General features: G+C 48.2%; 6 protein-coding genes, 1 long non-coding RNA gene and 1 pseudogene across 10 annotated transcripts; 1 reads left to right on the top strand and 7 right to left on the bottom strand.

Moving 5' to 3' along the window:
* LOC136508997 (uncharacterized) lies at positions 1–1,990 on the top strand. The gene has a single exon (XM_066503786.1). The coding sequence runs from the start codon at positions 397–399 to the stop codon at positions 1,705–1,707; it is 1,311 nt and encodes a 436-aa protein (XP_066359883.1). The 5' UTR covers positions 1–396; the 3' UTR covers positions 1,708–1,990.
* Positions 1,991–13,552: 11,562 nt separating this feature from the next.
* Positions 13,553–16,975, bottom strand: LOC136508204 (transcription factor PHYTOCHROME INTERACTING FACTOR-LIKE 13-like). Of its 4 annotated transcripts, none has more exons than XM_066502843.1 (8): positions 16,562–16,972; positions 16,044–16,179; positions 15,237–15,924; positions 15,028–15,129; positions 14,856–14,921; positions 14,685–14,750; positions 14,188–14,572; positions 13,553–13,914 (listed from the first exon to the last, which is right to left on the bottom strand). In XM_066502843.1, exons 2-8 carry the CDS (start codon positions 16,103–16,105, stop codon positions 13,874–13,876), a joined length of 1,410 nt encoding a protein of 469 aa, XP_066358940.1. In that variant the 5' UTR covers positions 16,106–16,179; positions 16,562–16,972; the 3' UTR covers positions 13,553–13,873. The 4 variants fall into 4 exon arrangements, with proteins under 4 accessions (XP_066358940.1, XP_066358939.1, XP_066358938.1 ...); XM_066502842.1 differs by having other exon boundaries at positions 15,237–15,927; positions 16,562–16,965; XM_066502841.1 differs by having other exon boundaries at positions 14,188–14,750; positions 16,562–16,975.
* Positions 16,976–22,673: 5,698 nt separating this feature from the next.
* LOC136506437 (uncharacterized) lies at positions 22,674–24,383 on the bottom strand. The gene is made up of 3 exons (XR_010771590.1): positions 23,630–24,383; positions 23,118–23,544; positions 22,674–23,019 (listed from the first exon to the last, which is right to left on the bottom strand). It is a non-coding gene; the product is annotated as an uncharacterized lncRNA (long non-coding RNA).
* Positions 24,384–24,819: 436 nt separating this feature from the next.
* Positions 24,820–26,457, bottom strand: LOC136506561 (uncharacterized). Its single transcript, XM_066501475.1, has 4 exons — positions 26,214–26,457; positions 25,948–26,069; positions 25,512–25,817; positions 24,820–25,409 (listed from the first exon to the last, which is right to left on the bottom strand). Exons 2-4 carry the CDS (start codon positions 26,044–26,046, stop codon positions 24,888–24,890), a joined length of 927 nt encoding a protein of 308 aa, XP_066357572.1. The 5' UTR covers positions 26,047–26,069; positions 26,214–26,457; the 3' UTR covers positions 24,820–24,887.
* A 388-nt stretch (positions 26,458–26,845) lies between these two features.
* On the bottom strand, positions 26,846–28,070 carry LOC136509627 (uncharacterized). Its single transcript, XM_066504376.1, has one exon. It carries the CDS (start codon positions 27,776–27,778, stop codon positions 26,921–26,923), a length of 858 nt encoding a protein of 285 aa, XP_066360473.1. The 5' UTR covers positions 27,779–28,070; the 3' UTR covers positions 26,846–26,920.
* Positions 28,071–28,381: 311 nt separating this feature from the next.
* On the bottom strand, positions 28,382–41,034 carry LOC136508085 (uncharacterized). The gene is given in 19 exon segments (XM_066502701.1): positions 28,382–28,939; positions 29,200–29,395; positions 29,676–29,824; positions 30,303–30,435; positions 30,521–30,650; positions 30,777–30,859; positions 30,933–31,011; positions 31,090–31,256; positions 31,497–31,541; positions 31,662–31,802; positions 38,083–38,160; positions 39,309–39,427; positions 39,528–39,780; positions 39,782–39,856; positions 39,858–39,923; positions 40,202–40,261; positions 40,263–40,373; positions 40,505–40,699; positions 40,804–41,034. Coding segments are annotated over 19 exon segments (2,403 nt in total). The 5' UTR covers positions 40,924–41,034; the 3' UTR covers positions 28,382–28,736.
* Positions 41,035–42,486: 1,452 nt separating this feature from the next.
* LOC136508844 (pentatricopeptide repeat-containing protein At4g02750-like) lies at positions 42,487–45,987 on the bottom strand. Its single transcript, XM_066503624.1, has 2 exons — positions 43,243–45,987; positions 42,487–42,689 (listed from the first exon to the last, which is right to left on the bottom strand). Exon 1 carries the CDS (start codon positions 45,879–45,881, stop codon positions 43,776–43,778), a length of 2,106 nt encoding a protein of 701 aa, XP_066359721.1. The 5' UTR covers positions 45,882–45,987; the 3' UTR covers positions 42,487–42,689; positions 43,243–43,775.
* A 3,185-nt stretch (positions 45,988–49,172) lies between these two features.
* On the bottom strand, positions 49,173–68,674 carry LOC136507733 (uncharacterized; annotated as a pseudogene).
* Positions 68,675–70,390: the final 1,716 nt, after the last annotated feature.

The following is a 70,390-nucleotide window of genomic DNA, read 5'->3' as shown; positions in this document are numbered from 1 at the left end:
CGGAGCCCGAGCCCCCAAACAAAAGCAAGCAACCACGCCTTCCCCCGAGACACGCCTCGCCGTCATCACACGCGCGCGGCGGCTACGAGTCTACTCCTACACGGCGGCAGGCTCTCTCCTAGCCCGTACGCCTCCTGTCTCCTCCCCCCTCTAGCACACCTCGTGCTCGGTCGTCGTCCCGCCTCCACCACACCCCCGGTCCACCGCCGCCGCCTGGTTTCTTCGTTTCCGCCAAGAAGAAGGGTCAAGGGAGGAGAGAAGATCCGGAGGCAAGGAAGGCAACCCACGTCGCTTCGCTTCCTTTCCTTTCCTTTCCATCCATCCTTCCTTGTTGGCTAGCTCTCTACCCTCGTGCCGCGTGCTGCTTCTGCTAACTGGAGTAGGGAGGAGGGAGTCATGGCTTCCGCCGCGGCCGCGCCGCGACCACCGGCCCCGGCTCCGGCACCTCCTCCTCCGACGCCCCCTCCCCCGCCTGCGGCGGCGGTGCAGTGGCTGGGCCCGCGGGTGTCGTTCAGCCTCGACGACGCGGGAGGAGGCGGCGGAAGGGAGGCTGCGGCGGCGGGAGGGAAGGCCGGGCCCAACGCCTGCGCCGACTTCGAGTTCCTGCTCGGCGGGTGCGCCGCGGCATGCTCCATGCTCCCCGCCGACGAGCTCTTCTCCGGGGGCAAGCTGGTCCCGCTCCGCATCCCGGCGCCCGCGGACGAGACAGGTGCGCCCGTGGTGGAGGTCGGCGTCGAGGTGACGGCGCAGTCGACGCTGCTGCTGCTGCCGAAGCAGGAGCAGCTGCCCCCGGCGCCGGCGCCGGCGCAGCAGCCGGAGACGCCGCGGGCGGTGGGGGAGGCGGCGGTGAAGGGTGGCGCGCAGGCGGAGCCCAAGATCCCCGCGAGGAGGTGGCGGGATCTCCTGCGTCTGCGGAAGCGGCAGGCGGCGGCGGCGTCGGGGGCCGCCGCTGCGGAGCCGAGGCCGCTGCGCCGGCTCCTCCGCCGGGGCCCGAAGCCGCCGGAGCCGGAACCGTCCCTCAGCCTGCCGCTGCTCCGCGAGCCCGGCCCCGAGGAGTCGGAAGCCACCAAGCCCGCCGACAAGTCCGCGTCCGCGCCCGCTCCGGGTCAGGCACTGGCACCTCCGCCGTCATCGTCGTCGCAGCACCAGAGCCTGCTGCCTCCCAAGATCCGGCTGACCCCGTCGCAGCAGCAGCAGGCGTCGGTGTCGATGTCGTCGACGACCTCCCAGTCGCATTCCCAGTCCCAGTCCCAGTCGCCCCCGCCTCCGCCGCCTCCCCCTCCATCCGCGGTGGCGGCCGACAGCCCGCGCCTGAACGCAGCAGGCAAGGTGGTGTTCAACGGCCTGGGGCGGAGCTCCAGCAACCCGAGCAGCCTAGCCGGCGGCCGCCGCCACCGCAACGCGGGCCCAGGAAGCGGCGGCATGGAGCGGTCGTACTCGGCGCACGTCCGCGTGGCGCCCGTGCTCAACGTGCCCGTCTGCTCCCTCCGCGGCTCCCGCAAGTCCGTCTCCGTCTTCGGCATCGACCGCCTCTTCTCCCCGTCGGGCGCCGCCGGTTCCTCCTCCTCCGCCACCGCCGCCGGCGCGGCCAGAAAGAACAAGGCCGCCAAGAAGGACATTCCCCCCGCCGCCGCCGGCTCGCCGCCACTAGTGAGTGAATGTAACGAGTTGGTTTGCTTGAACAATGCTCGCGGTTTAGGGAGTTAATTACCACCGCTGGGCGACGGTTAATCGTCTCTACTGGCTGATTTGGCATGTACGGAGTAAATAACTACAGGCGCGCTGAGCTGAGATGAATGACGAGCGAGTGGGCAAAATCCAAAGTGACATCTTGCCGTTCTGATTCTCTTGGCACCTTGCTGTCAGTAGAACGTACTACGTGTAGTAGCAGCAGCAGTCCAGCATCCATCCATCGGCCTGTTCCGTATCGGCCTGTTCCGTATGCTGGTTCGTATCGTTGTCGATTCGTGAAGAAATATTGTTGGCTGGTTTGTATGAGAGAAAAATACTGTTCTAATTAAAAATTTACTATCATTTACGAGCGTGTTCGGCTGGCTTAAAGCCAGCCGGCTGGCTTATTTTTTCTCTCACAGAATCACTGTTCATGTCCTGCCAGAACAGTATTTTTCTCTCACAACAATCAGCCGGAACAGTATTTTTCAGTCCTGCCGAACAGACCCTACGACAAGTAGCCAAACAAGCGGCATGGTAAGAGCAGGTCAAGGTCAGTTGATGATCTCGTCGCCATCGGGATTCGGGACTACTACTACTTTGTGGTGTGTTCGTGCAAGGAAAGCCGTGGTGATGATGTTGATGGTCAGTGTTTTTGGGAAGTACGTACTGTAGTACTAAAGTACTCCGTAGAAGTACACGTAGTAGTGTCAGATACTACTCTGATGCCTGTCTGATGCTTTGCTGGGTGTTTAAGGGTTTCGCGAGAACAAAAATCCGCAATCATTGGGCAAAATGGCATGCATCTTCATCATGTACTAGTAGTACTGTACGTATACAATTTACTTGTTGGATGGGGAAAAAAAAACCCGGAGGCCAGCCAGTTGATGATGGGCGGGCGGAACAGGTCGCCGACCGACGGACGACGGCAAGTCGGCAAGGGTCAGTGGGCAGTGGCGGTGGTCCAGCGCCAACCCGGTGGCAGGGCAGCCAATGCATTGACCATTCGTCGTGGCCTCTGCCTCGCTGCGCTGGAAGCATGTGCCTGGGGCTCGGCTCGATCGCTGGGCACTTCCCTCGACGACAGACAGGTCGACACGGGTGGACGTGGACATGATTAAAGCTGCTCTCCGGCGAGGTCCTCTCCATCGTTCCCTTCCCTACAGCCTCCAGTGGTGAGTGGTGGCGCGCCAGAGCAGAGCACGAGGCCGCAGACGGCCGGCCGGCGGGCGAGGAACGATCGATCGGTCCGAGAAGAGTAACGACGGCAGTGTCACATGGGTAGCGTAGCGGGGACGGACGGTCCTTCCTCTCTGCCCACACACGGCCGTCGGCAGGGCAGGCATGGCATGTGCGATGCACGCCCTGCCCACCTACCACTACCACCGCCGGTCGATCTGCCAGCCAGGCAGCAGTGAGTCCGATCCGTCGGCGGCGGCAGTCCAACAGGAGGCTATACTATACGTGCGCGTTCCATGCTGCTCGAGACATTGCTTGCTGTGGCCACGCACGCACACGCACACGCACGGACGGCGGCATGACCACGACAGCTGCCGCCGGACCGCCACGCCGAGCGAGGGTCAGATGGCATGGCACGGCAAGAGGAGGAGGTGCGATGCAATCCGTTTTGCACGGGCTTCGTTCGTCAGGCTGACAAGACGAACCAAGGCCGCCGATCTCCCAACAGGCGGGGTACCGTACCAAGGAGAAGGAGGGAGGAGTGGTGACCACGGCGACAGTCGACGACGACACTGTTGCATTTACCAGTCCTACTACTCCTGTTCCTGTCGAGCTCCGCTGTCGAGCTCGCCTCCTCACTCCTGCTACATGTTTGCCTCCCTAATCCCTCCCTTCTTGCGCAGTGCCGAGGACACCGGACGGCCCACTCATATCGCAGCATTGTTGGAGCACTGGTATGCATGATGTTCAGCAGGCTTGCTTAATCACACAAAGACCGAACATGCTTGCATGCATGAAGCTCCTGACAAGGAAGGTTTCGCGGAACGTCAGGGGCACAAGCTCTCTCATGCATCGTTGAGCGGCCGGCCTCCATCTGTGCAAGGCAAAGCAGCTAGCTCGACCAAGTGGCGTTCTTGGACACCGAGTCACCGACTGGGCAGGACGCCCAGACGTACACACGCCGATCAACTTCCGAGTACTACTACTGCTGTCTGCTCCTTGGTGTTTCACTTGTCTCTAGCTTGGTCCATCCATTGTCTCAGCCTTTTCATGCATGATCAAGTGCACAATTAAAGGTGAATACCGAATAATGTGGGTGGGAGTTGCAAATGCAAACGCCGCAGTGGCCAAATGCATGCACTTGGCTTCGTCGTCAGCTTCTTGGCGAGAGCTCGACTGCATGCTGCAATCTCAGCAAGGCCTGCAACCGTGGTGATCGATTACTTGGAAATTTCAAGTGCTGGAAGATCATTTCACCTGTCACCTTCTTCACTACTCCAATCTACTCGCTATGTTCCAAATTTATAAGATGTCTTGACATTTCTAGATTTATGGTTTTTATTACGCGCCTAGATCTATGTCACTGCTGGATACATTGTAAAAGTCAGTGGCGAATCTAGAATTTTAGCTTAGGGTATGCCGCCCAAAAAAAATTTATATATAATTCGGTAAATCCATTTTACCAATTTGGTAATAATTGTAAAGTTGACAACGTAATTCGGTATGTATGCACTAAGTAACACAATAAAGCTTAAATTCATGGATTAAGTTCAAACCATCAACTAAATATAGTATAAATAGTTCAAAAGTCGTACCGATAATTGAAATATAGGCATAAAAGAGAACCGGAGACTTACAATGGTATTTTCTGACTATTTTATTTGACACTTTCGAAGCGACATAAATATCTTGATTATATCATATTCACCAACTTGAAAAATATCTGAGTTGTAGCAGTGGCGGTGAAGACGGTTGTGGCGGTGGCGGAGGCGGTGGCGGTGGCATAGGATTTGCAATTTCCTCAATTCTCTCATGAGTCTGCTCTTCCACCACACGTTCAACTGGATCGGGGGAATGATTAGAAGCAGAAGCAGCTGCCGCTGCCTTTTTTGCTTGATGCTTCTGAAAAAGTGATGCAATATCCGAGTTTTTCTTTATAACTGTATAAATATTAAACAATTTGTTATTTGTGATGTTAACAAATAGCTATGAAATTAGACAATAATTTTCTAAAAAGACGAAGAGCAGAAGATTAAATTTTATATACCTAACACAAATAGCGAATCGGCGAGCCTTCGTGACTGCGCGGCCGTGCAAACTACAACTGTAGATGTGTGATCGGAGAACGGAAGGCAGCAAGGCAGAGGCCGAGGGCACCGGCCACCAGGACCAGCAAGGCGTCGCCATCCATCACGTCTCACCACAGCGGCGTCGGCGTCAATCGTCAGGGCGGTGACGGCGTGAGTTCGTGAATCAGCCCCGATGAACGGATCCAGATTATAGAATACCAAAAGCCAATAGAGAACTATCGTGTAGGTGTGTACGTACTTGCTGCGTGGGCCGCTTCCTGGGCCTTCTAACTTGCTGCTTCCATGATGGCGTGATCATGTGAGTATTTTTTTCTTTTTTTATAAATACATATGTATAATATTTATATTATATTGTACACTTGCCGGTCAAACCGGGTATGCCGGGGCATACCCAGTGGCTCCGCCACTGGTAAAAGTTACGAATCTAGATCAAAATATCAAAACATCTTATAATTTGAGACGGAGGAAGTACTGACTATATGTCATGTTCGCTTGGCTGATAAGCCATGGCTGAAAGTACTGTTGAATGATTTGTTGTGAGAAAAAAATATTATTCGTTGGCTGAAAAAGTACGGCTTATAAGCCAAGCAAACATGGCGTATATATTGCGAACATGGCGCATATATTACTGCGGTACTAAGCTAAAACAAGCCCCAAATATTTCTAGGAGCTGTAATTTCGCAAAAGAATAATTGAGGGAGGCCACTGCCAACGCCCCCAACAGTGAGTGCCTTTACTACCGTTGCAAAATTTGCAATAGGCTGGAGACTGGAGTAGGTGACAGACTGACAGGTGCGGATCTGGCCAATCAGGGGTCGACCGAGCGGGCTCGGCGCCACCATTGCGCGCACGCTCCGGCGGGGGCCCACGTGCTAGCTAGGGGCCCGTCAGTACTGCCCAGCTATCTTTGGTGGGCACTGCCGCAGGCCTGGGCGAGTGGGTGGCCTGCACTGTACTGTACTGGCTGTGTGGGCTTGTGGGCCTGCTGTGGCTGGCTGCATGCACGAGAGCCCGCCGGAGCGGAGCCCCCCACGTCGTTGTACTAGCCCTAGCCGTCGTCTTGGCCATTATTATTGCTAGAATAATAATAATGGGTTTACACTATCAATGATTAGATACGACTGTTCCTATCACTATCAGTCGAGTGTGTTTACACTTTTACTGTATGTGTATCAAGCTGATCTGTCTTATCGCCCAAGAGAGATCTGAATGCCTCCTATATCAGTGCTGCTCCTACACGTCTAGGATAAGATGGGTGATTGCATCATCATCAATCAACTACTAAGGTCCTGTTTGTTTCCGCTTATAAGCGGCTTATCGGTGGAAATAAGCGAGAATCCCGTCAAACGCTTTGCTTATTTCCACCGATTCTCGCTTATGTGGTAAGCCGCTTCAGAGATTTGAACTACGAGAAGCGAAAAGCGAGAAGCGAGAAAATCTTCGCTTAGATTATAATCCAAGCGTGTCTGGGAGAAGCGGAAACAAACAGGGCCTAAAGGTCCTAGATAAGTTTTCCTTCATTTGTGTGTTTTTTCAACTAGGCTAGGGTTAGAGGTACCAAGCAGTTTGTTGCGTTTTGAAAGTGGTGGAGGCAGGAATAGTTTTAAGGTGTGGCAAAATTTATAAAGATGAAACATCTAATATGCATCTATTCAATGGCTCACTACAACATTATATATATATATATATATATATATATATATATATATATATATATATATATATATATCTCTTTGTGATCAACAAATATAATAGATATCCAAAAAGTAATATGGCTCGTGTCACACACACACACACAATATATTTTTGGTCTTTCTACATATTTTATTTTAGGTATGGCAGTTGCCAGACCCTGCCGGATACCTAGCTCCACCCATGGTTTTGATACATGCAAGAAAAAATTGTAGCGAGAGTTAGGTCAAAACAGTCATAGCTTAGCTAATTAAATTCCTTGTGGTAGAACCAAGATTTAAGTCTTCGACTTGGAACGCTCATATTTCTTTGATTTATCTAGGTAGAACCTAGATTTAAGTCTAGACTACTTTTTTGCGATGAGCGTAAATAGACTAATTGTTCAAGGAGGTTAGTTAAATTTATAAAAAAAGGTTTAAAATATTTTAAAAATATCTAATTTTTTTTTCTAAAAACATGCAACTAAAATCCAAATATAATCTAAAATTAGAAATTTTGTTTCAGCTACAAAATGTATGAAACCGATTTCTTTTTATTTTATAATAATGCTCCAGTTTGTGGTACGTGGCTTGGAATTATCTGAATCTTGTTTAGTCTCCTTTTGATGTTTACTTTCTAGTAGATGATCTCATTATATGTTAAAATTAGTCTACGTTTACTCAGAGAGGCCCTACCAGCTAGGTACCACCATATTGCAAAGAAACACCCTTTACTTTATGTTTCTTGTTTGCAAACATGCAAATGAGTTTTGTTTGGTGAAATTTGAATTATCAGCACAAAATTAACACAATCACACAAGAGAATGATGTGAAAAATGTACTGAGATGGTTGTGGTGGCTTTGTTATTCTCAAGAACTCTTAGGGGATGGGCGTGCATGCATGTATTTATCTCGTGGGTGCGCATGTGTGTATAAAGTGACACATGTGTTCATGTTAAATAGGATCAAGTATAAGACGTGTTGTCACCGAATGTTAGTTGATGAGTTGAACTTCTACGTGATCTAGGTCATCAACATAGACTAACTATAAATAGATACACCAAAAGGAGACCAAATAGGATTCAAATAACTCCCTAGGAACCATAACATAGAGCAAGATCTTATGAAAATATGAAACTGGTTTCATATTTTCTTCTCAGCTATAACAAAGTTCTATGAATTTTCTATGATTATATCAGATTTTTAGTTGCACTTTTTTGAGAAAAATATTTGGATATTGTTTTTTTCTAAAAATTTAATTATATAATTAATTCATTATAAAGTCCAATCGACCTTTGAACAGTTTAACATAGTCCGATTTTACCTCCGTCGTGACTACGTCAGTTAAAACCACTTTCCGAACCGCCCTAAGAGCAAATTCATACTGTTTTATTCAAAAATCAGAAGAGGAAAATTCTAGTTTTTAATTAAGAAAGACAAATCCGATTTTGCAAAAAAGTTTGGAGAGGCCGCCTGTACTTTCCCCCGCGAATTTCGCCCTGCAACGGCAAGAGTGCAAGTACCCACGAGGCCCGAGAGGCCTATCGTCAGCGAGCCACAGGTTTCCACAGATGGCCCATGGAACTCACGAGGCCCATGTGTTGCAGTCAGCCCAGGTGTGTGTTAAACAACAACCTCTTTCCCTCCATTTTTTTTATATTTTCTAATAACAAAAAAATGACATTTCGTTATTGAGGAATAGACCAAAAAAAAAGAAAGAATAGATGAACGCGCCTTTTTGATCTGGGAAATAGTACTAGATGGTACAGTGAACCTGGAGACTCAAGCAAACTATCCCCCTCTCATGATTCTCATCCCTTGTCTGGTCCACGGTACACACGCAACCCGCTGAAATGGACATCAGAGCATGGCTAATAATTATTCACTCCTGTGAGGCCTTGTTTAGATTAAGGTTAGGAATCAGTATTTAATATTGTAGCATTTTTGTTTGTATTTGATAATTATTATTCAATCATGGCTTAACTAGGCTAAAAAAATTCGTCTCGTAATTTACAATCAAACTGTGTAATTAGTTATTTTTTATTTATATTTAATATTCCATGCATATGTCTAAAAATTTAATGTGACGGAGAAAAAGTGAAAAAACTTACGATCTAAACACGGCCTTGTGCAAAGACAGCGCACTAGCGACTCAACACTCCTAGCTAGGCTCGCACGTTCTTCAAGAAGACCTCTCACAGTTTCTACAGTATGTAGTCTGACGTCTGTTTCTTTATTTGGCCTGTTCGCTGGTTGGTTTCTGGGCTGGTTTGAGCTGGCTGGTGCTGGTTTATTGTGAGAGGAAAACACTGTTGGCTGACTGGTTTGGGCTGGCTGAAACCAACAAGCGAACAGGGTGATTGTTTCTTGGCTGGCGATTTCTCTGTCCCATTGCGGACACGTTTTTGTTTTAAGCTGTTCGGTTGGTTGGTTCGTATCGTTGTTGGTTTATGAAGAAGTACTGTTGGTTGATTTGTGTGAGAGAAATTATAACAAAGATATTTGTACATGTACATCTCATCAGCTGTGGTTGATATTTTTGTGGCCATCCATCAAACAACAATGATATGAAAACCGTAATATGCTCACCCGGCTACTAGGATTTACATTTCTTCACGCCATAGCTCCCCATACGAAACTTCAGAGATTTTTTTCCCTCCAACCAGTGAAACAACAATCCTCCAACCAAGCCAATCACTTTCTGTGATAATCTAGACCTCGATTTGACCGGCTAAAATACAAGAAAAACAAAAATGTTTACCAGCTCCCCATACGAACCAAACCACGCATGGTTGGTGTAGTCCGATGCGGAAGTAGGGCCTGCTGGGTGCGAACGCGGAAGGGATGGCCGGCGGCTGGACGGGCCGAGCTGCCGGGAGAAACCTCTGAGCAGGCGCCCGCTCCCGGCTGTCCGGCGCTTTGCTTTGTGGGAGATGCATGTACTGCGTCTGCATCCCTGCTGCTTTTTCCTGATGCCTGATGTAGTCTGTCTGTCTTTGTTTTTTTTTTAAAAAAAAAATGTAGTCTGTCTGTCTGATTGCCCAGGGAGGACGATCCATCGTCTTGGTGTTAGTTCCTGGGATAATCGATACTAAGAAGTAAACATAAGCTAATTATAAAACTAATTACATAGATAGAGAGTAATTTACGAGATAAATCTATTAAGTCTAATTAATCTATCATTAACACATGTTTACTATAGCACCACATTATCAAATCATAAACTAATTATGCTTAATATATTTGACTCATAAATTAGTCTCTATCTGTGTAATTAGTTTTGTAATTAGTCTATATTTAATACTTTAAATTAGTCGGTCTATTCGTTGGTTGATTTCTAGATTGACGCTCAACTGGGGCTAGTTTGTTGTGAGAAAAAAAACACTAATAAGCCCGCGTAAAAAAATTATTCTCTGAAAAACACCCTCTGCAAGATGCTGACTGGTGGTGGACCGGTAGACCTCCTGTCCCGGCCTGCAAGATGCTGACTGGTGGTGGATTGGTAGACCACCTGTCCCGGCCGGTCCTCGCAACTCGACGCGGTGGTAACGGTTGTGGGAAGGTGAGCAGTGAGATCACTGGACGCCTTTGGGTCCTCATCAGCTTAGAGCACGTTCAATGCGCCACGGTGTCTTGTGGCCTCGTCAGACACGTAGGCTCGGATACGAAAAAGCAGCAAAGATGTTGGCTTCGTAGGCTGTCAGACGAGGCGTACCACATTAATAAAATAACATTATTTTATCTTCTAACAAATCAGCATCGGCCAACAGCATCCGTTTTCCGGCCAGGGCCAAACAGGTCCGTCACCGGAGCTGTGCTTCTCTCTACGGGCCTCTTTGGCAGGGCTCCGGTGGCTCCAGCTTCCGCACCTGTCGGCCGCCCACGGACCGATAGGTGCCAGGGGGAGCCGGAGCCACAGAGCGTGAAAAGCGAGCTTCTCCGGCTCTAGCGGTGTCTGTGAGAGAGGAAAGGAGGTGAGAGAAAAACAACTTTGATGAACAGTAGCCCCTGTCGATCTGTGGACGGCCGGAGCCGCCGGAGCCCTGCCAAAAAGGCCCAACGGATGCGCGTGTACACGCAGGAAAGTGAAGGGGACAGCAGGAAGTGGTGTGACCAAGGAGGCATGTGTGCTGTGTGCCGGGGAGCTTTTGGTCTTGGCCTATCCGCTCCTACGTAGATGAATACTTCTTCGACACGTTTGGATCAGGATGAGAATAGGGATAGGGATAGGCAATATTAGATCCTAGCCATCTATTCTTCGTACATCATTTAATCCTAGCCGTCCATTAATTTCTCTTTTCCTATCCCACCTCTATATCTCAATATCCAAACGGCACCTTTCATGAGGCTGTTCATCTTGTATGCCTGCATTGCTGCTGCCCCTCGGAATGTTAGCAGGACCATGCTTCTTCTTCTTCTATCGAGTTGTTCTCCCACTTTGCCGTTCGTCAGATTCAGTCTCTCATAAAAGAACTGTTCGGCGAAGAAGGTCAGTACAGTGTTACACCGCAAGATGGAATCGCAATCACCGTTCGTGTCCAATTGGGACAGTGTTGTGTTGTGTTCTGACCAAGCCATCAGATCCTGCTTGCTTATCAGGGTGTGTTTAGTTCGCGAAATAAAAATTTTTGGATGTCACATCGGATATTTCGGGGATGTCGGAAGAGGTTTTCGGATACTAATAAAAAAAACTAATTACATAGCTCGTCTAAAAACTGCGAGACGAATTTATTAAGCCTAATTAACCCATCATTAGCGCATGTTAGTACTGTAGCACTTATGGCTAATCATGGACTAATTAGTCTTAAAACATTCGTCTCGCGATTTCCAACCAAACTGTGCAATTAGTTTTTTTCGTCTATATTTAATACTCCATGCATCTACCGCAAAATTCGATATGATAGTTTAGAGTGAAAATTTTTGGGAACTAAACCAGGCCTCAGTTATCACACACAACCTGGTCACTGCTCAGGAGTCAGGACCCAGGACGTCAATAGTTTTCACGTAGTACCGGCCTACCGGGTACCTAGTCCAATGATCTTCAGAGGAAAAAAGGTTGATGAAAAGGAAAAAAAAGGGGTGATGCCAGATGATCAGGGCAAAGGCAAATACCCGTGCACAGTGATGCGTAAACAGTCTCCTGATCTAGGTGCATGAACAGGGCCAAATTAAGACCAAATCTGGAAAGTTGAGAGCTTAGATTTGGAAGGGCACGGGAACGTGATAATGATCTCAAGCATACTTTAATTTTTTTTTCTTTTTTAGAGAAAATAAAGTGAAGATATCACAAGCACACTTTGTAGAAAGGAAGGAAGAGGCTTTAGTTTCATAAGATAACGAATTCTTCAGAACAAATCACATGATACCACAGGCATATATATAGGATCCGAAAAATGTTTCCAACTCTTGTAGCCTTAAGAAGAATAGATTACTACCTACTCTAGTTCATTTGTCTCAGGGAATGAATGGAGGAGTCGTGAGTTTGACGGTGCAGGTTACTGTCTTTTGATCTGCAAGATAGGATTAGACTCTGCTAAAGTTGCCAAGGAACAGAGCATGATTCAGCCCAGCAACACTAGGCACATCCATGCATGATGCATGCATTAGCTCAACTGTGGTCACCGGTCATAATCTGTCAGTCACCAGCAGACAGGATAACAGGAGTGCCCCATCCATCCTGAATGGTCCATGAGCTCAGCTCAACACAAGGCTAGCACTAGTAGATGTTGAGCAATACTTATACCAGAAAATACTCTCTCCATCTATCCATAAAAGATGCAAATCTTGGTCTTATCCAAGTCAAATTATTTTAATTTTGACTAAATTTATAGAAAATAATATTACCACCAATGACTTCAAATAGGTATACTATAAAAATATATTCTATGATGAATCTAATAATATGTATTTAGTATGCTAAATATTACTATTTTTTATATAAATTTAAAAAGGCTCGTCTGAATATTATTCTAGAATTGTATCTTTTGTGAGATAGAGTAGAGTTATTATTCTGTTCCCCAAATATGAAAAAGTTAATACTAGCAGCATTGATTGATGGATGATGATTATCAGCTCACAGAAATGATTGGCAATGTTCCTCTCTTCTTGGAAACTGGAAAAGACATGAATGACATCCATCACCAGCAGCTTTGCTTTTCTTTCTCGCAACAAGAAAAATGGTAAACAATTTTAGAGTGTGTTAGGTTTCCTCCCCTAAACTTTAGTCGCTGTCCCATCGGATGTTTGATATGGAGTATTCAATATAAACTAATTACGAAACTAATTGAACAGTTTGTGACTAATTTGAGAGACGAGATCTTTTAAGCCTAATTAGTCCATGATTTGACTATGTTGTGCTACAATAAACATATGCTAATGACGGATTAATTAGGCTTAATAAATTCGTCTCGTGGATTACTGACGGATTTTGTAATTTATTTTTTTTATTAGTATCCGAACACCCCATGCGACACCCTCATGTGACACATCCTAAATTTTAGTCACTGGATCCAAACACCCCTGTTCAACTTAGGTACAATATATGATAGCAAACCGATTTAGGAGTATTAGGTTTTGTATGTGGCTTGTAGGCCACTTTTATTAGATAAGCCATGAATAATATTAATCATAAGCCCTTTTATGGCAGCATGAGCATCCTGGCCAGCAGCCTTTTGTAGGAGCTTCAATTTTTTTTTTTCTGGGTGAACTAGTTTCATTTTCCAAACGGATACAAACCTTAATTTACCATTTCCCCAATGGTCCCTGAAATAACCTTAGAAATGCGGCGGGGAAGATTCTAATCACATTTACATCCAGTCATAATTAGATGATACTTTGGGCAGCAAATTTGGATATTTGCTATCCAAAACGGCAAAACGTAATCTAATTATGACATGGCCAGCAAGTTGTGGAACACAACACAATTCGGTTGACATCAATCTGAACTAGTACAAATCAACATTTTTTCGGGAGATTCGGGTGGTCTTCAAATGGCAAACAAATGCGTATATAGTGAGAAAGAATTGCGTCACTTGACAAATCTCAATCACCGATAAAATTACACTCTGCCTATCAAACAAACAGAAAGGGAAAAAAACTGACTTAATCAGTCAAGGGACTGAACTGAACAAATCTCAAATTTCGCTATGACTAATTAATTAGGCATCGATCTCGATCTAAATCAAGTCGGTCAAGTCTTAATAACCAAACTCCATCAGTACTATTACTAAACTACATATACATACATGTAGAAGACCCATCATATCATCCGGTCATACCCTGGATCTCAGGCTTCCCACAATTCTCTGAAAAATCCAGTCAAAACCACAGAAATTCAAGTCAGTGATGAAAATTTTGAATTTTATTTTATTACAGTAAGTGCATGTAAGATGAAGAAATTTAGAGCTCTATGACAGAGTTATCCAAAAGGATCTCCAAGAGATATTTAGGCGGTGAGCTTTTGAGTTTGACATGGATGGATGCAATGCATGTGGCTGAGCGTGAGCAAGAAACAATCGTCGAGCATAAAGACCCGACGGCGACAGATTTTCACATCACATTCACATTCTGCCGCGTACCGTATTTTTTGTGCAGGATGCCGTCGGAAGGCGACGCCGCCGGAACGGCGGTCGGCGGCGGCGGCGGCAGCGCGGGGTTCTGCCGCTGGTAGAAGCCCATCGTGCCCTGCAGGCAATGCTGCTGAACCGTGTATGGTGGTGCTACCAAGGGCGGCGGCGGCGGCGGCAGGTGGTGGTCCAGGGCGAGGTAGCGCGCGTAGAGGTCGGGCACCGGCGGCGGCGCGCCATGCACGTCGGCCGGCGGCGCCATGAACGGCATACCGGGCATGGAAGCCACGTGGTGGGGAGGGGGCCCGGCCACCATCCGCTGCATGTACTGGTGCACCCCCGCCGGGAACACCACCGGCGCCGCTGCCGCTGCCATTCCGCCGCCCATCCACATCATCTGCGTGCGCCGCGACAATGCAAACGTTACACGTCGGTCGATGTCTCGTTCTTGGGTAGCTGGAGCTTGGTTTTGGGGCGACGAGGAAGGAAGGAAGGAAGCCGAAGCTCACCTGCAGCTGGAGCTGCAGCGACTTGAGGTACTCGATCGCCTCGTCCAGCATCGACGCCTTGTCCGTCTGAAGAACTCGATGAAAGAATTCATATGAGATCAGATCGCAAGGATTGGAGATGACATGATATGAACAGAACTCCAAATCTAGCTATAGCAGTGATGTGATTACTTTGTTGCAGTGAGGTATGAGCTCCTGCAGGGCCTTCATCTTCTCGTTGATTCTGTCCCTTCTCCTCTGCACCGGAACCGAATTCAGACGAAAGTTAGCAATGGCCGCCGGCCACGAAATCAGAGAGAGGTTTCTTGGAGAGGGTCAAAACTCAAAACTCAAAGGGCCCTACCCGCTCGGAGAGGTTGTGGACTTCGGCGGCGCGGCGGCGCTTGGCCGTCGTCGTCTTCTGCGCCGGCTCGCACGTCACGTCAGCGGACTCGAACTCCACGTCCTGCATTCGCGGCCGTAAACGTGTCACTCCGTCATCGATCGACGCAGACGCAGCGGTGCGAAAAGACGGCGTCCGGGCCGGCACCCGGCAGTGGCGGGGGAACGTACCTCGGCGTCCGTGGCGTCGCTCTGCTTCCGCTTGCCGCTCCGGTGGGCGGCGGCAGCGGCGGCGCCGGGACCGCGATGCTCGCTCTTGGTGGTGCAGGACCTGGACCGCGTCGCCGACGACGTGTCCGTCGCGGCGTCGCGGGCCCTGGCGACGTCCTTAGCGGCCCCCGGCGGCGTGACGGCGTCGCGGGCGCGCGGCGTCGTCTGCTGCACGTGGTTGCTCCCGCAGAAGCTGGACCCGATGGTGAGCATGGACGACTCGCCGCCCTCCGTGACCTCGCAGCCGGCGGACGTCCTCGCTGCGGCACCGTCCGGGCCGCCGCCGTCATCTCCCGGGCACGCCTTCTCGTCCCGCGGCCTCGGCAGCGGCGGCGGCATCATCCTGCTGCTCTGGCGCGCGGCCTCGCCCCCGCGCTCCGCCTCCTCCTTGCAGCACGCCCCCCTGGCGCCGTCGACCGCCGCCTGCGCCTCTCCGAAGAGCTCCGCGAAGAGGTCGTCCCTCTCGAGGGGGTCCTCCACCGGGTACTGGAACCACGCCTGCGCCGCCGCCGCCGCCGCGTCGTCGTCCTGCACCGCCGCTGGCGCGGCGGCCTTGTCGGGCCTCGGCGGCTTCCGCAGCAGCGCCTGGCTCTGCATGACCACGTGGCCGTTGCACCACAGCAGCTCGATCAGGCCGTCGTCGTCGCCGCTGCTGCAAACAACACGACACCCCACCGCGTCAGCCATGGACGGAAAGAGGAGCGAGGAATAATTACACTCAAAAGCAGCAACTTTTGTTGTTGCAAGAATGATCTGATCGGAACCAACCCCAATGGCGCGAAGGTGTCGCCCATGTCGCCGCTCCAATCAGGGATGTACTGCTGGTTCATGGCGGGCGCCTCACTCGGAGCAGCAGCGCATCCCAGTCCCACGGAGCACGGAATCCGACGCTCTCGATCGACCGCTGCAAGGAGAAGCACACGAGTCTTGTTTCAACCTCGATCACGTTTAGCAGAGGAGCAAGCACGCAACAGGGAGGAGAGCCGATGATGAACAGTAAAAATGTGTGGATGGGAGAGGGGGAGAGCTCAAGCATGGATATCTTATAATCCGTACTTTTTAGTTTTTTTTTTTAAACCGAAAAAGTATTTTTCTCTCCCAACAAATCAAATAAAACGGGATTTTTGCTTATTTTTTTAGCGAACCCAACGGGGCCAAAGTTGTAGCATAGTAGTATCCATCAGATGGACATATTCAACCAACTGAAAAAGACCGGGGAAGGGGAAACACACACAAACACAAACCCAGATGGACATAGAAAGTAAGTGTACAGAAGAAACAAGAACCTGACTGTGTTTATCCGCTCGTGGAACTGGAGCTGGATTGGATCTCGCTGCAGTGCAGCCAGAAATGAAATGAAATCTGCAGCGCAGAGCCCTCTCCCTGGTCCCTGCCTTGCCTAGCTGCCAGAAACAAGAGCCAGCCAGGGGTTTGTTGCAGCAGGAGCAAGGCGGGGCAAGCAGGGGCGCAGCAGCAGGGGCTTTTTAACGAGGGCAAGAGCAGTGGCGGTGGACGGACGAGCTGGATTCTCCGGGTCCCGGGTACAACTACAAGTAGACCGGAGAGCGACGGGGAATGCTTATCGGTGGCGTTTCTTCTTCTTTTCCACAGCTCCTCCACAGACAAGCAGAGCTGGCGTGTGGCCTGCTTGTATGTACCAGTGCATGTCGGACTCGCACACGAGCGCGTACGTCTACTCACTCTCCGATCCAGCGCACACGCACGCTGAGCACATGTTTTCCGTGTGATCACGCTGATTTATGTACCAGTGCAGCTGGCTTCGTACGAGCATCATCGGTACACAGCTACGAGACGATAGGGAAAAAGCACAAGGAAGACGCGAACACCAGTGACGCTACAACGAGAAACGTCACTAATGGTCCACGATTATAAGACAAGGCGTATTCCTTCGGTTTCAAATTACAAGACATTTTGGAATAGTGTATTTAGGCATTAATTTTAGTGCACACCAAAAAGGTATATGTCTAGAGAAGTTAAAATGTCTTATAATTTAGAATAGATGGAGTAATAAATTTAAAACACTTTTTCTCATCGGTTGTATCTTGCTGTTTTAGTGACAGACTGATGCTGAATTGCTGATATCCGTGCCTGCCTGCTCTAGATATGCAAGCACGGGACATGTAGGGTTTTGGTTTGTGCGAGCTCTGTATAAACACTGGTATCGATACTCGCTATATGTAAATTTTTCCCTGTCCAGTGTTACCCTAGTCTCTAGCCACATCCGTCACCCCTCCATACCGCTTTATCTCTCTTCATATTGAACGTGATGAAATGTTATAGACACTGCAACCCCTAGATCCACGTCCCAAAAAGTCTCGTCTATATCAGCTCCATGGATTGTCGGCCCCCATCGAAGTGCCTCATGAAAGGCCACGATGGATGGTCGTGCCACCACGAAGACCTCTTCCAGCATGTCCTTGTTCACTTGTCCCGCTTCTCCGATGGATGAGCTTTCTCTGCCAAGAGTTGACTGGCAATCGCAATGGAGGAAATTCTCCATCTTGACATGGAGAGTGAGTTGAGAATGTTATCTAATGATGAACTCAAACTCTGTGAAGATCTATTATAGACCTATAGATGTTGCCCCCCTATTGAGGCGGTTGTTAGGGTGCCCGTCGTCACTGCTCAATCGATATCTCTGTGTTTCCCCTTTAGCTTTGATTATCATGATGGCTAAGCTTCCATTGTCTGTTCCGGACCTCCCATGGTCGATGGTCGCTATGGTCGTAGCCCTAGTTTCAACCAAAGCTTCTCCTGGTGTGGGCAAGGTGGGGGAGGGGATCGGAAATGAGGTTCACATTGTCCACTTGCTTCAGGTTCCCCCTCAATGTTTGCTTAGTGATGGACAATCGAGCTTCGAAGCAGTCGCCCATGCTCTACTAAGGTCACTCTTGGCCTTGGTTTTGGCATGAAACTATCTTCCCGCCACCCGCACACCTAGCTATATATGAGACTCCATGGGCGAAGGAGGATTGCGAGAAATCGAGCTTCGTGCTTTGGCCAAGTCTTCATCAAGGCGCTCGTAGCATCATGGTTGTGAAAAAGGTGGTTGTGCGCTTTATTGCGGATGGTGTGCCATGCGAAAGTGTTTTCGCCGCTTAGGTTGTCCGCTGCTATTTGAAAGCTTAGTTGCTTTGTTAGTCGTTTTGCTTAGCGCTCAGCTATGTCTGGGCGTAAACTGTTTGCTTACAATAACTTGAACTCTAGCGTGGATCCTTACGACTCTTCTTGTAAGGATCGTGTTGGTTGCGCCATCCGATTCGTGGTCTTGGTATATGCCCCCAGCTTGCTAGGATCATAGATCAAGTGTCGTAATCCTGTCTTCCTTTTAACGAAACACGTATTTAGACAAATTCACGGAAAGAAAAACGAATATAGGTAAAGGTGTACACTTGTACCCTGATGGACTCATCCCCCATTCTTCCAACGAGTTGGCCATATGGACCCACTGCAGTTGCAGGCTGCGGTTGTTGCGAAGACTTGATGGGATTAGGATTCCCCAATCCAAGCTCTCAGTCTCATTAGTGTCACCAAATCTGCAAAGCAGACATTAGTGTCACGTCCGTCTCACTCCAACTCACACACTTGAAGAACCAGTCAGTTGCGTGCCTGCATGTTTGGCAAGTTCCACTTCTGCGGCGGCCGGCCCATCCCCATCATCCGGCCGCCGGAATACACGCGTGATGAGCGGCTGAGCATACATACGCATTCACTCATAATTTCAATTTCAAAGCGCATCCACTGTGCTGCAACAGAAGCGCAGCAAAGATCCGATCAAATTGCACGCAGCCCGTCCGTGGTCCTCACAGGATCTATCGGACCACAATTCAGTCTACGAGTGTTGGGCTGGCATTAAATCGCTACTGTAGCAATCGGAAAACATTGTTTATGATGAAATTTGGTGAGAGAAAAACACTGCTACGGCTGGAAAAAAAGACCAGCCAGCCAGTCGAAGCTGACCAGCCGAACACGCTGCATCTATCTATATTAATATGCGAAATAAATAGTTTGCAGGATGTGGCCCTTCTCTACTGTTCATCATTAGGGCGATCGGACCTTTTTTTCCATTTCTATTTTTTTATTAAGTGATATTTAAAGGAAGACAATGTAGCGCAGGGTCAATAATTGGTGCTGTTCGACTGGTGACAAAAGCCGATTTGTTCGGGTTTTTTTTTTTCCAGCTGGAACAGTGTTTCTCTCTCACAACAATTCAGCCGGAACAGTGTTTTTCAGCCAAATTCAGCATAGCGAACGGGCCTAATAATTGGCAATTGCATAAAAAATAATAATTGGTAATTGCATACACAGGAGTATGTAGTTTTCAGGTATGTCAGATACACGCATGCCCAAATTAAGGGACATGATGATTTTGAAGCATTATTATATGTTTCAGTATTTTTCTTGAGTTTGTTATTATATACACCCTCCGTTTGAAAAAGGATAATTGTAGCTAAAATGTCATCCTTGTCATCCGTTTTGGGACGGAGGGAACAATATGTGATATGTGAAAAACTCGCACAGTGTGGAAACCCTATAGGTCCGTACCATCCTTTTTCCTACAAAATTTTTGCACTCTTTCTTTGGGCCGCATATATTCTCAAAGTTAAAAAGATATGTTTTCCATGGATGTCTTTTGATTTATGTATTTTGTTTTCAAGCATACTATAGTTAGCATATCCATTCCTTGTTTCAATCAAAAGTTAAAAAAAAATGTTTGTGCATGGGGAACCCATCTTTCTCACTCTCCATTATTTGTTGATATTTTATATGTAAAACAAGAGCCAATAAAACTTAAGTTTCATTGTTCTAAAAGGAGCCTATTTTTTACCACTAACAATTCACTTTGCCCATTTAACTCAGCTCCTAGACAAAAACTTACCCAACATTTAACCTCCCTTCTTCTCCATGGATTAATTTAAAATGGTTTTGACAAGTGGCATTATGTTTATAATTTTGGGAGAATTATAACCCTATCACGACAACCAAAGTTGTTGTAGATATTATTAGAACACTAATCATTTTTGAAGGGGAAACTATCTATGACAAATTGAGGATTTTTTTTTATAAAAGCTTAGCAAAGATCCGACCAAATAGTAGCGTGGACCCCACAGGAGCACAATACCAATTTATACTGCAAAATAAATAGTTTGCAGGATGTGACGTCCTTCCGTAGTGTTCCTCAGATCATGGGCACAAGCAGAGCCTCAGTCTTTTTTTTTTCCCACCGTTTATTATGTTTTTTTATTTATTTTTGATGCCATAATAATCAGAAACTAAGGGCCTGTTCGGCAGGACTGAAAAATACTGTTCCGGCTGATTGTTATGAGAGAAAAATACTATTCTGGCAGGACGTGAACAGTGATTCTGTGAGAGGAAAAACAAGCCAGCCGGCTGGCTTTAAGCCAGCCGAACACGCTCTAAGTGCAGGGTCAAATGGCATGCATGTCTGATGCATTTTTTAACAAGAGACGTGACTCCGAGGCATTTTCTGTTTTCAGTCTTTTCTTCAGCTTATTATTTATATAAGCAGTGGCGGAGTCATGAATTATATATAGGGAGGGCAAGATAAAAAAATTAACTTGCAAAAATCAAGCGCAACTCAACTGATTAGGTTTCTTGCAGTGACCGTGTGAGTTAATTCATCGACTTGACACGGTTGCTCGTATTTTCTTATATATGTATTCTAGGATTTAAGGCGGTATTCTTTCAGTAGTAGACGACATGCCCGTTGATAGTAGGCGCTACGATAATTTCGTAAATCTTGACATATACTGGCCTCATATTTCGGATATTGAATGATTTTATTATGTAGTTGTGTTTGATTTTAACCACACCTCTTCTCCCCCAGATTAATTTAAGGCGGTTTTGCCGCGCGGTATTTGCACTATTTTACAAGACTTACGTCCTACCCCCCCCCCCCCCCCCCCCCCCCCCCCCACCCCCACCCCCACCCCCCAGGTACCGTCATATATTCTCCAAAGTTAAAAGAGACAGTTTTGGAGGAATTTCCTATCTGTTTCTTTTAAGATTATGAATTATAGCTACCACATCCATTCCATTCCATTTCATTTCTTGTTTCAAAAGCTTTCACCCGCACATAAAAAAATGGGAAACAAACCATTCTTGAACGGGAAATAACTATTTATAACAAATTAGGCAAAAGTGAAATAACCCTTCTGATAGAAAAGCCACAAGTATAAGTGATAGCCATTATGGTTATCTTTTCAAAAAAGAAAAGGAAAAGGGAATATTCCAGGAGAAAAAAAAAAGGCTGGCAGGGGATCTCATGCTCGCTGCCATCTTTCATCATCAGAATTCAGAACAGCCGTGGCCTCAAAACAGATCCTTTGGGATCCTGGCCACATATTTTATTCTCCATCTGGGGCCTCTTCTTGCTCTGAAGTCTGAATTGAGCTGCTGACTGTGGGCTGTGGCCTGAGAGCATTCTCAGACGAGAGGCAGGGAAGCCAGCAGCAGGACGCAGGGCTCCTTTTGGCATGACGGCTACGTGCTACGGCCGGCCCTCCTTGTCCTTGTGGTTGTGGCTCACATCCCTCCCTTGGCTAACCACCATTTCTGTCTGATCTCCTAGCATCATTGCCTCACTTAACCCCTCTACACGGACATAAAGGTGCCAGCAGTTTTCTGCGTCATCTAGATCATGCATGACAAGGCAGTCGGATCATGCAGGCCCTATTTGGAAACACTGAAAAAAATTCCCATTTTTATGATTTTTCTGTGAAACTAGACTGGTTTTGAAAATTTTCTGTATGGTTTCCGTGAAATTCCTGCTTTTGGTAGACTGGTTTTGAAAATTATGTCGATGAATCTGTGTATCCCAAGGCTGATGATGTAGGCGCTTAAAACATTTGTGTGCTAGAAAACACTGATGCGGCTAATATAACTGTGACGCGATTAGGGAATGGTCAGTGGTGATTGCGCTTTTGGTAGTCTAACAAGATTCTTTTCAAATGCTAAGGTTGTGCATTGGGTTGGGACTGGGAGAATATGTCAGCAACGACTATTCTGCTCGCATCTTCAGGTGTTTCAATGAAATACACACAGGTCACCGAAAAAGCAAATCTTTTTTCAGTCCGTGCAGGCAGAAATGGGCCGGCCGCTGATGATCACTAGTGTTCCGTGTTCGGCTGGCACTCTTTTTTGGCTGAACTGCAGCTGTGGCTGAATCATCCAACCAATAAGCTACAGCCAGCAGCAGCATCCAGCCAGCTGGTGACCAGAACCAAGATTCAAATGACCGTCAAGCAATTCAAATTTTGGCGCCAACCCAACATAAATACAAAAGTTGACGCCAAATGACAACCAAGTCAAACAACAGTAAATGACAGTTCCAACACACAACCTCCACTAGCATTTTCTTAAGAGCTACTAACCGTGGATTACAACTACAAATCACTATTACATTACACCTAAGAGGTCCATACAAGCCATTACAATTACAGTCCCATACAAAGTTCCGAATTACATGTACAGACATCACATACTACATAGGTCCAAGGTCGTGCAGTGCATATTACAGCACCATTACAACATTCTCTACATAGGCATGACTGGAACATGTACAAAAATTGTAGCCATTCGAACAAACTACATATTGGACAGCAAGAAGAAGAGAGGCATATACCAAAACCTCCATCTGCACCCTTCTCTTTGTGCCATCGTCAACTCCAACCACACCATGGCCTTACTACTACACCGTCACCTACATTATCACGCAATCGAATAGCAATGAAATCTGTGCACACATACTGTTGAACTTGTATCACAACTTCAACAATGCAACACCCAAAATTGCCATACCTGCCAACTATCCTGCCAAGATACCAAAGGCGATCCAATCTCGCACATCAGACATATCATCACTAGCATTTGCTGCCACCCATGCGCCGGCGTCGTAATCTGCATCTCTTTGCCAGATCCTCTGTGAAGCCCTTCCTTCGCCGTGTTCCAACTCCCAATTGTGCAGCGCAAAGCATGCAACGATAAGCTTTGTTTGCTTTACTCTCAAAATACGGAACTAGGGCGAGAATGTGCCACTTGCCTTTGAGTCGCCCAAATGCCTGTTCAATGACATTGCGCAGTGTTGAATGGCAGAAGTTAAATTGCTCCTCATAACCTGTAGGAGCTGCGCTGTCCCTGAACTCATCAAGATGGTACCTTGCATTTCGATAAGGGCCCAAATATCCTTTTTTCACGGCGTATCCCGAGTCGACTAGATAGTACTTTCCTGCAAAACAACATATATCTCCACCATTACTTACACACATATCACAGCAAGTATCCAAGCAATCACGTACAGCTAAAAAACTAACCTTCTGGTGGGTGCGGATAAGTTGGTGTCTCCAAACACTCTGTCAGCACCGACATGTCATGACTGGCCCCCGCCCTCCCCACACCGACATATGTGAACCTCATGTCCATGTCGCATATGACTAACACATTGTAGCTTGTATAGTCTTTTCTATTTATGAAGTCCAATTTTGACCGACGACTAACAAGAGCTCGAACGTGAGTCCCATCTAGAGCCCCTATGCACCCATCAAAGTAAGGTGCATACGGCAACAGGTCTCCATGTACTTTTCTAAACTCCGGATCCTTGGGACAAATAACATATTGTGCCAATGAGAACAGACAATTCGCAACATGACCCATCTTCCTACTAACTGTGTCCAAGGACTGGTCAAATCTCTCCCTAACCTGTCTATACGACTGTCGACATGCACAAATCTAGACAAACATAGCTAAAGCTTCCCTGGACCCAAGTTCTTGTGTACTTTTGAGGCCATGATCTCTCACTAAGGTATCATGCAACCTAAGGAATGCATCCGGATACATACAGAAGTTGTCATAGCACTTAAGTCGGTTGCGCAAATTCAATTCAACCCATTACGCACCTGTGGGCTCGGGCAAAGGGATGTGAGGATTCACGTGAACAGGTTCATTAGTACGCAGCGCCTCTGCATACGCTGCAACCGCGGCTCCAAGCGCCGCCAACTACAGAACGGCATAGTTGTCATCACTTGAACTATCATTCTCGCTGCAGTCATCAATGCTGTGCATCCTGCAAAGATCAAATGAGTTAGTGACTTCTCAAATTAAACAGCAGCAACAGGCAGTTCTTCGACAACAAGAAATGGAGATGAGAAATTATTGTAGACAGTGGCTTCTGATCAGACAATTGCACTCTTCAGAAACAAAATCCAAATGCTATAGAGAAAAGTATTTACATTTGAGCAGACAATTGCACTATCCTTATTCGTTACGTACCAAACACAGTATACAAGCACTAGCAGTAGCTATTTTAATTTAATAAAGTAAAGGGCTATGCATTTATTTGGCTACTGCAATACTGCACCATCTCATGGACACCTGGAGAAAGGAAAATTGAGACCACAAAATGAGGAGGCAATACACAACAATCGACATGGAAAATGAAATGTATCTTCAACAAAGAGATGTACATCACAACACTCAGTTTATTTGGATTCGGGAAAAAAAAACAGGACATGAACTGAAAGCAAACGATACAAGAAGCCACTGAAATGGCCTCGCTGGTGCCCAGCCTTTGGACTACTTGTTCTCCCACTCGAAGTTGATCCAAAACTCGCGTCCCTCTGGGGTTTTCATGCTAAGGAATGCCGTCCGATTTAGTTTGTTCTTGCAAAGATGTATTGCTTTGCAGTAGAGAGCTGTCCCCTCATGGATACCATCTTCCTCTAGAATCCTTATCACATGGTGCAGCTCATCTTGGTCCTGCGAGGTTTCTTTTTTACCCTCTCGCATGGCTACTACAGTTTCTTTGATTTCTCGCATGCAGTCATCCAAGCTGGAAGTACTCTGCTTTTTGCGAGGGTTGTCCACAACTATGTCCGTGGCTGGCCTCTTGGAGGACTGGCCTACACTGGAGCCACCAATGTGGTCATGTGACATCTCAAGTGGAGTGCCATCCGATGCAAGAGTGGGTGTTCGCTCACGGACACCACCTGCCCATATTAGTGTCCCTCTGTCTTGTGGGGTGTGGCCGTAGAGAACTGCGAGTTTGTCAAGGAATGGTGGTGGGTCGTCAGGATTCTCGGAGCCTTCACGGGCATCCTGCATGCACACAAGGTAAACATGTTAGAAATCACTAGGTACAGAATGTATGCATTATGGCATTGAAGGACGAATAAGGAAACATATGGTGCACGCACGAACCGGGTCGTTCTGCCGGTAGCCTTCAGGAGCAGAAACGCCCCCAGTGTGCTTGTTGCGGCCAAGGCCGCTGCTGGTTTGGGCCTTGAGCCACTCCATGTACTTTCCTTTCAACGCGTTAACTTTGTTCTGGACCTGCTTGTTGTCATACACAGGACCTATGTGATCGGATAACCGGCAATACACGTTATTCCATCCCAGCTTAGTTAACCCCCTTTGATTGCAGTGCAGAAGGTTCTTCTGTTCAATGCATAGGTCCAGCAAATAGCTCGTCGTGTCATCGTCCCAATGGGCACGATTGTTGGACATCTGTTGTTCCCAGTTTTACAACATATGATTTGGTATATGCGGTACGTATATGGTACATACAAGGTATGGCACAGCACACGGGCAACAAAAAAACACTGGTGGATGAGCAAGTAAAAAGCAGGAAACTTGCCTTGTGAGATCGCTTGGCGCGTTTGGCACGCAGGTTGTACAGCCTGGCTTCTGGTGGAGAGCAGGAAGAAGAGTACGACGGTGCCAGTGTGGGCACCATTGAGGAGCACGACCTCTAGCCAACTATTGCGTTGCAGAAAACGTGGAAACCATAGTGTCAGTTCATATTATCGACATCTAGTGAAACCCTAAACCCAAATGCGTTGGTGTGAGTGAGAGCTCCTGAAACCCTAAACCCAAATGCCGAAGACATTGGAGGCAACGTACCTAGATTCACCGGATCCGGCAACGCAAGAGACGATGATGGCGAGGAGCGGGTCGGATCCAGCGGCGGCCACGGTGAACATGATCAGCAGGAGGACGAGCGGGTCGGATCTGGAGCGGGCGGGGCTGCCTTGACAGTGTCGCGTCCTGTCCGCGGTCGCTGGGGGCTGATGTAGCCGGGGCCCGACGGCGTGCAGCTCCGGCGGGGGAACGGGGGAACGCCAGCCGAACGGCTGCTGTTGGGCTGCCGAACGGTTAGGCTGATCAGCCCAAACAGAAGCAGCCCATCAGCCAGCAACACAGCAGCCGAACATGGCCTTAGTCTTTGGCTGCTGGATTGCTTGGAAATAAAGCAGAAATGACAAGTCACTGTGCTTTCTCATTTCTTGGCAGCTGATGATCACTAGTCATATGCTGCTTATTGATGTTGTAGTCTCCCTTTTTTCCAGGAAAAAGAGAAACTTTTTGTCAGCTATACAAAAATTGCCCATGAAAACTGAATACATATATCACCAAAGTTTATAGAACATTTGAAATGAATAGATAACAAGCTCCTCTAACTCTTGACTGTTTAAATTTTAATTCAAACATTTTGCTGAAACATGCAAAAAAAAAGTTTAGCACACTACTGACATTTCTTTTCTCAAAAAGAAGGGCACGCAATTCATTTTCATACGTCTTCCATTCATCTATGTACTACTATACTAGTACTAGTTGCGATGATCAATGTTGCCCAAGAAGACGCCCCACTTGGGCTCGGCGGCCTGCACGGCGCCGGCGCCGGCGGCGGGCACGTCGACGGTGACCTCCCCCTCGGCGGCCTTCCCGCCGCTGGCGATGGCCGGGACCCCGGCGCGCTCGACGACGGGCCTGGCCGTCGTGTCGCCGCCGCCGCCGAGGGAGACTGGCAGCCGTGGCCTGACCTGCAGCGGGTTGAACAGCGACGCCCACAGGCTGAGCTGCTCCTGCCGGGTGGCACCCACGTACGGCGGCACGAGCGCCGGGATCCCCCCGCCGCCGCCGCTGGGGCCTGCGAACGCGTGCTGCGCGCCGGTGACCGGGAGCCACGGCATCGAAGCGCCGCCCAGAGGGAACACCACCGGCGGGAACCGCAGCCCGCCCGCCAGCGCGCTCGCCGCCGGCACCTGCACCGGCACCGGCATGGACATCGGCAGCCACTTCGCCTCGCCGAGAGCGTCCCCGCCTCCCGGCCACCTGGCGGCCTCAGGCGCCTCCGCCTGTGCCACGTCGAGCACCGCCTCCTCCACCGCGTGCAGGCGCCTCGCTGCGGCCCCGCACCTCCCTTCGTGCGCGGCGACCAGGCAGAGCGCCGCTGCGACAAGGACGGCCAGGCGGCAGCGGACACGTCGTTGGTGGTCCATTACCGGTTGTTGCAAGAGGATGGTTTCTTGGCACGGCGTTCGTCGATGTCGGCGGCGGCGGCGGCGGCGTGGTGCTGCACGGCGGAGGGCATCTCGATCGGTGCCATTTATATCCCAAGCCATGGCCCGCCCATGGGGAGGTTTAGGTAGGGGTTCGTCGGAGACATGCACGATGGACGCGTGCATCCATTCGACGCCACGCCATGGTGCATTGGTGCTCGAGCTTGCTCTCCTACTCTCCTCCTAGCTGCTGCATGCAGTGTTGACCAAGGCTGCTGCTGGACTTGCAGCATGACTTGACGTCTGTTCAGTTAGGCCATGCAATGCCCATGTCATTTCGTTTTTACAGTCTTACTGTCCGAACAACCATCAGTAGAGCAGGTAATTAAGGGCAGTTTTCAATTAAGGTCGTATACTCGTATTGATGCAACTTGTAATGCGGGGGTAAACTTAAAGCTGCTGCAGGTAAACATACACGACCTAGCCCTCGTTTAGTTCCGGACTCGGCAGTGGCAAAATTACTGTGCCAGCATTGTAGCATACTGTAGCATTTCGTTTGTATTTGGTACTAATTGTCCAATCGTCGACTAATTAGGCTCAAAACGTTCATCTCACAAAGTACAACCAAACTGTGCAATTAGTTTTTTATTTCATCAACATTTAGTACTCCATGCATGTACCGTAAATTTGATGTGACGAGGAACCTTCTTTTTGCATAGTGCCAAAGTTTGGATTTTGGGTAACTAAACACCCCCCCTGGGCGTGAAAACTCGTGCCGTACACCATTCATTAGCTGAACAGTCGCAACACCTCAACAAGCACTGCGTTATCAGATCACACACATCACACCAAAATTTGCCGGTTTTGCTGTCTGGATTACATTTTAAGCTGAGAAGAAAACAAAATTGCTGCGATCAGTAGGTTGACCGTCGATTACCGCTGCAAAATGAGCTTGGATTCAGCCGATGTGCTCACGGGCGTGTGATTTCTGTAACCAACCTCAGACGGCACCACCCAGCATCTCTGAAGTACCTTGTGCCTTTGTGGGCATGCATCGATAGCCTTCAGGTCAAAATTTCCTCCTGCATTTCCATTTTGCAACTCGCAAGTATACCATTGTATGAAGGGACAGCTCTAGGATGGCTCACTCGTTTCCAACTGGTCGCTTCTCCAGCAACGATGACAAGAACGCGGAACACAGTTTTGTGAGAGGCGGAAGAACATGAGACGATCCACTGAATATGGTCTCCCAAGGCCTGTCTGAAGGGATGAATGGAACATCTGAGACCTCTTTCTTTGACTCCAGTTTTTTAAGGTCTCCATAAATAGAAGCGTAGCCGATTGGTGCTGAAACAACAGACAAGAGGTTCAGCGCTTTTACGAAGTAGAAAGGAAATGTGAGAAAATCATTTTTGCACAAGATACAAATCCAAAAAAAAAAAATCCTGCAAACAGCTTCTGAAAAGCACAGCATATAACAAGCTGACATACTGATACAGCATTGCTACTATGTTTTGCTTGTTTACCACAAAATACCATCTGACTAACAGTTGCAAGCAACAAAATAATGCATTCAAGAACAATGCAACAAACCATACAATACTCACCAGGTTCCTCAGCTTGAATTTTCTTGAGCGTGTTCTTGCTAACGACCACCTCCTCACTCTTCCGAGGATCAAAGATGACGTATTCATGAGAACCATTTACATAAACCAGCAACATTGCCTCTTTGTCTCTTGAACTATCAACATTTGCATCCAAAGAGACGTCACCTTTTACAAAAGAAATGCTGCCACCCGATGCCTGAAAAAAAGTGGCATTAACCAAAGCTGTGTCATTATCATTATGGTCCCTCGTCCATTATGTGCTACCTAATCTAATAATACATGCAGCAAACACAAATTTTATTGGAGAACTAAATGAATAAGCAACTAAACATACTGTGCTATCTAACAATACAAGTACAGACCTGAGAATATTTAAAAATACCAAGAGCAAATTAAGTTCCTTAAGGTACATCTCGATAGAGCAATATCCCCAAACAAGCTGAGATGATAAAATCAATAACTCAGATGGGACATACCTTCTTTACCGACCAGGAGGCAATGGGGTTTGGGCTTTCTGCATCAAAAAGTAGAATTACTCCGTCTTGCTCTGTTGATGTTTCTCCATCAGGACAGCTCAGAAGAGAAAGAACTGCAAATTCACTCCCATCTGGCGAACAGCATGCAGCTGTAAAAAGAAAATGCAACTATGAAAATGAGAATGAGATCAAATGTGCTTGGCTGCTTGCTCACTTACTATAAATTAGTTTTCACAACCCCAACTGTCAGACAACAAATACAGAGGACCAGCTCTACTGAGGTAATAACATTAAAATGTAGTAGCAGCTTAAATGAGTTACTAGATTGTAATTTGGAAACCTTAGAGGTTGGCCAGATTCATCACGGTGATCATGCATTCATGCTGAAATTGAATTAGACAGGGAAGGGGCAACAACAAATGTATCAGAAATGTCAGGTAATCTTATGTGCCTCTGTTCCTCTGCGAGCTCGAATAAGGAGCATGATCGACATACAAGCATCAGAACTACAAATTGTTTTCTCAATAGGAAAAACATGAAAATGCCTTGTAAAAGAGGCAGGGCCAGAAAGTATTGACTTTTCCTAAACCTACATAGCATAAATTATGCTACTACCATAGTTTGTACCTTCTGCATAAATGCTGTAAGACCATTGCATGGAAAGATTTGAAACATTCCATAGAGCAATCTGGGGTCTTGAACTCTGACATAGAGACATCAAAAACACCGATGTCCCAACGAAAGAAAGATTTGTCACTGGCTGCAGATACAATAAATGACACATCAAACTGCTATTCTAAGGCAGAGGTAAAACATAAAAAATATGTCAAGGAATTATCAGATACCGATAGTGTTTCTGCAATGACACCAACAAGTGCGTTATTATCAGGATCCCACAATGTGATGACACTCTCGGCTGCAACTGCAAGAACAGATCCATCGGCTGAGAAGGCTACTGATGTCATAGGTTTCTTCCTGCAAAATTTTAAACGCTCAAATATCATATGATGGAAGCCTAAATGCTTGTATGACTATTTTAGTGTTTTCTAATCATCAAACATTAACAGGTATTGTTCAAACGTAAAAAGATTCACAACTCACTTGTATGAGCCAACTGATTGGCATCTCCAACCAGAATGATTTCTTTCATCACTTGATTGTGAAGGCAAACTCTGGACCCAAACCTACATAACAGAAAGACAAAACTTATGAATTGAGGAAACAGAGCATCCTCTCAAAGGTTACAGCCATGCACACCTTAAAGTTACCACCAAAAGAAGAGCTCACAGCCATATTTCTTCCTGGGCGGAAAGCAACAGAAGAAACCCTAGCATCACTGTATGGAAGATTAAATATAAAGTTAGAACAAATCATACTTTCATTTTGTATCTATCACTTATAAACATGAACCAACCTGTGAGGCTCATAAATGATGGTGGACAAAAAATAATGTCCAGCTCTAGACCCATGATTCCAAAATTTCAGTGTAACAAGACCACCTAATTCTTCTTCAGGAAGCTTGACATCCACAGTGCACATCAAATTGCCATCGATCGACAATGAAACCAAGGAAATGTACATCTGTGTCAAAGGGGAAAAAATGGAACATGTCAAAAGCTAAGGTTAAATTCTGAATACCAAACAAGAAGAACAAATTATTCAAGCATGGTAACTAGTAGAAATTTATTTTCACTGCAACAGGGCAACCAAAAGTAATTACGGAGTGGTGAAAAATGTTTGGCACATGTAAAGAGAGATAAACAAAGAAAATAAAAAAAACTATGTCACTAAAAATAAACACGTGAAAAGGAGGTATCTTACCGTGATATCATCATTAGGCTGAAAATTCCTCTGACATACTTGCATCTGAAAAGATTAACAATGTTAGGGTTGGTTTCAGTAAAAATGTCCATCATGTGAAACAACCACCAACTGACATACTGCCCAAAGGAGGATAGAGTAAACATGAGAACTTAATTCTCTTACCTCTGAAACCTCAGCGTTCTCAAACAAATTGTAGAACTGTATGCAGTAATCTTCTGTTGGTATAGCAACAAGTCTATTAGTATAATCAAATCCATACACAGCCCGATCAGCTCCAACCAAGTTCGGGGAAGCAATTGGCAGCTAAAGAGAAAAATACAGGAAAAGATTGTTAGTCGCTGAATTCTCACTCTTGGTAGTAGCAGAATTCTTACTCTCATCAAGAGAGGATGACACTAGGAGTTGGGACAATTTTCTGGTTTATTTCTCAATGCCATACCAACCTGAGGGGTTGGGGATACATATTTATAGGCTGCTAGCCAGCCAAGCATATACCAAGATGCTAGTCTAAGATGCTAATATGCTGTCCTCTAAGATGCTGTCCTAAGATGTTGTCCAGTCAAGATGCTACTGTCCTCCAGTCCTTGTTGTCCTCCAGTCAAGCCTGCTGGGCAGCAAGACCACCATGCTGTTGCAGCCCCACAAAGACTGCTGCAGCCCTACAAAGACCACAGAGACTTATCCCATCATTCTCCCCCTAAGTCTTGTGCGTCGTCTTGTGGGAAAGTTGAACCATCCCGGTCCTGGAGCAGAGCTCAAGAAACTTGATCCTCCCAAGGGGCTTGGTGAGCAGGTCCGCAAGCTGGTCCTTGGTGTTGATGTAGCTCGCCTTGATGCTCCCTTCTCCTCCAAACAGCCTCGGATGAAGTGGTACCTCACCCGAATGTGCTTGCTGCGTTCATGGAAAACGGGGTTCTTTGCCAGGGCCAGAGCGGACTTGCTGTCCACCCTGAGCTCCACCGCTCTAGTGTCTCTGCCGAGGAGATCACCAAGCAGTCGAGCAAGCCAGAGCGCCTGAGTCGAAGCGGTGGAGGCCGCTATGTACTCGGGCTCGCAGCTGGACAGGGCCACCACCTGCTGCTTGACCGACTGCCAGCTAACGAGGCACTTGCCGAGGAAGAAGAGGATCCCGCTCGTGCTCTTGCTGGTGTCGATGTCGCCAGCGTGGTCACTATCGCTGTACCCGACGAAGTGTGCCGCCCCAGGGCACCTAGGGTAGTAGAGGTCGTGGTCGAGAGTCCCCGCAACGTAGCGGATGATCCTCTTCACAGCCTGCTGGTGCTCCGTCGTCGGTCGCTGCATGAATCGACTAACGTAGCCGACGGAGAATGCCAAGTCCGGCCGTGTGTGGGCGAGGTAGCGAAGGCTCCCCACAAGACGCCGGTACTGCGTAACGTCCATCTCCTCCGTCGTGCTGTCGCGGCTCAGCTTCAGCCTCTCTTCCATCGGAGTGAGAGTTGGGTTGCAGTCGGTGAGCCCGGCTAGCTCAACGACGCGCTTGGCGTAGGCGGTCTGTCGAAGCGTGATCCCGGAGTCATCCTGGTGCACCTCGATTCCCAGATAGAAGGAGAGAGGCCCCAGGTCACTCATCTGGAAGGTGGCCTTCATCTCTTCCTTAAATGCCGCCACCTCCGCATCCTTGGTGCCGGTGATCACCAAGTCGTCGACGTAGACACCCACCAACAGAGCATTTCCTCCACTGCCCCGTCGGTAGATGACCGCCTCGTGCGGGCTTTGCTCGAAGCCCATCCCCTTTAGCGTGGAATCCACCTTGGCATTCCACGCCCTCGGTGCCTGTCGCAAGCCATAGAGGGCCTTACGCAGGCGGAGCACCTTGCCCTCCTTGCCGGGGATCGCAAATCCCGGCGGCTGGTGCACGTAGACCTCCTCCTTCAAGTCGCCGTTAAGGAACGCCGACTTGACGTCCATGTGATGAACACGCTAGCCCTCCTGGGCAGCTAGCGCAAGGAGGAGTCGCACGGACTCCATCCGTGCCACGGGAGCGAAGGCGTCGTCGAAGTCGACCCCCTCCTGCTGCACGAAACCTCGTGCCACCAAACGAGCCTTGTGCTTGACGATGGCGCCGGCTTCATCCCTCTTCAGCTTGTACACCCACTTAAGGGTGATCGCGCGGTGACGACGAGGAAGGTCACCAAGCTCCCAGGTGCGGTTGTTCTCAACCGCATCCATCTCCAACTGCATCGCGGCGCGCCATGCCGCGTGTTTCTCGGCCTCTGCAAACGACCGAGGCTCGCCGTCGTCACACGCAAGGTGCAACTGCGCCTCCAGGTCGTGAGGCACCGGTCCCGGCACCGGCTGGTCGTCGAGAAGGTTCTCCATCGTACGGTACCGCAACGACTCACCGTCGTGGTACGCGTCGATGCGCTCCTCGTCGTGAGAGAGCGGAGTAGCGAGCTCAACCGGGCTGTGCTCGACACGAGCTGGTGGTGGAGTAGACGTGTCCGGAGAGGTGCCTGTCGGTGCTGGAGTGCATGGCGTTGCCGGTTGTGGTGGAGCCGACGAAGAACTCATCGCAGCCGAGGTCCTGGCTGGAGAGCGTGGTGCTGTCGGAGTAGCAGGCGCCGGGGTCGGTGGAGGCTCGGGGACTGGGGTAGACGCGCTCGTCGAAGAAGAGCTGCCTACTCCCCCAGCTCCCTCGAAGTGGACGTACTCGACAGTGAAGTCGTCGTACGTCGGAGCCGAGCCGTCGTCCACCGCCTTGTCCCACGCCCATCCTCGCCCGTCGTTGAACACAACGTCGCGCGCCGTGTGCACACGCTGTGTCTTCGGGTCGAGGATGCGGTAGGCCTTCGAGCCCTCCGCGTAGCCGATGAACACTCCCGGAGTGCTCCTGTCGTCGAGCTTGCTGATGTGGCCAAGCTCCTTGGCGAACGCGAGGCAGCCGAAGACCCGCAAGTGGGAGACCGCCGGCTTGCGCCCATGCCAAGCCTCATACGGCGTCCTGCCGTCGAGCGCCTTGGTAGGCGAGCGGTTGAGGATGTAGACGGCCGTCACCACCGCCTCTCCCCAGAAGGCAGCCAGCATCCCCCTCTGCTTGAGAAGGACCTGAGCCATCCCCGCTCGACGACGCTGTTCTGCTGCGGGCTGTACGGCGCGGAGTAGTGGCGCTGAATGCCCTTATCAGCGCAGTACGACGCGAATTCAGCCGCCGTGAATTCGCCGCCGTTGTCGGTGCGCAGCACGCACAGCTTGCGGCCGCACTCCGCCTCCGCAGCAGCCTGCGCGCGCCTGATGGCGTCCGCAGCCTCTCCCTTGCTGCCGAGGACCATCACCCACATGTAGCGGGAGAGGTCGTCGACGAGCAGCAGGAAGTAGCGTCGTCCTCCCGGTGTGGCCGGTGTCACCGGGCTACACAAGTCCCCGTGCACAAGCTCGAGCCTCTCCTTGGCTCGAAAGCTCGCCCGTTGGGGAAAGGAGAGTCGCCTCTGCTTCGTCAACACGCAGACGTCGCAGAGCTGCTCCACATGGTCGAGGCACGGCAGGCCTCGCACCATCTCCGTGGCACTGAGCCGCTTCAGGGCCTCGAAGTGAAGGTGCCCGAAGCGCTCGTGCCACTGCCACGCCTCGTCGTCCCGACGAGCAGCGAGACAGAGGGGTTGTGCCACCTGCACGTTGAGGACATAGAGTCGATTTGCGCTTCTGGTTACCTTGGCAAGAAGGCGACGATGGCGATCCCAAATCCTCATGACTCCATCCTCAACCACCACGCGTGAACCATTCTCATCCAGCTGTCCCAAACTGATGATAGAGTTCCTCAACGCGGGGATGTAGTAGACTCCGGTGAGCAGCCTGTGCTCACCAGACACGGCGGTGAAGATGACGGAGCCGACGCCCTTGATCTCCACGCCGGAGGCATCCCCAAACTTGACGGAGCCTCGGACGCTAGAGTCAAGCTCGGTAAAGAACTCCCGTCGACCGGTCATGTGATGGGTGGCGCCGGTGTCGAGGCACCACCCGTCAGTCCTGTCGTTGCCAGAGCTGTCGCCGAGGAGGGCGTGTGCTTTTGGCTCGTCAAGGTGGAGGAGAGCCGCTCGGCCGGTGCCGCTAGAGGTAGCTCGATGCTTGCATGTGCCATGAACAGAGCCGGCTCCTCCTCCGCCTGTGCGACGTGGGCCTGGCCGCGTCGTGGCTATCGGCAGTCCTTGGCCCAATGGGCAAGCTGGCCGCAGTTGCGGCAGGCGTCGTCTCGTGCCGGCTTGTGCCTGCCGGCGGCGCCGCCCTGGGCGCCTCCGCGGGCATCACCCTCGGCACATCCTCGCGCCCCGGCCTAAGCGTCTCTGCGCGCCTTGCGTGGCTTGCCACGCTTGCGGCCGCCTGTCGCGAAAGAAGGCTCCCCCTTCTTCCGGTCACCTTGGCTGGCAAGCCACTGCTCCCGAGTGAGGAGCTTCCCGCCAGTGGTAATGGGCCCCGAGAGAGACTGTGGCTCATCGCTGTCGATGACCTTGAGGCGACCTATCGCCTCCTCGATCGACATCGTGGAGAGATCCAGCAGAGACTCGATCGAGCGAGCCATCTGCTTGTATTTCTCGGGGACGCAGCGGAAGAGCTTTTCGACAGCTCTCTCCTCGCCGTAGGTGTCATCGCCGAACTGCACCATCTTCTGCAACAGAGTGTTGAGACGGAGAGCAAAGTCATCAACGTCCTCACCTGGCTTGAAGGCCAGGTTCTCCCACTCCTTGCGAAGTGCCTGCAGTGTGGACTTGCGGGCGCGGGCGCTGCCGATGCGTGCCGCAGCGATGGCGTCCCAAGCCTCCTTGGCAGCCCACTTGTTGGTAAGCGAGAACTGCATCTCGGGCGGGACTGCAGCGATGAGGGCATCCAACGCCCGTTGATCTAGGTCGTAGTCGACGTCGCCGTATCGGACTACCTCCCACATGTGCCGCACCTGGAGCTTTACCCTCATCACCGCAGCCCACTCGACGTAGTTGGTCTTGGTGAGGGTAGGCCACCCACCGCCGGGATCGACGTCCCTGACAACAGCCTGGAGCCCGTGGTAACCACGGTACCGATCCGGGGAGAGAGAGCCACGCTGCCTGTGAAGGCCGCGCTCTCCATCGACCCGTCGGTACCGATCCGGGGAGAGAGAGCCACGCTGGCCGCGCTCTCCATCGACCCGTCCGCCACCGTTGCCGTGCGCGCCTCCTCCAAGAGCGCCGCCGGCGCGTCCGCGCCTGTCTGGGCTGCCGCCGCACTCGTGGGCGTGCGCGGCTCCTCCAGGAGCGCCACCGCCGTGCGCGCCTCCTCCAGGAGCGCCGCCAGAGCGTCCGCGCCTGTCTGGGCTGCCGCCACGCTCGTGGGCGTGCACGGCTGCCCACTGCGCCGCCCGCGCTCGCGCTGCCTCCCTCTCTAGCAGCTCGAGGTCCGCGTCGACGGTGTCGTCAGCAGAAATGGAGCTGCCGATGCTGCCGCGCAGAGCCCCGACCTCCGCTACCGCCGCACGCGCTGCATCCGCCGCCGCCGCTGCTTCCGCCTCCGCTCTGGCTGCTGCCAGCTCCGCCGCTGCCAGCCTCAACGCCCTTGCCGCTGCCGCAGCGGTCTCTGCCGCCGCTCGCTCGCGTTCCTCTGCCGCGGCAAGTTCGGCCTCCTGCCGACGCCGCGTGCTCGAGGCGACCGAGCGCTGAGGGATGAAAACGGTACGAATATTTTTCGATCGTATTCGAAACCGAATCCGTTTAGAGGGGTTGAGATCTGTCCGTATCCGAGTCCGGATATCCAACATCCGATACCATATCCGTATCCGAATACTGAAATCGCATATTTATGATGTCGATATCCAATAGTATCATATCCGATATAGTTGACACTATCCGTATTCGAATCCGAATCCGGACAGAAATATGAAAACAAATGTAATATCGGTGATATCCGTCCGTATCCGATCCGTTTTCATCCTTAGCTGAGACTGCCCTACGGACATGACGCGCTACCAAGGGGCTGCTGCGTGGGGAGAGGGCTGCTTCAGACCTGCTCATCTACGCAGAGGGGGAGGAGTGAGCAGGAGCGGCCGGAGCTGCTGCTGCTCGCAACTGGGGCTGTTGTGTGGCTGGGAAAGGAGATGAGCAGGAGATGCTCAGGCTACAGGATAGTACGGCTCTGATACCAGTTGTTAGTCGCTGAATTCTCACTCTTGGTAGTAGCAGAATTCTTACTCTCACCGAGAGAGGATGACACTAGGAGTTGGGACAATTTTCTGGTTTATTTCTCAATGCCATACCAACCTGAGGGGTTGGGGATACATATTTATAGGCTGCTAGCCAGCCAAGCATATGTCAAGATGCTAGTCTAAGATGCTAATATGCTGTCCTCTAAGATGCCTCTAAGATGCTGTCCTAAGATGCTGTCCAGTCAAGATGCTGCTGTCCTCCAGTCAAGCCTGCTGGGCAGCAAGACCACCATGCTGTTGCAGCCCCACAAAGACCACAGAGACTTATCCCATCAAAGATCACCACAGGATCATGACCATACAGTAACAGAAACAATAAAATAACATTGCATAATAATTATTATTATTTTATTTATTTATTTATGGGGGGGGGGGGGGGTCTGCTTATATATTACAAACCTTGATTCCAGCAATAGATCTCATGACCTCCATATTAGGCATTCTTAGGAGGTAGACTTGATTATTTGTACACGACACCTGAAATACAAACAACAGCTAACATTCACACAACGGGACAAGAAAATCAAACAGACCATATCAAAGATGCAGCTTGCAACACAGTCACGACTCATGAGTAACTTAGCCAGTCCTAAGTCAGACAAAATTCATGAATCTAGGACAATTACATATGAAAGTAGGGCCATATCTTACTTCTCTGCCAGCTCTAATAAAAACTATTTAACCAGTTCTTTATACTAAGGCCTTGTTTAGATGCCATCCAAATTCCAAGTTTTTTCACTCTCTCTCCATCACATCAATTTTTAGCCGCTTCCATGGAGTATTAAATGTAGGTAAAAAAAATAACTAATTACACAGTTTAGTTGGAAATCACGAGATGAATCTTTTGAGCCTAGTTGGTCCACGATTGGACAATATTTATCAAATAAAGCGAAAGTGGTACTATTCATCGGGTTCAAAAAATTTGCAAAGTGAACAAGGCCTAAGGCATATCTGCATATCTTTAGTGATGTAAACCATAGTTAAATTTCACAGCACAAGCAGGCATTCACTCAACAATCTAGAAGCTCTCAATATGCTTGCATAGGATACTCACACAAATAACTTCTTAGGTTTTTCTTGTATGACGAAGCAAGCAGGAAACAGACTTAAATCAGTAATTACTTGCATATTCGTGTACCAAAGGAAAATAAGGGGTAACAAAAGGTCATTTCAACTATTAATCTTCAATATAGAAAATTGTCTAGTGACCAAAGCATAGACACAGGTTTTAGTAGAATATTATTTCAAGCAAATTCAGCGGGGGGGAAACTATGGAGGTTACTTGAATTTATTTATCTAAACTATAATGAATAAGAAAAAGGAGTAGTAACAGCATGAGATCCATGAATGACTGTATATAACAAACTTGTTAATGTATATCTCTCTACTCTAGACTTGGACATCTGGTGGTCTTAGTTTTGAACTATTATTTTGATTCTAATCGATTAGTGACATAACATCTGCACAAGGCTGGAATAGTAATTAAGCACTAAACTCATGTGGCATGATGGTATACAGTTACCAAAAACTACATAAATGAACAATAAGGCATTGGGTTCTTGTAGAGCACAACACAGGAAAGTTTAAGAGAGAGAGAGAGGGAGAGAGACAAGAAGGATACTTACACAGGAAATGGAAGAATCTGGAGAATCTACAAAGAACAAAAGAGGAGACCCCAGACGTGGTTTATACCTTCTCTTTCCAGTATCTAGTTGCCACACAACAATAACTCCCTCCAAACCACCTAAAATAGAAAAATTGTCATTGAGAAGTACAGGTCTTCCAGGAAAAAAAAGTGAGTTAAATTGACGTACACAGAAGGTAAATGAATCAGTAAGCCAAACCTGAGAATAAGTATGCTCCGTCAGAAGAAAATTTGAGAAACTTCACACTGCTTGAATGCCAATGCCATGTCGTGCAAGTATCTGCATCATCATCACCCCTAACACCATCCCTTCCTTCATCCTCTTTCGATTTTACACTACTTTCAGAGAACTTTGAATTTCCAAAACATCTCCAAATCAAGATCCGCCCTGTTACGTCACCACCAGCCACAGTTCTTTCGGTTGGATGGAAAGCCAGAGTGGTCAAGTGTTTAGGTGTGCCGGAGCTTTATCTTCCTCATCTTATCAGGCTTGAAATCTTTCGTTGGTATGCTCCATATATGGAGCTTTTCTTTTATTTGTAATGCCCAAGAATTCTCCAGAGCTACTTGCAACGATCTTTTCTGGTTTACGTGTCTGTTTAGATCAGAGCAAATAGTGCAGGGATGTAAGTTGGAACACTAAAAATGGTAATCAACATTAACACATTTTCAACAGAATTATGTACTTTCTAATTGAAAACTTTATTATATTCGATTCAAATACCAAGACTATCAGCAATTTCATGTATATTCAACATACTATTTCTAGCATAACTGTCAATTTAAAGTACATTAAATACCAAGATTAATTATGTGGAAAATTGTCAGATATTTAACAGTGAAGAAAACGTATATAAAAATTAAAAACCTCACCTCAGCCAGGAGACCACCCACTTGACGCCCCTTAGTCAGATCATAAATTCTCATCTGCCCACTGCAACGCTTTTGCTTCACTTGCCGGCTTACTCGTATCTTCCACAGAGATGAATGCAAAGGGAGTCGACACCTCAGCTCCTTTTGAGGTCCGACATATGTTAGGAACCACCTGCACTCACAGAATCAAAGCACAAGCACGCACATTGGCACATTTAATATCGAATTCTCTCAGCTCAACGCATAAATAAATATCAATAATAACCAGAGCAACAAAATTGAGGAAGCAACAGTTGAGCTTACCATGGAGTGGACGGGGAGCCCGACCTGGACCTTCCGCACCACCTCCGCGGCCAAGAAGTCCCAGTAGATGAGCACCCCGTCGAGCCCCGCCGTCCAACAGTAGCTCGCGAGCTTGGCCGCCGCGGTGGCCTGCGCTGGCGGCGCCACCACCACCACGGCGGTGACGTCCCCCTCGTGCCCCTCCAGCTCCGACACCTGCGACACACCAAAACACCCCCACAACAGTCACAATCCGGCACCCCCACCAATTCGTTCAGCGGAGACGGCGCACGGCGGCGCGCGGGGCGGGCGGGGCTTACCAGCATGGCGGTGGCGGTGCTGAAGACGGAGACGGCGCGGCCGGAGCAGACGAGGAGGAGGCGCCCGTCGGCCGAGAAGGCCGGCGGCGCGGAGACGTAGCTCTGACCGCCGGTGATCATGGCGGCGGCGGCGAGGAGGCGCTAGGTTTTTTGGGGTCCAAGTCCGAGTGGGAATGGAATGGGGGAGGGAGACGGCGCTGGCTAGACGGTAGGGTTTTGGGCCTTGGTTTGCCAAGCCGAAGCGGCAAGGCACTAAACGGTTTAACGGGTCCAGACCTGCTTCGAGTTTGGGCTGTAGGAGATGAATTGGTCCGGGCCGAGCCGAGCTTGTTTGTCGCTGCCGATGGGCCTGTCCGTTTGGGCTGTACGATAATAGATTGGGCCGAGCCGAGCTCGTATGTCGCTGCTGATGGGCCTGTCCGTTTGGGCTGTACGATAATAGACTGGGCCGAGCCGAGTTCGTATGTCGCTTTCGATGGGCCGGTCCGGATTAGGGTAGCTTGCAAGAATGACGTCACAACAAAACGTGATGGACCTGCAGCAGGTTGCGTACATGAGACATTTGGCCTGGTAGCAGCTACAGGGTGAATGGCTTCAAGATCCTTGGATCATATTATAAACTAAAAGGAGCAACAATGATGTGGGAAAAAATGACATTAACACTGAAGAAGTAATGTGGACAGTTAATTTTTTGTTCCATGAATAAAACTTAAAAGAACAATCATAAACTCCTTGCTTCTGGAGATGGTCTCATGATTTTGACTTGAAGATAAGCCAGAACAAAACTTGCCTTCAAGTGGACACAGGACAGACCATGGGAAAATTTAAATTTTGCTAGTCATCCAATTACTGAGAGTCATATGAAACAGGCTCAGTATATTTAGTACTGAAACATCATTGATCTCACTACTAGTTGCTTGACGCGACAAAATAAAAACATACTGCAATAAACAGGGGACAAATTTTGTTTTAGGTGCTGCAAAAAAAATGAAGTCTCAATTCCCCAATTTCAGTTTAACCTGATCGATTTTGAACACTGTTTTGCACAATCATATGAATTCTGGAGAGATTGTGGTAAGTGGACTCAATATTGTAAATTAATGGCTTCAACTGACTACTAGTACTGTTACTGATACAGTGGAAACTCATGGCAAAATTCAAATTTTATTTTCCTTGTATGCTAAGACTAGGTGAAAATTGAGATGCTGCATGAGCAGAGAAAAAAAAAGGAAATATAATGTACCATTAAAATTAATTTCAGCTCTGCAAAATCTCCAATCAGTTCGCTAGAAAAAGAGGTCATAGCACTGGCACCTCAATTCAGAATGAAACTTATCAATCCTAGCAGAAAAGAGAGATTCAGGACTTATCACTGAACATATGAATTAAAGATTCAGGACTCATCACTGAAAATGGACAAAGGAGATCATGGAGCAAATATATAGGGAGCTCCATGAAAAGCAGTTAATCCACACAGTCAGTAACCACCCCCATCACCACTCACTCTCTCAGTCTGCTCAAAAGATCATGCTGTAAAACTGAAATATGGAAATACCTTGCAGAAGCTAAGTCAATCTTGTCAATCATGACTGCAGTTTGATACTAGTACTGATACTGCTATACTGGGAAATTATTGGAAAAAATAGAGCTCATTTTCCTCGTATGCGAAGATAAAGGTGTCAGTTTCATCAATGGTGTTACATTATTAAAAATAGTTCCATTGTCACAGGCAAGAGGTTTGATATCCTCACAGTTACGTTAGTAGCAATGGGAGATGATAAAAGGAGACTAGGAGATATCCTAGCTAAGGGATGCAGTTCATGACCTTGACCGTTCCAGTTCGATGGAGGGCTTGATATCCAGTCAGCCATTTTCTAAATTTGACTCTGCAAATAGGTAACATAAAAAAGGTACCGGTTAACATTAAGTAGGCAGTCAGTTTGGTCCTAGAACTAGAACTACCATCAAAGATCAAAGTTCAAACCAAAACACACCATGAAAATGTGAACTGAATTAGATTTCAATAAGGGCGTACCCAGTGCAGACTGCAGAGAGCTCCCGCTCTGTGCTGTCTGGGGAAGGGTGTCAGTGGCAAGCGTTACCCTCGCCTGTGTAATGCAAGAAGACCGCGACTCGAACCCGGGACCTTCCGGTCACAGGCGGTAAGACTCTACCGCTTGCACCAGGCCCGCCCTTCCGAAAATGTGAACTGAATTAGGTTTCAATACAATAGAATTAATTCAGTGCAAGACACCATTTCCAGTCACCACCCATTCCCTCAGTCAAGCCCCCAAACTCTCGCGAGGAATAAAAAAACACCGCTCATAATCAGAAAACCAAAACACTAATACTCCCAATCCACCACTCCGTCGTGAAAATGCTGCACATATTGGAGGAAAACTCATGCTGGAATCGATGGTTCAAAAGCAGTTTGCATACCTTCTCAACCTCTGCCGCTTGGCAAAATCCATCACCACTTTTTGCGTCAAAAAATCCACCACCACCGGTCGAGATGGGAAACGAGCTCAAGACGGGAGCGGAATCACGGCAGCCACACACAATCACTTACACAGTTACACATGTGGATCTTGACCAGATAAACCCCACCCCGGGCATCAGTTCCCAGCATGGACCGAAAGTAAAGAAAAAACAGAGTACAGCACATAATTCAGCCCACAAACAAAAATGAGCAAACCAAAAGAAAAATAATAGCACAATCTTAAAGTAACCCGGACCACAGAAGTCTAGGTGAAAAAGAGTAAGAATAATAGCCACTATAAGTTAGAAATTCCCTTTTCATTACAAAACCCTGTTGTGCCCACTCTTCACCTACGCTATGTGATTTCCTCATTGGAAGGGCTTGAGATTAAAAGGTGAGTCTGATTCAGACAACAGCCCTAAATTTTGTACCAATGCACTATGAGTGAAAACCTGCACTGGCATCACTGAACCAAATCATTGGACTAGTCGGCCTATGTTGATCCAGCTAAACCAGGTGGCTTATTTGCTCCCTTCTCTTTGATGGAAGCCCTAGTCTTTTCAGCTTCATCCCACTTACCTGCTTCTGCACTGATGTTTGACAGCAGCACATAATTTGAGGCCTTGCGAGGTTCCAATTCAGACAACTTCTCAGCAGCCAGCCGTGCAAGCTCATGGTTCTTGTGCATCTGGCATGCTCCAAGCAATGCACCCCAGACGCCGGCATTTGGTTGGATCTGCATTCCTTGCACAAGTTCAAGTGCCTCATTCAGTTTCCCAGCTCTTCCAAGCAAGTCTGCCACGCAAGCATAGTGCTCAGCGATTGGCTTCAGTGAGTACTCTTTTGTCATTGAGTAGAAAAAACCCAATCCTTCATCGATTAATCCGGCATGACTGCAAGCTGACAAGATACCAACAAATGTGACTTCATCAGGTCTCACACCATTGGCTTCCATTTCCCGGAAGACTGAGATTGCTTTAGTCCCTTGACCGTTAGAAGCATAGCCATCAATCAATGCATTCCATGAAACAATATCCTTGCCTACCATCTCATCAAAGATTTGCTTTGCTTCCAATATCCTCCCACACTTCGCATATGTGGAAATCAAGGCATTTCCAGCAAATGAATCGTTGATATGCCCACTCCTAACAAGAAGACTGTGGAGTTGCCTCCCGACATGGAAAGCAGCCAGGTTTGCACATGCTCTGAGACAGCTTGCATAAGTAGACCAGTCGGCCCTATACGTGCCCCTTCTCATGAGCATGAAATGATGGAGTGCATCAGCAAAGAGCCCATTCTGAACAAATCCAGAGATAACTGAATTCCAAGATACTGTATTTCTCCTGCTCATCCTCCTGAAAATACCGATTGCCTTGCTCATTTGGCCACCCTGAGCATAGCCAGCAATCATGGTGTTCCAGGAAACCGTATCCTTGTTCGGCATTCGCTGGAATAACAACATCGCCTCTTCAAGCATTCCACATTGGACATAACCAGAAATCATGGTATTCCAGCACACTGTGTCACACACCTCCATTCCATCAAAAATTCGACGAGCATCATCAACCATGTTGCGCTGTAAATACCCATGCATCAGCGCAGTCTTTGCTGCCACACAGTTGAAGGACATCTTGTCGAGAAGATCCTTCGCTTCTTGGAGTTTCCCAGCACGTGCCAATCCGCTTATTATCGTTGTCCATGAGATCGAGTTCTTACCTGGCATCTCATTGAACAGCTTACAGGCCTCCTCTAGGTGCGAGAGCCGCACATACCCATCAAGCATCACGTTCCAAGCCACAGCATTTCGCTCAGGCATTCTGTCGAACAGGTCTCTAGCATCACCAATCCTCCCCGCCCGGCAATACCCATTGAGCAAGGTCACCCAAGAGATGACATTAGGTGATTCAATCTTTGCAAAGAAGCCAGAGGCCGCATCCAAATCTCCAGCTCGCACAAAACCCTCCAGCATCAAATTCCAGGACACCATGTCCTTCTCCACCATCTCGTCGAAGAATTGCACTGCCCGTACCATTTCCCCACTCTGAGTAAGCCCCGCCAGCGCCGAGTTCCATGAAACAAGGTCCAGGGCCGGCATCTCCCGCAGCAGCTTCACCGCATCGTCGAACCTGCCGTTCTTGGCGTACCCGGAGATCATGGCGTTGTAGCACGGCGTGCACTTGTCGCCAGGCATTCGGTCCAGCACGTCCCGGGCAAGCTCGAGCTCCCCCGCGCGTGCGTAGCAGGAGACCATCACCGTCCACGAGAAGTCGTCCCGGCCAGGCATCCTGTCGAACAGGCTCCGGGCGTCCGCGACGCGGCCGTGGTCCGAGAGCGCCGCGATCATCGCGTTCCAGGAGACGGCGTTCCTGCTGGGCATCCCGTCGAAGAGGGCCCGGGCCTCGTCGATCCGCCCGTGGCGCGCGAGCGCGGAGAGCATGGCGTTGTAGGTGACGGTGTTGCGGCGGAGCATGGAGTCGAACAGGCGGCGCGCCGCCGCCAGCTGGCCCGACCGCGCGAGGCGGGTGAGCTCCTTGTTGCTACGGAACACTGCGGAGGCTGCCGCCGCCGCGGTGACCTTGGCCGCTCCCGCGGCGCCCATGGGCGGGGAGCGAGCGCCGGCCGGCGTCAGCCGCTCGATCGGACGCACTGGGTGCGTGTGGCAGACTGGCAGTACCGGAAACTGGAAGGAAAATGTGATCTACTATTGGAAACTGGAATGGACTGGGCTTAGGGCGCGTTTAGTTCCCAAATTTTTTTGGTTGACGTACTCTAGCACTTTCGTTTGTATTTGGTAATTAGTATCTAATTATAAACTAATTATGTCTGAAAGTTTCGTCTCGCGATTTCTCATCTAACTATGTAATTAGTTTTTTTTCTATCTATATTTAGGGCGTGTTTAGTTCCGAAAATTTTTGGCTTTTGGCTACTGTAGCACTTTCGTTTGTATTTAGCAAAAATTGTCCAATTGTGGACTATTTAGGCTTAAAAGATTCGTCTCACGATTTCTCGACTAACTGTGTAATTAGTTTTTTTTTTCGTCTACATTTAGTACTCCGTGCATGTGCCGCAAGATTCGATGTGACGGTTACTATGCAAAAATTTTTGGCTTTTGGGTGGAACTAAACGGGGCCTCAGTACTCCATGCATGTACCGCAAGATTCGATGTGACACTTTGAGGTAAAATTTTTTGGAAGGACCTTACTCTTTGGAGGCATGGCCCATGTGCCATGTAGAAAGGGTGGAAACTGGAATTAGGTTTAGATATATCAAATATGGGTCTTGTTTTGTATATCTTGTTGCAAAGAACATAACGATATAAATGGATTTGAAAACAGACGCTTGATAAGAGAGTTATGCCCATTTATTAAAGAAAATTAACCCATTTTAATTGATGACATACATCATCGTGTTGAAAGCGTCTTCTTCAGACCACCTGCGCGTTGCTCTCGGGACACGTGTCGTTGACTTTGTTGTACACATCATGGCCAGGTGCGTCACCTCGCTGCTTTCCTTTTTTTTTGTCCACACGCCATTGGTCTTGAGACAGGAGCAGGGTCGCGCGGTGTGCCACACAGCGCGATCTATCATACCAAATTGCCAATGCCATAACGTTGACTAATGTTGTCAGAACAAGGGCTTCATTCATTGGGCTTATTGGATTTTTTTTATGCCTCGATACTTCAAGAACTATAGTATCTAAACTTTAACATAAACTCACATTACACACCAAACACACACACCATATATAAGCTAGACCTACATCTATACTGTTAGGAATTTAGGCATATTCGTGTTAAAATTAATCCACCAAAATAATAACAAATTTATGATGACAGATATGCGTAGGTGTGTGATTTTACTACTGCTCAGATTAGCAACAAATATGTTCATGAACAACATACATAGCAAAAAAAGAGATTGAATTTAATAAATTTGAGAATGGAGATGTACCCTGCGGAGGGACCCATGCTCAAGGCACCGGTGGCTCCAGTCCCACTCATGGTGAGTTGCTCGAAATTGCGGATCACAGTCAGTGCAGGAAGATGTATGTAGTGCCGTCCCTCGAACGTCCACCAAGAAGTAGACGAAGCCGAGGCACCACGTTCCGATGAAGAAGAAGACGTTGAGCAATCGCTGAGACGCTCCCCAAAAACCTGATCGTCCGCGCACACACCTGAGCAGGTGTCCCGATGCGAACGCCGGTTCTGGAGTCCTGCTCTCCCACACTCCGTGCGCGCAGAGGATGGGACGGGGAGTACTCGGATGCAACTCGACAGGAGGAAGGTGTGATATGGCCATAAGGTAACAGGGAGATGTGAGGGAAGGTTATGCCGGAGGGATCAGGGAGACGAAGAGTCAAAGTGATTAAGAGTAATCACACCCGTTGTGGATGGTAACTGACCCATAAGTAACTCATCCATGTTAGCGCATGTACTCCTTCCTCTTCCTTAGCCAACCCAAGTGGCAAAACCAACCCACACCCGTGCACGCAACGCATGCCTCGACGGCGGCGGTGACGTGCGTGTGTGGCACACCTTTGGTCTCTTTCAACTTCTCTATAGGTGCACACGTGTGTAGCCTATTTAAGTTGAGTCAACAATCAGTCAAAGTCTCATACGGGACTAAAACTATATTGTACCACAGCATTTGATATGGGCCTAGAATTAATTGATTTATTAAATAAATTATGGGCCTAAACCCATATAATACTCAACGATCCCCACCAAATTCTAGGGCACATAAGAAATGCTCTCAATTCTCTCTATCATTTGATATAGCAGTGTTTCCGATGGAGACTGTTAAGTTGAACTTCCACCTAGAGCAAATGTTATGCTTACTCACAATTATACAATGGACTATGCCTTGAATTGACAGTTTTGTGCGAAATAAGTTTCACTCAGGCCCTTTACTGATACTAGGTTGCAAAAAGCATCTCCTCTGGTTGGAGCATATAAGTCATACTCCTGACCCATTCATGAGTATCTAGAGATCACCCAAATCTCATAGAATGTGACTAACAGTCAAACTCACATATGTGTGTTTCTCGAAAGATGTTCTATTGAACAACATTTTTGCTTCAACAATCCACTTTGAAACACATTAAGGTATAAAACCAACCTGCCTTACAGAAAAAGAAAGAAATGCATCTGACATGGGTTTAGTTAAGGGTCTTTTCTCACAGCCTACCCCTAGCTTGTTTCACCATCCTACTTCACGGGATCTCCGATCACATAGAACAGGTTACCACCATGATACACTTCATGTAGGTCTCAAGCCCATTTCACTCGATGCACTATCTATCACATTACGTGATAGTCCCTTAGTGAATTGATCTACCAGATTTTTAGATGTGTGGACATGGTCCAACGCTATCACTCTGGAGTTTCTCAATTTTCTGATAGATTTTAATCTCCGCTTAACATGCCTTGTGGACTTCATGTTATCATTAGAACTGTTTACCTTAGTTATCATAGTTTGGTTATCATAGTTCATGGAAATAGTCGGTATAGGTTTCTCTACAACCTGTAAATCTATAAGGAGTTCACGAAGCCACTCGGCCTCAGCGCCAGCAGTGTCTAATGCTGTGAGTTCTGCTTTCATTGTTGACTTTGTTAAAACGGTCTGCTTGCAAGACTTCCAAGAAACAGCACCACCTCCAAGCAAGAACACATATCCGCTTGTGGTATAAAGCTCATCAGCATCAGAAAATTCAGTTAGCATCACAAAAACCCTCTAGTACCTTCGGGTACCTGGTATAGTGAATGACATAGCTCATAGTACCTTTCAGATAGCACAGTACTCTCTCAAGAGCACACCAATGATTATCTCCCAAATTTGACACAAACCGGCTTAGTTTGCCACAGCAAACTAGATATCAGGCCTCGTAGCGCTAGCCAGATACATAAGCGAACCAATAATTTGGGAGTATCTCAATTGATCCCTTGCCATTCTTCAATTTTTTCTTAATAGCACACTAGGGTCATAAGACGTAGGAGTAGGTTGACAGTCACTAAACCCAAAGCGACTCAATACCTTTTCCACATAGTGAGATTGTGAAAGTGTAATCCCACCATTGCCTTCTCTTAGCAGCTTGACATTAAGAATAACATCAGCTTCTCCCAAGTCTTTCATCTCAAAATTATTAGACAAAAGGTCTTTAACCTCCTTAATCACATTAAGGCTAGTTCCAAAGATCAGTATGTCATCAACATATAAACACAAATCGCTCCTTTGCCCCCACCATACCGATAGTACACACGTGTTAGTTTCATTCACAACAAAGCCAATATATGTCAAAGTTTTGTCAAACTTCTCATGCCACTGCTTAGGAGCTTGTTTCAAGCCATATAAGGACTTCAATAACTTACACGTCATGCCCTCTTGACCATTTGCTACAAATCCATCTGGCTGATCCATATAGATCTCCTATTCTAACTCTCTGTTTAGGAAAGTCATCTTTACATCCATCTAATGAATGATAAGACCATGAGAGGCAGCCAGAGAAAGTAACACTCGAATTGCGGTCAATCGAGCAATATGTGAATAAGTATCGAAGAAATCTTCACCTTCTTTCTGGGTATAACCGTTGGCCACAAGCCTTGCTTTGTACCTCTCAATTGTACTATCAGGTCTAAGCTTTTTCTTGAATACCCATTTGCATCCTATTGGTCTACATCCACAAGGACGTTTAACAATTTCCAAAATTCCATTAGACATAATTGAATCCATCTCACTCCGTACTGCTTCCTTCCACAAGTCAACATCAGGAGAGGAATATGCCTCTTTCTATGGTTCTTGGTATATCATTCACAAGGTACACAACATAGTCATCACCAAAAGACTTTGCAGTCCATTGTCTCTTACTCTTTCGAGTGACTACAATGTCATCCTCCTCAGGATTGTGCACATGGGGTTCCTTAGAATGTTCTATCGGAATAAATTGCTCATGGGAAATTATAGATTCATGACTAGTTGTGCTAGGTGTATTTTTCATAGGAAATTCACTTTCAAAAAATGTAGCGTCTCTGGACTCCATGATAGTATCAACATGCATGTTAGGTACCCCAGAATTTATAATTAAGAATCGATATCAACGATGTGAATAGCATAACCAAGGAAAACACAATCAACAATTTTAGGTCCAAGTTTGCGCTTTTTGTTAATTGGCACATTCACTTTGGCCAAATAACCCCAAGTGCGCAAATATGAGAGATTTAATCTTTTCTTTTCCCATTCTTCAAATGGTGTGATTTCTTTATTTTTTGTAGAAACTCTATTCAGGACATGACACGCTGTCAAAATAGCCTCACCCCACCATTCCTTAGATAGACTTGTTGTCTCCAACATGATGTTAACCAACTCAGTTAGAGTGCGGTTCTTTCTTTCAGCAATCCCATTGAACTGTGGTGAATATGGCGGTGTCCTCTCATGAATAATTCCATGTTCTACATAGAATTCAGAAAATTCACTTGAAAAGTATTCTCCACCACGATCAGACCTTAATTGTTTAACTTTCCTCTCAAGTTGATTTTCTACTTCAACTTTATAGATCTTAAAATAATGCAATGCTTCATCTTTTGTTTTTAACAGGTACACATAGCAAAATCTAGTACAATCGTCTATAAAAGTCATGAAGCATCTTTTGCCACCTTTAGTTAACTCTCCATTCATCTCACATAGATCGGAATGGACTAGTTCTAATGGTGCCAAGTTCCTCGTCTCTGCAGCCTTGTGAGGCTTACGAGGTTGCTTAGATTGCACACACACATGGCACTTAGAACCTTTGACCAAATTTATTTTCAGGATTAAATTTGGATTTGCAAGCCGCGATAGACAACCAAAATTAACATGACAAAGACGTGAATGCCAAATATTTGATTCATCAGGAATAATAGCATTAATCACAATCTTATTACACACATCATTATGCAAGGATAAGCGGAACAAGCCTCCGCAGTCATAACCTTTACCAACAAAAGTTCCATACTTTGACAGTACACATTTATTGGCCTCAAAGACAATTTTATAACCATCTCGACAACATTGAGAGCCGCTAACCAGATTCTTTTTTATGAAGGGGACATGCTGCACGTTCTTTAGTAGCACCGTCTTTCTCGAAGTGAACTTCAGAATGACCGTACCAACACCAAAAACACGCACATGAATATTAGCCCCAGTGTCCATCCACCACTCAGGCGAATAACAAATTGAAAGAACAGTAGGTAAAGAATTACCATACCCAGATGTTCCTCCTTCAGCCTCGCTAATAACCATATTTGCAGATTTCTTCTCTTGCTTAAATTTGTTATCTGGGCACAAACTTGCCTAATGCTCATCACTCCCGCAAACAAAGCAACCACCATCTTTGTTGTTCTTTTTCTTCTTAAAAGTGATTGTTTGTTTAGGCTTCGAGTTATTCTCTTGCTTGTTCTTCTTCTTATTACGAGATGTGTTGGGTTCATAAATTCGGGGTCCCTCATGGAGCAGCTTCCCAGCAAAGGCTTGGCCTAGCACACAACGTTGCGAACCAACGCGTAACTCTTGGGCCAGCCCCAGTACCTAAATGAAAGCTCTAGTTTGGTTTTGGTGAATTGATGAAACCCTAAGTGGTAACCTAGTTTATCAAAGTGATTATGAGATAGGTAGCACTACTCCAAGCGGTGAAGAAAATGAAGATCATAACATGACGATGGTGATTCCATGGTGATGATCAAGTGCTTGGACTTGAAAAGAAGAAAGGGAAAAACAAAAGGCTCAAGGCAAAGGTATAAATTATAGGAGCCATTTTGTTTTAAGTGATCGAGACACTTAGTGAGTGTGATCACATTTAGGATTGATAGCCATACTATTAAGAGGGGTGAAACTCGTATTGAAATGCGGTTATCAAAGTGCCACTAGATGCTCTAACTCATTGCATATGCATTTAGGATCTAGTGGAGTGCTAACACCCTTGAAAATGCTTTGTGAAAATATGCTAATACATGTGCACATGGTGATACACTTGGTGGTTGGCACATTTGAGCAAGGGTTAGAAACTTCACCAGCGGAGTGTCCGCCCATAGAGTGCGGACAGTCCAACGGTGCCACCGGTGCCCTATACAGAAAAGACAGGGGTTCATAGAGTGACCGGACACTGGGTTTAGAGTCCGGTCAGTGACAGTAGTAAGCACACGGTCTCGGTCTTGTGACCGGACGCTGGCGTGTAAACTGACCAGACGCTCATGGTCTGAGTCTGGTCAGTGCTGACGTACGCTGACGTGAGGCACACAGAGGAAACTTTGAGTGACCGGACGCTGGGTGAGTCTGGTCAAGCATGACCGGACGCGTCCGGTCATAAAATTTCACGTTTGGAACCTTACTGGAAACGACCGGACGCTGGGATCCTGCGTCCGGTCACTTTCTAACTGATGCGTCTGGTCATCACTTGACCGTTGAGATTGGGCGATTGGCGTTTGAAGTCGATGACACGTGTCAAGCATCGGGCGATCAGACACTGGGGTCCTACGTTTGGTCGATCTGACCGGAGCGTCCGATCACTCCGTGTTGTGCCCAGTGAAGGGGTACAACGACTCTATTTCGTGGGGGCTTCTATTTAAGCCCCATGGCCGGCTCAAGCTTACTCTCTTGGCCATTTGCATTGACATAGCAACCTTGTGAGCTTAGCCAAAGCCCTCAAACTCATCTCCATCATTGATCCATCATCATTGTGAGATTGGGAGAGAATCCAAGTGCATTGCTTGAGTGATTGCATCTAGAGGCACTTGGTATTCGTGTTTCACTGCGAGATTCACTTGTTTCTCTTGGTGGTTGCCGCCACCTAGACGGCTTGGAGCAGCGAGGATCGTTGAGCGGAGGTTGGTGATTGTCTCTAGCTCCGATCGCGGTGATTGTGAGGGGTCTTGTGCCTTCCTCTGCGGAGCACCGAAAGGTAACTCTAGTGGATTGCTTGTGTCATTGAGTTACCTCACTTGTGGGTAGGTTCTTGCAGTGTCCAATTATGTGGACAAGGTTCGTGCAGCACCTCTTAGCCACCGAACCACCAAGTGTTGGTCGACACAACAGGGACTAGCGTGCCGGCAAGCACGTGAACCTCGGGAGAAAAATTAGTTGTCTCTTGTGTGGCAGAACCGCCCGAAATAGCATACTTATAGAGGCGCTCGTCTTCCACCAGACACTAAGCACCCCGAAAGCAACTATAGCGAGCGGTGTCCGTCGGGCACACCCCAAGGGAGAACTCGAAAGATCCACATTTTCCCCAAGGATCAAATAATGAGAACGAGTTACAACACAAGTCCATTTCATACATTAGAGTTTCTTAAAAAGTACATTATTACAATACCAAATACAGAGTGTAGAATGATAAACAACAGAATATTAAAAAAATAACATCTAGCGATAAGGTAGCGAGGATTCCGTCTGAGCCCACCAGAAGGATCCTCCACACAAGGTACTTCTCAAGCATCACCTGCAACAGGGGTAAATAAACCCTGAGTACACAATGTACTCACAAGACTTACCCGAATAGTGGGAATAATTTCTCGACTCCAAGGAATATGATAGGCTTTATGGTTTGCTGGTTTTCTTTAGCAGAAAGCAATACTAATAGTGTGTCCTTATTTAGGTATTATTATTATCAGCCGTATTAAATTATCATCTAGCCAGTCTATATAAGCACCTGTCTACTTTCAAGCAAGGGTTGAGCAATCAGTTATATTTCTTCTTTCTCCACTTTCAGTTCTTACTACGGTGCTAAACCACAGACAAGCCGTACCGGATCCCCCGGCGATTCATGAATTAATGTGCCCAACTAGGTGCCCTGAAAACACACGCCCCGCTTGTACCCAGGTACAAGCAGGACTAACCCACCACTCTCTTGTCCTGAGTGTCTAGGTCCCCGTCCAAACTTGGACTCCAAGCCCCCACTCCTGAGTCCCAGACTCAGTGCGGTGCAAGGACCTCCACCACCTCCTCTTCCCATCAGTCGGTCTGGAAAGAGCCGGATCCGTGACAAGAGAGCAGCAAGCCTTCCCTGCGCCCATACCCAAGTATGCGCTCGGGACAATAATCTGTGACTTGCCTAGAGTCATATACAACGACCGGTCCTTAATCGACACATATAGGGAAAAAGTATAACCGAGCTATGCTCTGTTGGCCGCAGGACACAACCCCTCACACCCACTAGTACCCAATCCATATCCCTACCTGGTCACCATTTACCTTTCCATCATTTTATCATGAATGTTTATATTTTAACACCTATTTGCGAGTAACGGCAGGTTACTCATGCTACCGATATCCTGAGCATAGCAGCTACTCGACCTATACTAGTAGGACTCATGGGTAGATATCTTTATGCATGTAGTTTCCATAAAATGCCTGTAACGTAAGTACACATCATATATATATTCAGTGATCATTTAAAAATAGGGGTTATGCACCGGGGCTTGCCTTGGGCAGGTGCTGGGTCAGCAAGGTCAGTACCAACAGGCTCCTGGGCTTCCTCCTATGCGAAGATCTCCTCCTCGTATTCCTCGATAACCTCGTCGTATTCCGGCTCGCCGACGGGTACAAAATCTACCAGTTCGTGATCTACATGAAATGATGATGCAATGATTAACACTACGACAACAGCAACTCTAAATTTAAAAGTACATCTATTAAACTACTAAGTGAGATCTACCCACTAAAGGCTAAGCTACGTATTGTCACCACTAACAAGTATTTAGCATGGCATACATTCTTATAGCAATTACCAATGTTCTTACTCCGAACGCTAATTTACACTATATGCGATAAAGCAAAGGTAATAGCCACTCTATCTAACAACTCGTTCTAAGGCTACGAAATTTATAGCAAGCACATAATATCCTAGTGAACATACTATAAAATTTCTAAAGCTAAAACTATTACCGATTTGCCATAAGAATTCCTACCAATTATTGATCAATATACGCTAAGCTTTCTAATTAGATTTTATAAGCCTACAATCATAACAGCTAACTGTGAACTAACCACACTAACAGATAAATGGCATTTTTGCGAACCTAACAAACTTGGTTTCACTATTTTTGGACAACTATGCAATTTACTATGATTTATCGAAGTTGGATTCATAACTAAAACCAAATAAGCATTTCTATTCTCTGGAAAATATGAAAACCGAATTCTACTCCTTCGGCCCAACCCGCTGGCTCGGCCCACGACTGTGCGGCGCGCATGCCAGAGCAGCGTAGCCCATGCGCACGCATGGCCGAGCCGGCCAACGGCCCGCGACGGGGGAAGGCCTGCGCGCGCTGGCGGTTTCGCGGAAACGCCCCCGAACTACTTGACATTTACCGCGAGCGCTAAGACACTATTTACCCAGTCTATGATTTTATAGCTGCACCCTCCCTTTTCTTCTCCTTTACCATGGCGAAGTCCCTAGCCCTAGGGCGCGCACCGGCGCGATGACGCGGGCATAGGACAACCATGCCGGCACCACCCGACCTCCCACTACTTAACTAAGAGGCTGATGATTACCTCAGAGACAACACACGGTGGCTGGAAGTGCTACGGTGGACAGGGGCGTCGTCCCGGACTCCCTCCCCGGCGGTGGCCCTTGACCTACAAAGGCCGGGCGTTCCCGTAAGCAACAACGAAGGCAAAGCCAGCACATGAGCTAGCGAGCTCTAGGGAGTGCTCACAGATACCTTCACGTTGACGGTTCAGTCGGAGGTGGTCTAAGAAGAGCTGGCCACGTGCGCGTGCGGCGGTGCGGCGATGCCCGACGGTGGCACGTTTGCGCCAGAGACTGCTACACGGCGGCAGGGCTTAAACTAAGGTGAGCACGGTGACACCTGACTGGAGGAGAGGCTAGAAGCATGAGGGATTGGACCGAGATGCTTTGGTGGCGGTGGTAGCCGACGGCGCAGGCACTCCTGGTCTTAAGGAGCTGAGGTCGCAACTTTTCAAAATTTGGGCCTATGGCGGAGCTACAGTCGGCGATGCGGGGTCAGTAGGGCAGCTGGCTACCTAGCGGAGTCGATCACGTGGTCAATTTGATTATGGCACTACGGTTGTGGCGAATTGGGGGAAGTCGTCATGGTGGGCATGGGACAGCGGAGGCAGGGGTGGTCATGGCGCGGCTTGGCTCAGACCTACGATGGTTGTCAATGCAATTACTAGCGTGCATAACCATGGGGGAGCAGCAGGATGTGGCTCCAGGCACCAGTCAGCATGGCGTGGCAGCAAGCCGATGAGGCAATGGCACGGTGATGCAGCGGGCAGCGTTCGACAAGGGACACATCATGATTGTGACACCGAGGTGACGGCGGGCAGGCTGTCGTCCAGCACACGAGCAGCCAAACGATGTCAACGGGTGCAGAACCGGCGTGGCGACGGACAACGCGTAGCACGGGCCCGGCGCACTCTCGGCCAAGGTAGTGCAGAGTAGGGCATGGCACGGCAGAGTTGGCCGGTGGCCTAGGCGCAGTGCAACAGCCGGTGAGGTGATGCACGCCAGCGGGGCAGCAAATGGCCAAGGCAAAGGCGCAGGGTCAGCGCGCGTCAGCGTCACGGTGGCTTGAGGATGAAGGACTGTGCCTTGGTGCGCAGTGCGGGTCAGCAACGATGGCAGACCAGGCAGTGGTGGTGGTCACGGACAGCGCGGCGGCAGGCAGCCTTGGCGCTCAGCGCGAGAGTCGTGCCCGGCGATACGGTGGAACATGATGCGCACACGGATGCGGCCGACGCTGCAGAGCATTGGCAATCTAGCAGCGTGCTAGACCAACGGTGACCGCGCCCAATGCTAACTCAAGTGACGCGCACACTTTTTAAAGCAAGCAAAAAACTTGTACACGATGCTCCAAAAGCCGAACTAACTATTCGATGCACAAGAGGGTACGTTGGGCTATCTAACGGAGCCAAGATATCGTACCACACCCTAAGCCAATCACTCTACAACCATCGCCAAAGGTGGCTCCGTCGACCCAGTTGTAAACCTACGCGAAACAACGTCGCCCTGAATGATTTCACGTCGAATCCCCATTTCAACCTCTGAACACACTATCTGACTATCCTTGCCCTCGACTAGCTGACTATCGCCGTTCACAAAATGTTCTTTAGCCTTTTTGTTTCAAGAACAATTCGATTAGAACAGTATTATATGAAACATAACCATGGACTCATGTTTCGTATGAATGTTTCAAGTGCCAAACATCGAATTATAATTCATGTCATACACATATGCACATAATTATGATGCTCATGAAATGTTTTAGCAAAACATTACAATGTAACACCGGGGTGTTACAAATCTACCCCCCTAAAACAAAATCTCGACCCGAGATTTCATGTGCCTAGTGTGAGAAAGAGACAGGGAATACATTTTTAACGCAGCAACTAACTATCCGAGCCGGCGAGAAGGTGGGGGTAATGCTCTAATATGTAGCTCTCCTGTTCCCAAGTGGCTTCCTCTTCCGAATGATTTTGCCATTGCACCTTGTAGAATTTAATCACTCTGTTCCTGGTCACTCTCTCCTTCTCATCCAAGATCTTGATAGGGTGCTCCACATAAGACAGATCAGGTTGGAGCAGAAGTCCTTCAATTTCCACAGCTTCTTTAGGAACCCGTAGGCATTTCTTCAATTATGAGACGTGAAACACATTATGAACTGTTGAGAGAATTTTAGGAAGCTAGAGGCGATAAGCCACGGGGCCACATTGTTGCAACACCTTGTATGGACCCACATACCGAGGGGCTAACTTGCCATGGACACCAAACCGATGCACCCCTCTCATAGGAGATACCTTGAGATACACAAAATCCCCAACTGCAAACTTCAAAGGCCTTCTTTGCTTGTCTGCGTAAGCCTTTTATCGGCTTTGAGCTGCCTTCAAATGGTCGCGAATAATACTGACTTTCTCTTGAGCCTCTTTTGTGAAATCATGCCTGAAGTACCCACGGTCTCCTACTTCGACCCAGTTCAGTGGTGTTCTACATTTCTACCCGTATAAAGCTTCAAACGGTGCCATTCGGATACTCTTTTGGTAGCTATTATTATATGAAAACTCAGCCAACTTCAAACACTTATCCCATTTCTCAGGAAAAGAAATGGTACAAGCTCTCAACATATCCTCGAGCACCTGGTTTACCCTTTTAGTTTGACCATCAGTTTATGGGTGGTATGACGAGCTTCTGAGGAGATGAGTACCCAGACATTCTTGGAGTTTCTCCTAGAAACGAGAGACAAAAACTGACCCTCTATCAGAGATGATAGTAAGAGGAACTCCATGTAGGGTCACAATCTGATCAAAGTATATCTCCGCATACTTTCTGGCAGTGTACCTAGTATCCACTGGAAGGAAATGGGCCGACTTGGTGAGGCGGTCAACAATGACCCAGATGGAATCAAAGCCCATGGAGGTGCGGGGTAATCCCATAATGAAATCTAGGGAAATATCCTCCCATTTCCAAACAGGAATGGGCAAAGGCTGTAGATATCTAGGAGGACGCATATGATCTGCCTTGACTCTTCCGCAAGTGTCACACTCTGCAACAAACTGGGTAATATCTTGCTTCATGTAGGACCACCAGTACAGTTGGCACAGATCATGGTACATCTTGTTGCTGCCAGGATGGATAGATAGCTTGAAATGATGGGCTTCTTGCAAAATCTTTCTTTTCAACTCTTCATTAGACGGAACCACCAGTCTATTCTTGTATCTCATGACCCCCTGCTCATCAATGCTAAAATGAGGGCCACACCCTTCAGCTATCAACTTCCTGATGTGCGGAATCTCTTCGGGGTCTTCCTTCTGTTCCCAAATAATCTGCTCCAGCAACTCTGAGGTCAATGCAATATGAGCTAACATCTCTGTATGGTGGAGAGACAAGGGTATCTCCTCAACCGGATATGACTTACGACTCAAAGCATCAGCTACCACATTGGCTTTTCCTGGATGATAATGAACTTTCAAATTATAATCCTTTATCAACTCTAACCACCTTCTTTGCCTCATGTTCAGCTCAGACTGAGTGAAAATATACTTGAGGCTCTTGTGATCTATGAAGATGTGCACTTTGTTGCTCAACAAATAATGCCTCCAAATCTTCATAGCGTGGACAACAGCAGCCAGCTCTAAGTCATGAGTGGGGTAGTTCACCTCATGCTTCTTTAGTTGGCGCGAAGCATAAGCTATCACATGCCCATCTTGCATCAGCACACACCCCAACCCCATCTTTGAGGCATCACAATATACATAAAAGGGGCTCTCAATATCTAGTTGGGCCAACACAGGAGCAGTGGTCAGAAAAGTCTTCAGAGACTGAAAAGCTTCTTCACATGCTGGACTCTAGTCAAACTTAGCTTCTTTCTAGAGCAGCTTGGTCATGGGCTGGGCTATCTTGGAGAAATCAGGGATGAAACGCCGATAGTATCTAGCTAGACCTAGGAACTGACGAATCTGATGCACAGACTTGGGGGACTTCCAATCCAATACATCTTGCACCTTGCTGGGATCTACATAAACGCCTTCAGGTGTCAACACATGCCCCAAAAACTGCACTCGATCTAACCAAAACTCGCACTTGCTGAATTTGGCATATAGCTTGTGCTTCCTTAGTCGAGTCAGTACTATCTGGATGTGCCGGGCATGCTCTTCATCATTCTTGGAATAGATCAAGATGTCATCAATAAAAACCACCACAAACTTATCTAGCTCCGGCATGAAGACTGAATTCATCAGATACATGAAGAAGGCAGGAGCATTAGTAAGACCAAAAGACATTACCAGGTACTCATATAGCCCATACCTAGTAGAGAAAGCTATCTTTGGTATATCCTGTGGCCTGATCTTGATCTGATGATAGCATGATCTGAGATCAATCTTTGAGAACACCTTAGCACCAGCCAATTGGTCAAACAAGGTATCTATGCGGGGCAAAGGATACTTGTTCTTCACTGTTACCGCATTAAGGGGGCGGTAATCCACACACATCCACAAGGTACCATCCTTCTTCTTCACGAAAATAGCTAGGCAACCCCATGGTGAGGAACTCGGGCGGATGAAACCTTTGTCCATCAATTCTTCCAGTTGCTTCTTCATTTCTACTAGTTCTCTTGGAGCCATGCGGTACGAACATTTGGAGATGGGGGCAGTACCAGGCTCAAGCTCAATGGAAAATTCTACCTCATGGTCCGGTGGCAACCCAAGAAGATCTTTAGGGAAAACATTTAGGAACTCACATACTATCGGAATGGAGGTAAGATCAAGAACGGCTTCAGCACGGGCAGCAACAGGTAAGACTGGTTTAGAGGGTATAATAAGGGACATCCTATCCTCAGAAGAAGGAAGCCGTAACTCCACACTTCACCTCTTCATATCCAATACTACCCCATACACCCGCAACTAGTTCATTCCAAGAATAGAATCAATGCCTTGCCCAGGCATTATCATGAACTGTAGGCGGTAAGTGTGGGTGGCTAATACCAAACTTACTATATCTGTGCGGGTATTGATGAATATTTGTGAACCCATAGTATGGATCTTATAGGCATACGGTATAGCCATAAGTGATAAGTTATGCTGCTCTACAAACCCTATGCTCATGAAAGAATATGATGCACCAGAATCGAATAACACCAAAGCTAGATGGGAGTCGATGGTAAACATACCAGCCATAACTGTCTTCGGCTACACAACCTACTAAGCATCTGTAAAGTGCACCTGACTAGACCTGCTAGGCACTTTCTTCTTGATGATAGTCCTCTTGATAAGCCTAGAATTCGTGGACGGTTGGGCTGACTGAGCGGGCTAGTTCTAGGGACAGGGCCAGGCATAGTGGCCATCCTTGCCACACTTGAAACAAGCCCCTGGCCTGTTCCTGAACCCCTAACAAGGTGGGACCTGCTATCCCTAAGACTGCTATGGCTGCACCTGCTATGGATGTGCATGGTACTGAGTGGAGGAAGTCTGCGATGTCTGTTGAGGCTGTCGGAACGAAGGCCCGCTAGATGGTTGATAGGGCCCCCACCGGACAAGCTGAATCTTCTAAGTGTGGGGGTGGCTAGAAGATCCTACGCCCCCCCGCTTCCTCTTCCAATCAGCTTGAGACGCCCGTTGAAAACCTTCAACGGAATGGCGGCATTCATCATAGCCCCAAAGGTCTGATAGTTCCCCAGATATAGTTTCTCCTAAAGAGCAGGAGTGAGGCCATGAAAGAAGCGGTCCTTCTTCTTATCATCCGTATCCACCTAACTGCCAGCATACTGAGCCAAGTGGTTGAACTTGTTCACATACTCCATCATAGTCTTGTTTCCCTGGCGCAGCTCCAGGAACTCGGTCACCTTCTGGTTCATAACACCAGTAGGGATGAAGAACTCTCTGAAGGTGGTGGAGAACTCCTGCCATGTTGCCAGATGATCTGGCAGCTCTGTAGCCTGGAAAGTTTCCCACCAGGCACCTGTGGACCCCAAAAGCTGCTAGGACGCAAAGTACACCTTCTGCTCATCGGTCACTCCAAGTAGTCAAAACTTCTGCTCCATAGCACGAAGCCAGTGCTCCACCTCTAAGGGCTCGTCAGACGGCGTGAACACGGGTGGGTGAGTCTTGAGAAAGTCCTAATAAGAGGACTATCCCTCAGGACGGCGGGCACCACCCCTGTTCCCACCGTTGCCCCCGAGACCTCCGCAGGCAAGGCCCGCGATGGCCTGTGCCATAATCTCCATGGCACGAGCTGTCTCCTAGCGAGCAGCAGCTGACTCCCGGCGAGCAGCCAACATCTCTGCCATAATCTTAGCTGGGGTCATCGGTGGAGGCGACGGCGGCGGCGGGAAAGGATGAGGAACCAGATGTGGAACCTCTTGACCTCCCCCATTGCCACGCTCAAAGGCTCGACCACTGTCACCGTGGCCCTTGTTAGCCGCTCCAGAACTGGTACTCCAACGTCTAGACCTTAGGTTCATCTGTAAGAGATAGGAACCATCCATCAGAACACCCTTCTGATCAGAACTAAGGGATTAGAGAGATAACAGCACAATTATAAAAGCATTTCATTTAGTTAGTCCTACCAATTTACTAATTCTTATACGTGAAGGGGGAATTTTAGTTCAGTAAGATGCTATTATCATGATGCATGCTTTGACCTATACGTTCACTCAAGCCAAAATATAGCGGCATTCATAGAATTTTTGGCACATCGCACACTCACTTTCCGTATACAAAGCGATTTCTTACGCAACGTAAGTTAGTGTACCTGCAGAAAACTGATTAGATAAAGCCAGTGCCGCTATCCTAGATATACCATATTGCTAGGGCTTATACTTATATACCTAATATAATCGCATCCTACCTTTTTGCAAAACCTTTTGTTGGTCCAAGTTTTAAAGTTTTGAAAAGAGTGGTGAACTCGTAACCATTATTGGCTCTGGTACCAACTGTGGCAGAACCGCCCGAAATAGCGTACTTACGGAGGCGCTCGTCTTCCACCAGACACTAATCACCCCGAAAGCAACTATAGCGAGCGGTGTCCATCGGGCACACCTCGAGGGAGAACCCAAAAGATCCACATTTTTCCCAAGGATCCAATAATGAGAACGAGTTACAACACAAGTCCATTTCATACATTAGAGTTTCTTAAAAAGTACATTATTACAATACCAAATACAGAGTGCGAAATGATAAACAACAAAATATTAAAAAAAATAACATCTAGCGATAAGGTAGCGAGGATTCCGTCTGAGCCCACCAGAAGGATCCTCCACACAAGGTACTCCTCAAGCATCACCTGCAACAGGGGTAAATAAACCCTGAGTACACAATGTACTCGCAAGACTTACCCGAATAGTGGGAATAATTTCCTGACTCCAAGGAATATGATAGGCTTTATGGTTTGCTGGTTTTCTTTAGCAGAAAGCAATACTAATAGTGTGTCCTTATTTAGGTATTATTATTATCAGCCGTATTAAGTTATCATCTAGCCAGTCTATATAAGCACCTGTCTACTTTCAAGCAAGGGTTGAGCAATCAGTTATATTTCTTCTTCTTTCTCCACTTTCAGTTCTTACTACGGTTGTAAACCACAGACAAGCCGTACCGGATCCCCCGGTGATTCATGAATCAATGTGCCCAGCTGGGTGCCCTGAACACACACGCCCCGCTTGTACCCTAGGCACAAGCAGGACTAACCCACCACTTTCCTGTCCCGAGTGTCTAGGTCCCCATCCAAACTTGGACTCCAAGCCCCCACTCCTGAGTCCCAGACTCAGTGCGGTGCAAGGACCTCCACCACCTCCTCTTCCCATCAGTCGGTCTAGAAAGAGCCGGATCCATAACAAGAGAGCAACAAGCCTTCCCTGCGCCCATACCCAAGTATGCGCTCGGGACAATAATCTGTGACTTGCCTAGAGTCATATACAACGACCGGTCCTTAATCGACACAGACAGGGAAAAAGTGTAACCGAGCTATGCCCTGTTGGCCGCAGGACACAACCCCTCACACCCACCAGTACCCAATCCATATCCCTACCTGGTCACCATTTACCTTTCCATCATTTTATCATGAATGTTCATATTTTGACACCTATTTGCGAGTAACGGTAGGTTACTCATGCTACCGATATCCTAAGCGTAGCAGCTACTCAACCTATACTAGTAGGACTCATGGGTAGATATCTTTATGCATGTAGTTTCCATAAAATGCCTGTAACGTAAATGCACATCATATATATATTCAGTGATCATTTAAAAATAGGGGTTATGCACCGGGGCTTGCCTTGGGCAGGTGCCGGGTCAGCAAGGTCAGTACCAACAGGCTCCTGGGCTTCCTCCTGTGCAAAGATCTCCTCCTCGTATTCCTCGATAACCTCGTTGTATTCCGTCTCGCCGACGGGTACGAAATCTACCAGTTCGTGATCTACATGAAATGATGATGCAATGATTAACACTACGACAACAGCAACTCTAAATTTAAAAGTACATCTATTAAACTACTAAGTGAGATCTACCCACTAAAGGCTAAGCTACGTATTGTCACCTCTAACAAGTATTTAACATGGCATACATTCTTATAGCAATTACCAATGTTCTTACTCCGAACGCTAATTTACACTATATGCGATAAAAGCAAAGGTAATAGCCACTCTATCTAACAACTCGTTCTAAGGCTACGAAATTTACAGCAAGCATATAATATCCTAGTGAACATACTGTAAAATTTCTAAAGCTAAAACTATTACTGATTTGCCCTAAGAATTCCTACCAATTATTGATTGATATACGCTAAGCTTTCTAATTAGATTTTATAAGCCTACAATCATAACAGCTAACTGTGAACTAACCACACTAACAGATAAATGACATTTTTGCGAACCTAACAAACTTGGTTTCACTATTTTTGGACAACTACGCAATTTACTACGATTTATCGAAGTTGGATTCATAACTAAAACCAAATAAGCATTTCTATTCTCTGGAAAATATGAAAACCGAATTCTACTCCTTCGGCCCAACCCGCTGGCTCGGCCCACGACTGCACGGCGCGACGCTAGAGCAGCGTAGCCCATGCGCGCGCGCGGCCTAGCCGGCCAACGACCCACGACGGGGGAAGGCCTGCGCGCGCTGGCGGTTTCGCGGAAACGCCCCCGAACTACTTGACATTTACCGCGAGCGCTAAGACACTATTTACCCAGTCTACGATTTTACAGCTGCACCCTCCCTTTTCTTCTCCTTTACCATGGCGAAGTCCCTAGCCCCAGGGCGCGCACCGGCACGACGACGCGGGCATTGGACGACCACACCGGCGCCACCCGACCTCCCACTACTTAACTAAGAGGCCGATGATTACCTCGGAGACAACACACGGTGGCTGGAAGTGCTACGGTGGACAGCGGCGTCGTCCTGGACTCCCTCCCCGGCGGTGGCCCTTGACCTACAAAGGCCGGGCGTTCCCGTAAGCAACAACGAAGGCAAAGCCAGCACATGAGCTAGCGAGCTCTAGGGAGTGCTCACGGATACCTTCACGTTGACGGTTTAGTCGGAGGTGGTCTGAGAAGAGCTGGCCACGTGCGCGCGGCGGTGCGGCGGTGCCCGACGGTGGCATGTCTGCGCCAAAGACTGCTACACGGCGGCAGGGCTTAAACTAAGGTGAGCACGGTGACACCCGACTAGAGGAGAGGCTAGAAGCATGAGGGATTGGACCGAGATGCTTTGGTGGCGGTGGTAGCCGATGGCGCAGGCGCTCCTGGTCTTAAGGAGCCGAGGTCGCGACTTTTCAAAATTTGGGCCTATGGCGGAGCTACAGTCGGCAATGCGGGGTCGGTAGGGCAGCAGGCTACCTAGCAGAGTTGATCACGTGGTCAATTTGATTATGGCACTATGGTTGCGGCGAATTGGGGGAAGTCGTCATGGCGGGCATGGGACAGCGGAGGCAGGGGTGGTCATGGCGCGGCTTGGCTCAGACCTGCGGTGGTTGTCAATGTAATTACTAGCGCGCACAACCATGGGGGAATAGCAGGACATGGCTCCAGGTGCCAGTCAGCATGGCATGGCAGCAAGCCGACGAGGCAACGGCACGGCGACGCAGCGGGCAGCGTTCGACAAGGGACACAGCGTGATTGTGACGCTGAGGTGACGACGGTCAGGCTGTCGTCCAGCACACGAGCAGCCAAAACCGGCGTGGCGACGGGCGGCGTGTAGCGTGGGCCCGACGCGCTCCTAGCCAAGGCAGTGCAGAGCAGGGCATGGCGTGGCAGAGTTGGCCGGTGGCCTGGGCGCAGTGCAACAACCGGCGAGGTGACGCACGCCAGCAGGGCAGCAAACGGCCAAGGCAAAGGCGCAGGGTCAGCGTGCGTCAGCGTCACGGCGGCTTGAGGACGAAGGACTGCGCCTCGACGCACAGTGCGGGTCAGCAGCGATGGCAGACCGGGCAGTGGCGGTGGTCGCGGACAGCGCGGCAGCAGGCGGCCTTGGCGCGCAGCGCTAGAGCCATGCGCGTGCCCGGCGGGACGGTGGAACGCGATGCGTGCACGGACGTGGCTGGTGCTGCAGAGCATTGGCAAGCCCGCAGCGTGCTAGACCAACAGTGACCACGTCCAGTGCCAATTCAAGTGACGCGCACGCTTTTTAAAGCAAGCAGAAAACTTGTACATGATGCTCCAAAAGCCGAACTAACTATTCGATGCACAAGAGGGTACGTTGGGCTATCTAATGGAGCCAAGATATCGTACCACACCCTAAGCCGATCGCTCTACAACCATCGCCAAAGGTGGCTCCGTCGACCCAGTTGTAAACCTACGTGAAACGACGTCGCCCCGAACGATTTCACGTCGAATCCCCATTTCAACCTATGAACACACTATCTGACTATCCTTGCCCTCGACTAGCTGACTATCGCCGTTCACAAAACGTTCTTTAGCCTTTTTGTTTCAAGAACAATTTGATTAGAATAGTATTATATGAAACATAACCATGGACTCATGTTTCATATGAATGTTTCAAGTGCCGAACATCGAATTATAATTCATGTCATACACATATGCACATAATTATGATGCTCATGAAATATTTTAGCAAAACTTTACAATGTAACACCGAGGTGTTACATCTTGCCCTTTGGTATTCTCTCGGTGATTGATTTAGTATTCATCTTATGATTGGTTCACTCCTCTACACGGCATTATAATCATCCTACTCACTCATTTATATTCTTGCAAACTAGTTGTTGCAAGCTCTTTAGTGTAATTAGAATTGAGAGCTTGCTTTGTTATTTTAAGTTCATCTAGTGGAGCTCTTTAGAGTAGTAAGATTGATAGCTCTTAGTGAGTAGTAACATTGCAAGTCGTGTGCCTAGTAATCATTGCAACTAGAATTGTTGGATAGGTGGCTTACAACCCTTGTAGAGTTAGAGCAAGTTTGCATTTTGCTATTTGTCATACTAATCAAATTGCTCTAGTTGATTTGTAGATTTTTAAATAGGCTATTCACCCCCACTCTAGCCATATTAGGACCTTTCACTAAATGATAGACCAGAAAGGCAATCCAATCTCCGATCGGAAGGCCTATCGAGGAGGAACGGCGCCGGCTTCCAACTCTGGCCCACCTCTCCGATCGGAGCGCTCACTTTGGTCTCCAGCCCACCTCTGGATGGCTTCTCTGACTGGAAGGCCTGGACAAAACACCACTTCCGACTCCGACCCGCTTCTCCAACTAGGAAAACGCCGAACCCCTACTTACAGCTCATCTCCGACTGGCGCAATCAGAACCGAATGGGACCAACCGACTGGGGATGCCCGCTCGGTAAGGACCAGAAAACAGATGGAGAAAGTAGGGCAGGGCGCACAAGTCAAACCGCAATACCAGGGACCATACCCTGTGCACCTACCAGATAGTACCCTGCCACCCTCCTAGCACAACAGTATTGTGGGCACCATCAACTCCCATACCAGACAAACACAGTAAGGCTCCCCCACATGCCTCTATGCATCAACAGTGTTGTGGGCGCCAACATTTATCATACCAAGAGAACATGGTAAAACCCCTTGTATGCCTCTCGGCATCAATAGTATGACAGGCACCGACGTCTGCCATACCAGAAGAAGACAACGCAACCTCCCACTTGCATCTGACATTAAATAGTATTGTGGGTGATTACCATCATCTTGTACCCGTCGGCATGGGCAACAAGACTTAGTAGCATACGTACTCTCTCCCTCTCGCTTGTAAGGCCATCTCCTTCATCTACAAAAGGGGATGCGCTCCCTCCCAGCAAAAGGATTGATTAGTTCACTAGTACACAATAACAGAACCGCCAGGTTCAAACCACAAGTACACGCTCAAACACTTAGCACATAGCGGGGCTTCCATCACTCTCGGCCCTTCAGACCAGAGTCCGACTCGACCTCTTGTACCCCCATCTTTCTCCTTCTCGTTTGTAACCCCACTGCAAACTTCGAGCACCTAGGCTCAGGAATAAAGTCACCGACCGACTCAAACTGGACGTAGGGCACGTTGTCTGAACCAGTATAAACCCTATGTCATTGAGTGCTAGGCCACCTCTGATCACAACGTATGACAAAACTATAAATATTTACGTGTTGGTCACTTTCTGCACCGACAAGATGCATTTGAATTTTTCTTCTACACCATATTGGCACTAGAAGACTCAACACCTTTCCCACGCGTGTCTTTTGCTCTCGCCCTCTCCTCAACATCAAGAGACCCAATAAGCTTAGCCACACTAAACTCTTGTCTCTTGTGTTTTAGGGAGGTAGCAAAATCCTTCCAAGAAGGTGGCAGCTTGGCGATAATACCACCAGCCACAAACTTATCAGGCTACACACATGAAAACTGTTCGAGTTCCTTAGCCAGTGCCTGTATCTCATGAGCTTGCTCGACCATAGAATGGTTGTCAACCATTTTGTGGTCAAATAGCTGCTCCATGATGTACAGCTCGCTACCGGTGTCAGAAACACCAAACTTTGCATCAAGTGCATCCCATCCTCTGCGCGCGGAGCCGCTGCTGCTGCTTGCGCAGCCAAGTGGTGCTGCCGCCGGCCTCGCCGCGCTGCCGCACTACCGACCCGCCCCGTGCCATGACGCAGCCACTGCTAGTGTTGTCACATCACCGTCGCGTCCACGCCTGTCCTCTGCACCTCTGTGCCGTTGCCACCATAGTTCGAGGCCGCCATTGCCACGCGAATGTGGCCGAGCTCGCCGTTGCCTTGTCATTTATGGCTCTGCGGCCGCACGAGCCATGCCGGTCGGGGACGCACGCGCTTGTCAGAAGCGTCTACGCGCGTGCCTCCACGATCAGGCCGACCACGTCCTGCCAAGGCGAGACCGAGACGAGCCCACTCGCCGCCCTGTCTCTCTCTGCTGCCGCCGTCAAGCTGCACCATCAGTTAGCCACCGAGTGATCACCTCCATTCAATTTAGCGCATCCACGTCTTCACCATTAGGTGGTTTCACTGTCCGACCCCACCTAGCCATGAAGAAGGCACTGCCAAGCTCCAATTTTGGAGTTTCCTCACCGCCGTGCCGATAAGGTCGCGTCCGGCCATGGATGTGGGCAGGCCCCTACCGTCCCTCCCGAGCCAATTCACCTGCACCACTAGCTTCACCTTGCCTCCCTCTCCACCTTGCGCACACCAGTGGGACCGCTACCGCCTCTCCGTCGCCGCTGACACGACCGCGCCACCGGGGTGCGTCGCAGCACGGCTCGCCCGCACGTGGCCACACCTCTTCCGCCATCCTCCACCCCAACCATCACCTCGACTAGGTCCACGGTAGTCTACTAATGCTCCCTCGCTAGCCAGTTAGGTTCTTAGGTGCTCTAGATCGCCGGGGCAACTACGCCGCCGCCGCGGACGGCCGCGCATCGTTGCAGCTCGCTCCAGCGCGTCCCGCCGCCCCGTGTTGCTGCTTGGTGTAGGCGGTTGGACCATAGTTCAAGGGCGGTGGTGAGTCGCCCCCGAGCCGCCTCGGGAGGGAGAAGGCGCGGGGGGAGGATTGGTGGTATCTGCCAAGTCCACCAATAAACTTGTTAAACTGTTTTTATTGTGTTTCCCGTGTAATATTGCTCCCTGTGATCTACGAGGTAGAGTCATATGGCCACGATTTTCTAGAAGAAAACTTATATTACGAATATATTTGGATCAAATAGTCTCCCTCTCAAAATATTTCAATCACTTTTGTTAGTTGTCGGGGAGTATTAATGTTTCATTAGTTTATAAATAAAATTTAAGATCATGTTTGGCACAGCTCCCGCTTACGAAAGCTTTGACAGAGTAGCCAAAGGAGCCGTATTAAACGTCTGAAGAGGAGATCCTATTTTTTGACGTACAAAGAGGAGAGCTGTTATTGGTATAATGAAAGAGGAGCTATGATTTGTGAGGAGCTATTAGAAGAGGAGCAATGTCAAAACAGGCACTTTGGGTGTTTAGTTTCAAGAATAAGTTAGCTCATCATCTACTTATTTCTTACTTTTTTCTGTTTAGGTGGTGGAATGAAATAAGTTGATGCATCGTCAGTTTGTTACTCACAAATCAATAATTAGTATTAGTATAAGGAATGGAGTCATTCCACTAAATTTAAGAAATGAATTCATAGTCTCATCTAGGATGAAGGGGTTCC

Source organism: Miscanthus floridulus, chromosome 15 (genome assembly GCF_019320115.1).
Source record: "Miscanthus floridulus cultivar M001 chromosome 15, ASM1932011v1, whole genome shotgun sequence".
In the NCBI taxonomy this organism is placed as follows: domain Eukaryota; kingdom Viridiplantae; phylum Streptophyta; class Magnoliopsida; order Poales; family Poaceae; genus Miscanthus; species Miscanthus floridulus.
The sequence above is the reverse complement of the archived record's forward strand: the minus strand, read 5'-3'. Positions and strand labels throughout refer to the sequence as shown.

Bases quoted from the DNA above. Each gene is read 5' to 3' on its own strand.
- LOC136509627 (XM_066504376.1), bottom strand. From the start codon at position 27,778: ATGCACGCGTCCATCGTGCATGTCTCCGACGAACCCCTACCTAAACCT.
- LOC136506561 (XM_066501475.1), bottom strand. From the start codon at position 26,046: ATGGTGCCCACACTGGCACCGTCGTACTCTTCTTCCTGCTCTCCACCA. The intron at 25,818-25,947 runs GCAAGTTTCCTG...TGGGAACAACAG, and splicing joins GCGCCAAGCGATCTCACAAG to ATGTCCAACAATCGTGCCCA. The intron at 25,410-25,511 runs GTTCGTGCGTGC...GTGTGCATGCAG, and splicing joins GCTACCGGCAGAACGACCCG to GATGCCCGTGAAGGCTCCGA.
- LOC136508997 (XM_066503786.1), top strand. From the start codon at position 397: ATGGCTTCCGCCGCGGCCGCGCCGCGACCACCGGCCCCGGCTCCGGCA.
- LOC136508204 (XM_066502840.1), bottom strand. From the start codon at position 16,105: ATGAACCAGCAGTACATCCCTGATTGGAGCGGCGACATGGGCGACACC. The intron at 15,928-16,043 runs GTTGGTTCCGAT...TGTTGTTTGCAG, and splicing joins GACACCTTCGCGCCATTGGG to CAGCGGCGACGACGACGGCC. The intron at 14,751-14,855 runs GTAATCACATCA...CGAGTTCTTCAG, and splicing joins TCATACCTCACTGCAACAAA to ACGGACAAGGCGTCGATGCT.
- LOC136508844 (XM_066503624.1), bottom strand. From the start codon at position 45,881: ATGGGCGCCGCGGGAGCGGCCAAGGTCACCGCGGCGGCGGCAGCCTCC.